At 46.5% G+C, this 72,089-nt stretch overlaps 2 protein-coding genes and 1 long non-coding RNA gene across 3 annotated transcripts; 2 read left to right on the top strand and 1 right to left on the bottom strand.

The window, feature by feature from the left end:
• Positions 1 to 3,621: 3,621 nt before the first annotated feature.
• LOC135387754 (uncharacterized) lies at positions 3,622 to 18,492 on the top strand. Its single transcript, XM_064616852.1, has 9 exons — positions 3,622 to 3,724; positions 4,913 to 5,065; positions 5,652 to 5,856; positions 5,921 to 6,092; positions 6,595 to 6,740; positions 9,684 to 9,810; positions 14,534 to 14,698; positions 17,934 to 18,086; positions 18,142 to 18,492. The coding sequence occupies exons 1-9, from the start codon at positions 3,622 to 3,624 to the stop codon at positions 18,367 to 18,369; spliced, it is 1,452 nt and encodes a 483-aa protein (XP_064472922.1). The 3' UTR covers positions 18,370 to 18,492.
• Positions 18,493 to 40,019: 21,527 nt separating this feature from the next.
• Positions 40,020 to 40,532, bottom strand: LOC135387753 (uncharacterized). The gene has a single exon (XM_064616851.1). It carries the CDS (start codon positions 40,530 to 40,532, stop codon positions 40,020 to 40,022), a length of 513 nt encoding a protein of 170 aa, XP_064472921.1.
• A 21,507-nt stretch (positions 40,533 to 62,039) lies between these two features.
• Positions 62,040 to 65,553, top strand: LOC135389965 (uncharacterized). Its single transcript, XR_010421639.1, has 3 exons — positions 62,040 to 62,171; positions 64,775 to 64,927; positions 65,439 to 65,553. It is a non-coding gene; the product is annotated as an uncharacterized LOC135389965 (long non-coding RNA).
• The last annotated feature ends 6,536 nt before the right edge of the window (positions 65,554 to 72,089 follow it).

Below are 72,089 nucleotides of genomic sequence, written 5' to 3'. Positions count from 1 at the left end.
ATTTACTGTTAGCACCCCGAGGCAACCGTGGCTATGAGGGGCATGGATAGCATGAAGGAGGCTGACTTCAGATGGCAGCACCAAACATATTGATGTAAGCTGTTTTAAAAGAGGGTATACAACCGGCGCCATCTATTATATGTGTAGGAAACCTTCTTCAGCGCCATAAGAGCATGTGAAAAAGTATCATTGTGAACCAGTGAGCAGCCGGATGCAGGCATGGGCTGGTGGCAGTTGGAGCCATCCAGCCCCCCGGCTAAACCTATCTTATGGTAAAAGTTCCAATATCGCACAGTTAAACTTACCTAGAGGTTAGAGGGAGTAGCAGTCGGGTCTAGCAATGAGTGGAAGTGACCAATTGTAGTTCGAGCCTGTTAGGGCGCCCTAGACATAAGTGACCAATGTGAGGCCTGTAGTCAGATGGGCCAATGACCACAACCACTTGCATTTAGATGAGCTAGATGGCATCTACCAAGGGAGCTGAGTGACCAATGAGCGCAAGAGAGGACCGGGACAAACGATCTCTCTGATGCAGCTGAACCAACCCACATCTGGACGACGAGGCTTTTGTACCAAATAAATGTTGAAATCAACAATTCTTGTGTCTTGTCTGAAGCGGCTGCCTGGTGCCAATGAATTCAGGCTAGCGAATCGCTGTTCAGTAGGCTTAGCGTGTACCAATCGGGGCCAGCCATCGGTAGGCTTCGGTGTGAAGGGCCAATCAGTGGGCTTAGCGTGGTTCGGCTTAGAAGTCTGGATCAGTAGGACCAATCATCATGAAGTGGATGGAACCAGTAAAGAGTTGCGCCACAAGGTAAGTAGCGTGGACCAATCAGGGGCCAGCCATCGGTAGGCTTATAATGAACCAATCGGTATAAAGACCCAATCACTAGGCTTAGTGTGGTTCAGCTTAGAAGTCAGTAGGCTTAGAACGGACCAATCAGCATGAAGTGGGTGGAGCCAGTAAAGAGTTGCGCCATCTGGTGCCAGTGGACTTAGAACGAGGGCCAATTGGTAGGCTTAGACTGGGGACGACCAATCAGAGCGCTGAGAGAGTGATCAGCAGGCTTAGCGTGGACCGGCTTAGAAGTAAGCAGGCTTCGAATGGACCAATCAGCATGAAGTGGGTGGAGCCAGTTGCACCACGAGGTAAGTTTGGGCATCTGAGATAAAGCCACAGCAGGGTCGCTGCCGAGCAGGCAGGCGCTAACGAAGGCTATCTTCAGCGGCCTTAGTCAGTGGGCTTAGAACGAGGACCAATCGAAAGGCTTAGATTGGGGAAGGCTTAGAAAGTCTGGAAGAGTGATCAGTAGGACCAATCAGCGGAGCCGGTTAATTAGGCGCGGAGTCAGCGATCGGCGTGCACCAATCAGTGTGAAGCAGCCAAGTAATTAGCATAACGGGGCAGAGTCAACCAATCAGTAGGCTTAGCGTGGGCCAATCAGCGTAAAGTGGGCGGAGCCTGAGTAATTAGCATAAAGGGGTGGTGCTACAGTCAACCAATCAATGATCAGTAGGCTTAGCATGGGCCATTCAGCGTGAAGTGGGCGGAACCAAGCCATCCAATAGGAGATATGCGAAATGAAGCGCCCTCTCTTGCCCGTTAGCGGAAACGCGCTCGCGCCATTTTCGTCGAGGCGATGCTTGGAAAGCATGGCCCCGCTGTTCTGTGTACACGGTTTGCGTTGCCCCTGAGTAAGTTTGACTGAATAGTGGCAGCTGAAAAGGGCTTCTGTTGTCATCCTATGTGTAAGAGCCTCATGTACCACTGCGTTAGTAAAAGTTTGTTGTGCAGCAAGGCAGCAGCCGGCAGCATAGTGTAAACGACACTGCAAGCTTTTCGTTCTGCTTAGTAAAGAATCGTCTGATTACCACAACTTGTTGTCGTGAAAAGGACTGCGTATGTCGAAACTCTGAAGAACAAAACACAATGTTATTTAGTAATGATGAAGGTGTCACCGCACTGCTGCGCGAAGCTGTACTAGCAGAGAGGAATAAAACGACAAAAGGGTGCGTAATCATGAATCGCTGTAACTGAGCACTAGGAAGAAAATGACATGAAGCAAAAACCTGGAATAGTATCCTGTAGTTGAGGCTACTATCGGACCAGACTAAAGCTTAACGAGTAAAGCTTAACATTCTCGATCATTCAGAATTAACACGAGTATGCAGTCACTTTAGAATCAGACATTTGCCGCTCGTTTATGCACCGCTGATGCAGAACCTGAGAGGCAGACCCATAATGTGATATGAGTGATCCTGATTTGACTCTTTTTGTAAAATCACTGAACTTATGGTGAATTATATCATAACCCGCCGGTGAATTGTCAAATGTGATAGATTGGAATATTGTTTTGCATATGTACCTAGTGCGCTCTCTTGACGTACATCCTAACTCCAAATAAGCATGTGTACAATAATTTGCGGTTTCTACATGTGTTCTCTACAGTGTTCCAGTTTCTCGTGCACAAGGGAAAGTAAGAAAAGAAATTAGTCGAACCACTAAATAGGCCAGAACGCGATAATAGGACATCATCTATGAATATTTGCTTTTAAATCTTATTTGTGTTTGTGTGTGCGTTAAGGAAGATCACTTCTTGTAGTTGAACTACGTAGGATAAAACCACTCTTATTACAGGTTCAGAATCATGGCATTTATGTTGATCAAATATTTATTTATTCAATAACAAATAAATGTTGGTCATGAAGTCACATGCTCGACAAACGGGTCAAGTCGTGGCTTAAGGAGAGCAAGCAGCAATGATAGAACCAGATACCTTCCAACATCTAAATCTGAAACTTAGTACTATATCGTCTAATTATATATCACAACTACCAAATGCAGCAGCACTACAACCGTGGCGTGGTTACCAGAATCTCAAAACATTAAGGAAGAAATTGCTCGGCACAGTGCGGCAAATGGTATGAAAAACTCCTGCATCAAAATATTCCCTTTTATAAGACCAGTATCTCATTTAATCTTACCATCAGAATATCAGCTAAAACTAAAAAGTGAAGTATTGCAGAAAACAAAGTAAATGCAAATGCCGAACGTCGATGATAAATGCCGTGTGAGATCTCGCTGAAAATGGAATCGATCGCAAAACTGTAGGACTATTTCTGCTGCTGAGACTAGAGTTCTGAACAGTTTGTCATTCGTACATTCTGCCGAAATGTTCTGTACTCCACCGAGAAGTCGTGCTTCAAAAATTGCGGCCGTGGACTTCTCTTTAGCGGAATCCTCTCAAGCCGCGCTGCAGCTCGTGAGAGATCTGCCTTAGCCATGGCGGTCGGGAGCGGCGCACTCGACAGATGGTGCTATTTCGCATATCTCCTATTAGCATAAAGGAGCGGAGCTACATTCAGCCAATCAAAGATCAGTAGGCTTAGCATGAGCCAATCAACGTGAAGTGAGCGGAACTAATGGCGGCCAAGGCTTTGTATTTGGCTTGTGTTGGATTAGAACTTGATTATGGCTTAGAATTGGATTAGGATTGGATTAGAATTGGATTGGAATTGGACTAGAAAAAGGATGTCGTTGTACGTAACGGTGCAGTATTACTAGCGCCAGCTGTGGGGTCGATTACGACGCCACGTTACGACGCATTAATGCTAACTCGCATGGTACCAATCTTTTTCTCCTGCAGCGATAACAGAAAAAGACTGATCTTGATTGCTGGCGGTATACTAGTACTGCTTGTAATAGCTGGAGTGGCTGTCACAGGTGAGTTCTCAACCGGTTTTATGAAAAAGAGTGTCACTTGATGGGGTGTCTGTTTCACTCGCATTAGTAAATTGCCTTTTGGGTGAGAGTCTGATCATAATAAAATTGCTAAAAAGCGGGCGTAAGCAAACACAATTAAGCAAAACCTACAGACACATTTGCTTTAATGTATGTACTTTTACCTGATGGCAGGATTTTCCAATTTTCGATGCTAAAAGTTGATGGTCTAACTTTAGGACCTGCGTGACCATGACTTCTTTCCTGCACTTTGTCTACAGGAGTGTAGCGATCTCTCCAGCTAGTCTATCGCTAAAAACTAAACCACTATTCTATGTAGACACTGTCTTTCCGTTTCCATGCCCTGTAACATACAACACAACGTGTACTACGAAAACGAAGTGGAAAGCTAATCGGACACTTCTTTTGATGGCCTGTCCTGTCACACAGGCTGTTGGGTCAATCGACCGGACAATTCTTGTTGTCTTGAGCGGAACTGTGGCAGTCCAATGGCGTTGTCGCAAACCCGGGGGTAAGACAGTTGATGCCTTCGCTGTCCTGAAGGATTTCATGGGTCGATTAATGACCATGGCTATTAACTAAAAATAAAGCTGAAATAAATAAGAGGTACATAGCAGCACAGAGCTGTGCTGACACAACACCCACTATACGCCCCCCCCCCCCCCACCCGTATGTTCACATTGGTGTCAGAGAGGAACAAAACAGGCTTCGAAACATGGGGTGTGTTGAACGAGACGAAGTTGCGACGTACAGTAAGGAAATACGCCTGGAAACTTAGCGGACGAGAGGCCGATGCACACGTCACAATGGTGCCACCCAGTCATTGGCCTATCCGACGAAACGCCCGCGTGACGTTCTCTCTATGAGAGAGGGATTCAACAGCTCAACTGCTATTGCGGCATGTTTCTGTAAATTTCTCGAAAACACGACTTCGTTGTTCTGAATCCATAGAATCCAATCCAATCCAATGTGCTAGAGTCCTCTGTATAAGGAAAAAGAAGCTTCACCGACGGCGGGCCTTTGTTCTGAATCTCTAGAATCCAATCCAATAGAATCCAATCTGCTAGAGTCCTCTGTATAAGGAAGAAGCTTTACCGACGGCGGGCCTTTATGCCGCCTACATATGCATACTATTAGAGTCGTGACAGACGTGCTATTTATGTTTACTAGTGTTCGGATCGCAAGGATCGGACTCAGATTCTGATGGGGATGGGGACGACGATGATAACTTTGATCCGCCTTCTGGTTCTGCTGATTCCTCGGCACCTTCATCGGTACCTTCATCGGCAACGGACGAGGCAACTGGGGCACCGGTGAAGCCTCGTAAGTAGCTGAAAACGTTTCTTGCACGTTGGTTTACACGTGGAGGTGGTGGAAGTGTCGTTCGGAGGAAGGCTTAAGAAGATGGTACGAGTTGGAATGCCACGAAGACATCCTACCAACAATAACGATTTTATTTTTTGTAATGATCTGTAAGATTCTGTCCAGTTGCTCGCGGTTACTCTGGGAAGATAACAATAAGAACAGCAATCCAGCAGTATCCAGCAATAAGAGAGCGAGAGGCTAGCTGAGCAAAGAGACTGGCAGAACATGGGCGATGGAGAGGGATATTTTCGTGACTTTTCAAGCGACCACAGCGGGAGAGGTGCTGAGGTTTTCGGCGAAGAATTCACAATGGTGAATTCCATTTTATTCATTAATGAATAGAAAATTAGTAATTGGAAATACACTAATATAATTACTTAATTATTGTAAACGAACGGAAGGACGCAAAACATCGCCTGACAACACAGACTACCATTGGAATTCCTACCACCATGTTTTATTCTGCTTATACAACTGCGGTTTCAGTCGTTGAGTCAACGTTGCTCTTTCGTACTTGCGGTGATCTTGTATCCTGCTTTTTCAGCTCTGAATCCCAAAATTTTGATCTGCACGGCTAACCCGACCAGCGATGCAGCAATGCCGAGCGTTCCCGATGGCCTCTGCGATTTCCTCATGTACAGGCCCCTTTCGAATCCGTTCACGTCAGCATCCCACGAAGAATTGCGAGAATTCATTGCCATTACATCTAAATTGAACAGCACACGGTGTGGCATCGATATAAGGCAGGAGTAAGTAGGGACGTTTACCTTCGATACTCAGCGCGTTACACTGATGTGTGTGTCTTTGGTCCAGGATCAGAAAAGACGTTATCTCGCAATTTGACAAACATTCAAACACTTCTATGGCCTACTGTCCTACGGATGATCTATACGTCGAGAATGTGCAGCACTACAGCACATTGGACTTGGATTTCGGGAACGCCACATCAGATGCTGAGGTCCAAGAGTTCACCAGTCTTTTACTGGTAAGTATATTGATCATCATGATAAGGGTGGTTTCATGCCCGTTTCATTCGTTGTTACTGACTTCATCAGTACTTAACGGATCAGTCTTCATTGGCCGAACTGTATGGTACCTGACTGACAACGAGGGATCAGGGGGAATTATGGGTTAAAAACTCTCGGATGCTTGAGATAATTCTGCTAGTGCGCCCTCGAACTAAAGTGAACAAGCTTTCTCGTAGCGCTTCGTTAGTGCGGAGGACTGTTTGTGTGCGTAAGATAGGCGGGTTGCTGGATTTTCCATGGTCCACGATGTGTAATGTTATCTTGGGAATGTATACCTGCGGTTACCCATAGATGCCCGCGGAGTCTGGCGATTTGCGAGTACAGATTGAGTGTGCGGGACAGAGCGGGTATGTCCAATATTTCCCACACCCACTATACTCTCATTTCCGGCCATTCTTTTGAGAAGTTACCGGCTTTCACCTCTATAAATGTTAACCAACACTTTCTCTTTGTACTTAGAAAATTCGCATGTGCCAGGAACGTGCCCGAGGCACATCTGACCGTTTCGGCTACTTGTTCCTCGGCGTCTCTCCCCTTGCACACAATGTCACGGACGCCGACGCTGCACTGAAGAATATGGCCAGTCACTTTCAACGTCTGCTAGAGTGAGTCCCGTACGTCGTTGATTTCAGCTGTCATTGGCTTAAGTAACGAACGGGTGATATAGACTGTTTCTTTCTTCTTTTTTAATCTTTCTATTGCTCTTCATCGTTTTCTACTACATACATAGAACAGAACAGAACAGGACTGTGAGGGCGAGCCCTGTATGACAGTCCAAACTGCAAATACAAGAAGTGTTATAGGTATAGAGTGAGGAGCGCCAAGCAGTTTAACCTGCGACACTGCAAAAACGCAACAAACTTAAAGAAAATGACTTCTAATCTTCCGTTTAAACTCGCTGTAATTGTTGATATGACCGGAAGCTTTCTGGTAACTTCGAGTTATCAACGAGAAGTACCCATAGTTAGTTCGTGAGGTAGGGTACGGAAGTCTGGTTACATCGTGTCGAAGAGAGTAGTGTTTCAGAGACCTGCATTAGCAGGTGATATCTACTGGTAGGGACATAAAACAAGTTGTGCATCATTAAAGCGACCTTGTAGTTTAAAAGGTTATATACTGAATGTATCCCCAAGAGCAGGAATACACGTGAAACTGACTGACGGGGTTCCAGATTTAGAATAGTTCTCAGGGCTCTCTTCTGAGCGAGGAGGAGAGGTTGAAGATTACTAGGATAAGTGAGGCCGTAAGCCGTCAGAGCACATGTAATGTGAGAGTGAATGAAAGCAAACTAGACCATAACCATTGAAGCCAATGAAACCAAAGTGGACCATGACCATTTTTATCCGCAGCAGAGTTTTTCTTTTTTTCGTTTTTTAGAAAACGCGGACAGCAGGATGGATACCGTTTTCGCGGTTGACCAGGCGGATATCCTTTCAAAGAATGCATCTAAATGCGAGGTGAAGCATTATCTAACACTCCGATTAACAGGAGCTTCACAGGGGCACATATCCCCTGACTTGGCCCAGGTGGACACATACTAACCCCCCCCCCCTCGCGTCTGACACTTTTCCCCATCTTGCTGTCTTTTCCCCATCTGTCCAAGTCTGTACGCCGTCCAGAACAAGAACAACAATAACTTCGATTAGTGACGATGAGTGGGGAGAAAAAATACAGGGAAAAGGGGCACACAGCTTTCTCTTAATCATGCATAATTTCTTGCGGGCTCTAAGTTTTTGTAAGCGTCTCTTTGTGCTCATAGGAAAACAAGACAGTCGACACGGAGGACTATGGTACGAATCGCCTGATCACAAAATCTTTACTGGATCTGGATACTTTCCATGGAGAAAACTCGTTACGAGCTGATTTTCCACGGAGTACCTATAGATTCAACGAAAACATATTTCGTTCTCATTGTCTCTCATTCTGCTGTCTCGCTTCGACTGAGCTCATCAATCAACTAGTTAATTATGTAATTAGTCACATACTCTCCCAGGGAGGGTGTACCGCTGGCCGTATCACTGCAGAAGCCGGCATCCATGGTGTTCCCATAGCATTTTCTTCAAAAATACGTTGTGGATAAGTGCAAGGAAACGTTTCCTGTGCAGAGCTTCCTTTCGTCCTCCTGCTATATAATATATACAGCCCTATGGGCCGTGTCTTGTCGTATCTAGGTCGTACCTTGTACTATGGTAAATAAGGCCTCTTGCTTCACAGATGCGCCTAAAAAACCATAGCCCATAAACGGCGTCGCGTCACACTGCGGCAAACAATCACCCATAGATAAGATAATGTTTACTTTTCCATCTGCTTTGATGAAGGGAGGATCGACATCGAAAAAAAAAAGGTTGTTTTTAACCCCCCCCCCCCCAACTTGAACTAGAACTAGAGTAGAACTCCTCCACTACTGACAGCATTGAACTACCGTATTTTGCGGTGTATAACGCGCACCCCTAAAAACGGGCAGAGTTTGAAAAAAAGTTCCATGTATAACGCGCACCGCAATTTTGCTACAAGTTTCTGTACTGCCACCACCATACACAATAAACCGAGGCGGTGTATAATATATGCATATGCTTTATTTGAAACATATTTAGTTTCGCGTCCCTTCTCAATCACGCCAGCCTTCTGATATGAATTCAGGATTATTGACTGCTCAATAGCATCCTTAAGCAGCATTAATTTTTATTAAGCCCGGCGCCCTTTCGGCGGCTTTGTCAATTGACCCTAAGAGATTTGTGAGAAACTCGCAGCACACCCTGGAAGAGACTAGAATTTGTTACTGACCTGAAAAGCGCAGGACCTCTTCAGGGTACTTTTATACTGTATAACGCGTGCGTTATACACTGGAAAATACGGTAGAACAGAACTACTATTAACTCACAGAACCCATAGAACTCTGTGGAATGGGGAAGAAGTTGCAAAATATGCCCCCAGAAGATAGTTCAAGGCACCCGTAGAGGTGGGAGAGGCGATGCGCCGGTCTCGGTAGCGCACTATAGGTACACTGCTGGCTTGAGGTTCGATCCCGTAGCAATGTGGGGCGGTAGTATGGGTTCGAGCGTCGTGCCAAGTCCTACCTTTCGACACGATGAGAGTGGGGAGTTTCGTCGCCAGGGGCGCTACCGTACCCCATTGCTGGCGGTGATGTGGTTGAGCAGACAGAGATGAAACATCTATTTAATTATTACGTAGATTACGAACTTTCACTTGGAAGCCTGGCTTTACCTTCAGGCGCGAATACAGAAGTCTGAGTAAAGCTTGTAGAAGTATGGTCTCAATGTCTATAACGGTCGATGTATTCGCTTGCCATGTATTTCATATAGATAATCGTCCGTCAAACTGCGCCACTATTTCGTGTGGGATTCACAATAAGCGTGGTCTTTGGTCAACAAGGAATGAAATCCGTCCATGTCATCTGCTTCGTGGCTACCAGTGGCCAGCACTAAAAGATATGACAAAAATGTCCTGCAAACAGACGACGATTGTTTTTTTTTGTGCATTCATCGCGTATCTTTTATACATAGTATATGCTGTACATTTTGTTTCAGTGACGTGAAACCTGACGCTGTGCTTTTTCTTACGACATACCTCCGAACTCACTTGCTAGACCCCCAGTGCAGCACCACAGGACCTTCTTTGTGGACGCGTGCCATTATGTACGACCAGCCGACATTCGTAAGTATCTTTCGTGTAACATAACTCATGTGAACTTCAAGCAACGCCATGTGTTGCTTTATGCACGTGTTGTATTTCTAAGCGAAACCGGAAATACAGAAAAAGCTGCACAAAGCAGCTTAATCAGTACTCCCTCTTACCAGGGTTGTAGCAAGCACAAAGAAGTAAAAGTGGGCCAGACAGCGCCGAAACCAGACAGCGGTGCGGCACGGACCCTCTTAGTGTGTATTCCCTTAGGGGTGTTTCCTCGATATTTTTTCTATGTAGCTGATCTGTATTTATTGTTCAACTAAGCGATCCAGAATATTGGCCATTCGCCAAAAAGACACTTGTGAGATACTGTTTTCACATACCTCAGGCCGTCTACGTACTGAAAAAAATCGTCAAATTTGTATAGAACGGATCCTCTAGTATAACATTGGAAATCTATAGGCGTATTTTTCTTAAACGCGAAAAATTTTTCGTCACCCATACTCAGCTCAGCGGCAGCTCATTTGATAGTTGAGGCTGTAAAAAGTAACAAGTGAGTAAGTCTAAGTAAGTGTGTAAGTAAGGAAGTAAGTAAGAAGGAAGTAAGTGATGCTTCCGTGAACGTGTTGTGAACCTCTATTGTGAAAAGAGGTCCTACCCATTTTTTAAAATCTAAAGTGTACATGTGTAGCCTTAAGAAAAAAAAAAAAAACTCTTCAGCGCATTCACATCCCATCTGTAGCATTATGACACTTTGCCAACGACTTCGTCGTCGTTTCTGGTTGTTTTCACATAACGGAAGTCGACTGAGAAGTGAAAACAATCGCACCATTTCACAAACAGACCCTCTGCTATAACATGTTAAAAATCTGCTGGCGTATTAAACGGGACAAAAAATTCGCATCCCTCTCTGTGAGGTACCATTACTATCTTTTTACGGCGATAGCTCTATGAGGGAATGAGGGAACTTGTTTCTCAAAGGACAGCGTAGGTCCTGACTTGCGACTCGGCCCGCCATTCGTTGGCGCAGCAGCAAACCGGAGAGCACATGAAAAGACGTCAGGAGCCACGCTGCGTCGTTGACAAACCTTTTCTTTTTCTTCCACTGTTTTCGGATTTTGCTGCGACAGCTGTCTACAACTATTGTCTCAGAGCTCGTCAGGAGGCGCCATAACAGTCTTTGGAAACCATGTATTATGATCTTGTGCGCCCTTCATTTACGGCAGAAAGTAAAAAAAGAAAAAAAGCTGAATATATGCCTGCACCGCACTTTATCTTCCACTGGAAGTAGATGTTCCCGCTGCATATACCAGAACAGAAGATATAGGCTCAAAGTAATAGCAGTCAGTGGTAATAATCAGTGTAAGTAATAATCAGTGGGACTCACTCAAATCGTGCGAATCAAAGGAGAAAAAATAGTATATATAACGACGGGGGGGGGGGGGGGGGGGTGACCGTATCAAAATTTCTTACCAAAATCAGTTATCGGCGTCTATCGTGAGGCAGTCTCACCGCTCATGACACCCTATATGTAAACGCACTAGGAAACGTTAACGTATTCCCTACTGATCTCTCTGTGCACAAATCTGAGTGTGTCTGCGTACCCAGGATAAGCGGCATCGGGGAATGGGGAGTGGGTTTTTGTATCGAGCCCCCCCCCCCCCCCCCCCCTACTATTGAGGTCTGGCTACGCCACTGCCCTGGATGCAGCATGCCTCATTCTGCTCCACCATCAGTAATTTCTGTTCCCACCTCAGTGGCATTCCGTCGTCCAAAGCAGGCGAAAAATCGGGAGGCGTGTCCTTTCTGTCACCTTATTGGTCGCCAGGATATCGTTGTCGGAAGCTCTCGCCGACGTCGTGGAACAAGTTCGGCACGGCAATTTTTTAAGGCTCGACGTCTCCTCTCTCCCAACCCCCTGAAATGTGCGTTTATTTCGCTCACGACGTCGCGCCGGGCTCGTCGCCAAGTGAGAATTGGCCCTAACAGTGTCAGGTGATCAGGAACGATGACAAAGCTAGTCTCCGTACGGTAGTTTGAGCACAAATAATCTAGGGCTCCTGCAAGGATGTTAACTTGCCGAAAATTAGTCGTAAAGTTAGCCTCACCACGTAACCAGGTTTGTCCTCCATATACCCTTCGGGAAGCTAGATGGACCCTTCGTCTCTAACACCGGGCAAAGAAAGCACAGAAATCTGTATTAGGAGTCGCGGAACGTATGACACTTCTTCGTGTTTGGGCCAAGTTCGAGGTGATCAAAATCAATCAATCAACAAGGATCAAGAAAAGAAAAGATTGGCCGCCCTCGGTGGCTTAGTCGGTAGCGCGTCCGCCTTCTGATCCCAAGATCGCGGGTTCAGATCCGGCGGAGGACGGTGGCAACTGGGTAGAAGGGTACAATTTGCTTAGACACGGTCTTCCGCGACGGACGTTAAACGTGGTGTGCCCTGTATCGAGATTTCGAGGCACGTTAAGGAACCCTCAGGTGGACAAAATTAATCAACGGACCCGACCACTGTGGCGTCGCTCGCATGATCGCAGTTGTCTCGCGACGTAATGCCACGAATTATTGTTATTACAAAATCTTGAGAAGCCGCTATGCACACTTTTTTTTTCAGCTAAATCGAAGAGGGTTGAGCTACACCGCTGGCTGGTGTCGGCTGGAATGGCCTGTAGTTGTGATTACTGATTACAGGCACATCTTGACTACACGGGTCAACCACAACGCTATAGTCACAATCGACGCGTCTAGAACACAGTTCTGCAATATGTTTTTCTTTCTTTAATGCGCTTCGCCACGCAGGAGATAACTGTGATCTGTTGTAGATTTGCTTTCAATGACGAGTTCTGAATGTCGGAATATTCCAGTATTGGATTCAATAGCGAATTTTAGTACATATATACGGAAGGTGTATCGCAGCGTGGCTCCCGTGACGTCATCCCACAATAGACGACTTCAGAAAATCCCAGAGAGCTTAGCGCCGCTTTGAACTATGGGAACTTGGTTATCAGAAACGAGGGAAAGGTCTCCAATCTTGTTCGATTTCTCCTCTCTCGGCCTATTGTCGACGAGGTGTCAAGGTCAGCGTAAACGAAACGTGGAGGGCTGTTCTCTCTTTCTGATGACAATAATCTCCCAGGATGCAACGGGTGCGCACGGAGCAATGGGATTTCCTGAAATCATCTATTCAGTGTTAGAGGTGCTCGAGAGTCGACTCGCAGCCTATGCTACTGTCTGTGCCAGTAGCTGGAGTCGATGACGTACTACGACTCTCCTGTGAATCTTGCTTTCCCTTCAAAGTAGACAAAGCACAGAAGGAAGTGTCTTCATGAGAGGGCAGCTGGATGTTGTAACACCGACAGCATGATCGGACGCGAGCGAAGGCTGCCATACGATTATGTAGAGGAATACCGGGCTTTCGAGGTGTTAACCTTGCCAGGTGATCGTGCCATATACCGGGTGTCCCACCAAAATCTCCCGGCTGGATAATTCGTGAACAGATGGCGCCATCGAAGTCCGATTGCTGAGACGGGTTTGTGTGTGTCTCACAAACCCGTCTCAACAATCGGACACTATATACCGCGGCCGAAAGATCGCCCACCGAATGAAAAAGCACAAGGTGTAGTCTATAAAATTCCATGCACCAAATGCAGCGCATCATACTTCCCCGAAAGGCTACGGCAACATAAGAATGATGTACAGAAGTCTGACATCGAACGAAGCGCTCTCGCCGAACACTGTCAAGTTCGAGACCATCCTATCGACTTTCAAAACTCCTGCATCATCGACCTTGAGTGTAATCAGATCAAAAGAATGTAGGTGTCATATACAATCCACACCTGGAAACCTTAACCGATCTGTTGGAGCGTTACCCAGCGTGTACATCAGCGGCCTCCGTCACGTGACTGAAAAACAATCCGACGAATCACGAAATTCGAACCACGGCAAGAACGCTGCTGCCAACGGCAACTACAGTCACCCCTGAAAAAGGAACCGAACTGGCTCCGAAACGTCGGGTATCCCCGTCCTGTACCTTGGTTGGAGATTTTCGTTACTATCATAGTTCTCACCCAACCAGACACACTAGTGTCGAATATGTTCGCTTTCAAGTGTTTCGTGTGCGCGTGTGCGCACTAGAAAATGACTTCGCCACAAAGCACGGTGAAGGTCAACCATGACACAATAACGATACCGTTATCACGGGGCGTACGCCCTTTTGTGACTATCGTAACTGCATAAGTGTCCCAGAAGAACACCTCTCGTTTTCCAAAGAGAACTGTGTCATTCGTGATGACGGTTGGTTAGGGGCGTGCTATGCGGTGAAGTTCTGTTCTGAAGTTCGGTGTGTGGCAAAATTTTGTTACAAGCCTGATTGGAACGATAAACAATAATAATCGTTTCACTGATATAAGCTGCATGTACATTATCATCCGCGCGCCTGATACAGGCGTATCTTATACTAGATGTAATCATGATCTGTACCTTTGGAGCGGCGTGCCTTATAAGCGTGCCGTCCCGTGTAAAATAAAACTTACAATCCTACAAAATTGCATTAGACGTATTTTTAAGGGTACAGACTAAGGGGTAGGGGTTTCTTTTACCAAGTTACGCAGGTAACGGGACGACACCAGATTTCTATTTCTTGTATATTTCTTTGCGGACATACGATATGACGGTCCCTTCACTCCGCCATCGGCCGAACCCGTTGCGATGACTGGGGAGTTAATCAGCACACGTTTCGTCTTGTTTCAGAATGACTCCCTCAACTTCAGGAACATGCTAAAAATACCACCTGACGTCGTTCAGCTACTGTCTCTGACGGTGCACGGTCGGTGGTCAATGTACACTGAGAAAACGAGGCCCCCGGGAGGAATGAGAAACTGCAACGAGACCATCATTGGCGACATCCTGAACTACGTATGGGCTTTCATCTATTAAGTTCGTCGCTGGAAGTAGCTGACGCTTTCGACGCGGTGTCAAGAACACGCCACAGGGTTTAAGAACTATTTCCCCTCGGTGCCATATCTATATTGCAACATACGTGTATTCGGAGAATCGCCTCATGCGGAGAATCGCCTCAAGCGAATGGTGGCATCAGAGAGCGCGGGCTCAACAACAACAACAAGTATATCTTAAGATGATGAATGGGGAGTTTCCGATCGCCAGGGGCGATACTCTGCTCCATTGCTGGTGGTGATGTAGGGAATGAAATCAGCCCCTTCACAAGAACACTCCAAAAACAAAACATCACCACATAGAACACTTTGCGCCAACCATTGCCACGAATGATAGGGTTATCCCTTCTGATTCGAAAGAGAACTTTTTGTGTCAGTTTGGATATGATAATTGACACAAAAAGGCGTACACCTCCCTCTCTCTTCGAATCAAAAGCTATAACCCTATGGTTCGTTGCAATGGTTGGCGCATAGCGTAGTATGCGGTGAAGTTCTGTTTTTAGAGTGAAGGATCGAAGTCCTATTCTGTTCAAAAAGGTCAGATGAATTTTGAGCGCAGATCGTTGATGTGCTGGATTCGGCCAGGGCCCAAGCAATTTTGATAGACAGAAAGGGCGAGAGTCCAGCTGACTAAGAGACCCGGAGAGTACGGTTCGGGATGGTTCGTAGTGTGCGCAATGAAGAAGAATGTGCTCTAGATCCTCTAGAGCACCGCAGTGCCAGCATCTGGGAGAGTCAACCTGTCTCAAGCGGTAACGCCACTGAACTGTAAAAGCCACATCGTGTCGCATTCGATGAATTAATGCAGTATCTTGACGAGTGGTGTTTCGTGGCATACGGAAAGCGAGCGTTGGATCAACTCTGCTCAACATAGATGCATAGGTGATCCGCTCAGCATAGGATGTGGGTTCGAATCGCACTGCTGCGCCTTTTCTTCGGCTGCCATCATTCAATTCCTATACACAAGCCCCGAGAAATTTCTATGGTTCACGCGGTCCCGCCCTACACAGCCCAGTGTAACCGGCTGTAAAGGTTGACCGTGGGTAACTAACACACGGGAAACACTGGTTCGTACCAGATCTAGGACTGGCAATATACGAGTCCTGTTCCGGCCCGGGCCATAATGTGGAACCCGAGCCCAGCAAGGCTCGCAAAAAGGCTTAGGCCCAGCTTGTGCAGTGCTCTAGGCGTGGTATCGTTTCTTGGTTTTTGGGATGTGTGTCCCACAAAAACACAAAGGAAAACCGCCCTATTTGCGCGCGACGTCACTGCTTGCGGCGGCGCTGCAGTCAGCAGATTGTCTGCTTGGTGTGGGCAAAACAGCAGTCAATTGGAGTGATTGGAGTGGGTTTTCATGCAAAGAGGGCATGCAACAAATCCGGTTGTTCTTCGGGTGTACAACTCGATGGGGAAAGGGTGACGAAATCACTTTTCATCGCTCCCGAGCAACGCAGAACGAAGGAATCGTTTGATTGTGAATCGTTCTTGTGTGTTGGAATCGTTTTGATAAGTTAAACGACTCCGACTCCGTATCGCCGTCAATCAATCAGACATCAGCAACGTGATGTCAGCCACTCCAAAGGAATCAGGCGACCGGCTTATCATGTTTTCGGATACGTTATCGTGAAACTTCTTTTTCCTAAAACTCCCTGTTGCCTTTGTGGGATTCCCTGACAATAGACCTCTACCTGTTTGTAAACAAATGACATCATAATGTTCGACAGCGCCACCCCAAGCATCACAATGTACCGAAAGTCGAGTGCAATAGGGGTGGACGGTATGTGTCTTATCAATGTTCTTTAGCTTCACCAGTTCGTTCAAGGTCTCCCACCTACCCGTCCACCCCTATTGCACTCGACTTTCAGTACATTGTGCTGCTTGGGACGAGTTTGGTAGAGTTGAACTACGTTCAAAGCCAGTGGCGAACAAGGTCGCGCCCGAAAGCCACTGTCTTGAGGGGATTACGATGGTCTCTGAAAGGGACGCGACCTTCGGTCCTACTTTTCTTTCAATAGGAGGCAGCGGAGAATTTCCCATTCGTGGAACCCAGCTCTCCCCTTCCGATCTGTTTAGGTTTCGGTCTGTCTACCAACGTCATAATGACGTTTGTCTGGTAGAGGTTTATACCTGTGTACAAAAACGAGGCTAACATGAATCGGTGCACAGTATAGCAAGTCAGCCCCTTTCAAACATGTAATGGAAGGTAAGGTAATTGTGTGATTCCAGTGACTTGTACGCTTGCTCAGTATCAGCAGTAAACTCGCCGGGCGAAAATATTACATATACTGCAATTCGATTGTGATCGGGGCATGTCTTGCGGATGGGCTGTCCAATTGTGTGCAATGTCGATGTCGATGTAATGCAGGGATTGGCATGTTTTATACCGTTCATAAACAAATTTCGTTTTGCATCAACACTTGTCCCATTTCTTCAGAATTCTAAATTATTTCGGGGATTGTGGAAAGAGACAGTCGAGAGCGGTGGAGCAGTGCAACACAGCCGATGTTGCACTTCCGCAAAGCATTCGCACGGCCGCGTTCAGTCTGCTGCCGACACCAACACCGCGCATGCGCAGATGGCGCGTCTTGTTTGTAAGCAGTAAAGTGATCTATACAGGCGACTGACAAGTCACCTATTTCTTTCTACGTGTCAAGGGTATACCGTTGATGTTTCTCTCGAATGCACTGTGTTGCATAGCAGTGCAACACAGCCGATGCTGCACTTGCGGAAAGCATTCGCACGGCTGCGTTCAGTGCGCTGCCCACACCAACACCGCGCATGCGCAGATGGCGCGTCTTGTTTGTAAGCAGTAAAGTGATCTATACAGGCGACTGACAAGTCACCTATTTCTTTCTACGTGTCAAGGGTATACCGTTGATGTTTCTCTCGAATGCACTGTGTTGCATAGCAGTGCAACACAGCCGATGCTGCACTTGCGGAAAGCATTCGCACGGCTGCGTTCAGTGCGCTGCCCACACCAACACCGCGCATGCGCAGATGGCGCGTCTTGTTTGTAAGCAGTAAAGTGATCTATACAGGCGACTGACAAGTCACCTATTACTTTCTACGTGTCAAGGGGTACCGTTGATGTATCTCTCGAAGGCACTGTGTTGTGTTTCACGACTTGCGCTCTGTTGCACAATCGATCTGCTGTAATTGTAAAAACCCACTCTAAAAACCTGCAACCCATTTTTCAGACATGCGTTAATAGCACCGATGACCGATATCGTCAATACCGAAACGCCGACGCACAGGACCGTGTGGACCCTGTGCGGATTACCCGGGTCATGAGATCAAGCTACACTTATTGGGAGGGAGCCTACGACAGCTGGGCGACCATGCAAATGAAAGTGAGTAGCCGCACAAATGACAGTGGTTAGGAAATAACCGGCTTCCGTGTTTCAGATGTGCAAGGCATGCCACGACAGCACGCATCGTGGTGGCTGGGTCGTGTTTGACCTCCAGTACGCCGACGTCCATAACATCTGTAACACTGATTTCGTACAAGGTTTCGGCTACGTCCGCCGCATTAAGGACTACATGTTGAAACCGATGACCGAGTGTGTTATCAACGAGACGGTTGATATCGTCGAACGGGGTATAAGACAAGAGTGGCTGTTGCCTCCTTCATAGGCGTGCGTTGTGTGTTAAATTGATACAGTGGGCAGTCGAGTCTCGCTTGATATTTATGTTGTAGAGGTGCTAATGGTCGCAGATAGAAACATACATTAAAGTGCAACGAGGTTTTGATTTGAACGTCACGTGGTTGTGTTGAGTGGGACGTGCGACAACCCAACGGGATATTCTAGTGAAAAAAGAAAAAAGAAAAAACACGGAGCAGAAATCGCGAAATGTTGAGCATTCGCACGGTGTTTTAGCACACTTTTCACACGACAGCATCAGTATTTCTTGTCTTCTACGGAATATCCTGAGGCTGCACCGCATTGCACGAAAAGACGCGACGTTCAGCGCTTGTGCTTACGCAGCAGCGGGTAGCTTGTTTGAATACACGTACTTGAACTGGACAGGAACTTGACAGGAACTTGACAGTGGGCTGAAGTCTGTCGACGGCGTTGATATGTGAACGGTGAACATCAGGAATATCAGATACCCACGAACGATTGCAGAAACGACTGCACGACTGCAGAAAGCACAGTGTGAACGACTGCAGAAAGACAATACTGTAAAAAAAAATTGCTGTGGATGTCTAATGTAGGTATATAGCGAAGAATAACATAGGCTCTTTGGACTAACGTAGGTATATGTTCGACAGGAGTGAAAACTAGGCGGGCAAGTTATCAAGGTGGTGCAATTTGGTCCGTACGGCTGCGCCTTGTGACCACCAAGCACCAAGTATGCACCAAGTATGACCCACTGTGGACAAAAAAAAAAAAAAGCTTCAACTAACGTCCGTGTGACAGTGTTGTATTATCCGTGTGGGTCCGCTGCGCTGTGTGTACCGCTCGTCTGTCTGGCCTACGGGTAATGAAATGAGTCCCTCCCCCCGCCCCCTTTTGTGGATTTTAGAGGCCTTCCTGTTGGCTGGTTGGTGTTCCATGTGTAAGTGCAAGTGGGATATCAGTAAGCTATAAGTAACGCCAGAGCGCCATTGCAGCCGGAGGTTGCTATCGCCCTAGCGCACTGCGGCGGCAGCAGCTTGAGGCGTCCTATAACTTTAGCGACAGCATGGCTGGCATGGCAACGTGGGTGTTTGTGTAGAATCATGCCGCGGAGCCTGTACACAGCATAAGTATCCGAGGTCCTTATTGCCGTGTGGACTGGAACAAGAACAAGACTCGCGTGACTCTCGAAATAACCGCTCCGTGTCTCTCTCTGATGTCGTTCGTTGATGTGTCCAGACGGAAGATATGACTCAGTGTGGTGGTATGGTAGTGAACGTCGTATTGTGGACCCGAATGTGCTTATACGTGTACCTCGATACACTGTACAGACTTCTCAGGTACTTTTTTTTACATGATGTCACATTTTCGGACGCGTTCGATACAACTGACTATCCTGCAACCCTAATTTGTACGTAATTCATGTCATTGATGAAATCGTTGCGTCAGGAATTTCTCCCAAGGCCCTTTTCTTTCAACAATTCTGCTTCTACCCATCCTACGTGAGTGAAAGTGCAAAAACACGTCCAGATCTACTGATGTAACCACCACAAAGCTTGATGAGCCCTACACGCGTACGCCACATACACCATAGAAGTCTTATATATTTCTTTCAAAGTCATATATTTCTTTGACCAAGGTCACCATAATGATGAGCCGTCGACCGTCGATGTAAACAATGCATCTGATTGGCTGGAAAGACGAGCGCCAGAGCAACCAAATTTTTGGATACGGCAGCGCCAGAGAATTTCTGCCGCTCCGGCGCTCTGGCGCTTCCGCCAAAAGCTTTGGAACCTCTCCTGCAGCTGGTGCTGTGGCGTTGTCGCTGTGGCGCTGCAGCTCAAATTAGAGCTATGGGACCCGAACTTACGACCTTAAAGGGACCGAAAAGTCAAAAATAACCCCCATATTTTTGCCCACTGTCGTGCACAACATCGTTGTTTGATAAGATAGAGAAAGCATTACTTCTCAATTCCGCATATTTTTTACGTATAAATATTTTGAAGATTGCCGGAACATGGACGATGCTGCCAGCAAACGGCGAAAAAGAGCAACTTGGGTTTCAGGTCCAGGGCTCCCAGGTCAACCATTACCACGTGAGAGTTAATTTTGTAGAGAACAAAGCTGACGCACATTATCTTACAGCTAAACGCCATTTTAAAAATGACGCTCACTTCCATAGCTTTTACGTTAATAAAGCATTCAGCTACTTCGCCGCTACGAGCTACGATCCGCCGCGCCATCTGCAAGGCCGTCTGTGTTGTCGCGTTTATTGTTTACGTCGTGGGTGGTCGTGTTGGTCGCGCGAAGAGATGTTGAAGAGATGACATGTTCGTGGTTGTTGTGTCAATTATTCGAGAGGCCTACATGTGCCTTGTGTAGTTTTGGTGTTCGGGGATGCAAAAATCATGTTCGTTCACCATCGGCGGCGGGCGTTTTCTACCACAAGATTCAAGAAGAGAGTGCGCGAAAACGAATGTGGTTCGAAACACTCGGTTATTAGATGTAGCAGTCGTGTCGTGTGTGCTGAGCTCATTTTGCTGCCGATGACTAAGAAGATGCCGTAGAAGGCGAATTGCGAAGACGTCCGAAGGAAACTGCCGTTCAGTAACCAGTGATTTTGCTTCACCGAGGTGACGAGTTCAACACAACGTCTTAGGTATGTACAGGCGTCACACATGTATAAATTATAATATAGCGACGACGTATTCCATTTAACTTATGTTATCCTACTTGACCCGTACTCAACATTGTCAACATCAACGAATTTAATTTTAGGGGCCTTCCAGTGTTGAAGTGGCTCAAAACTGTTTCGTGTGTGTGTGATCCAGGCACTGACATGACAGAAATAGCTGAAAACAGGTATGCAAAGTCCACAGATGGAAGCACTAGATTTGTTACGTGTTGCAGACATTGTGACATTTTTTTTTAGTCTTTGGACAGGTGCAGAACATTAGTATGACGTCAACAAGGGGAGAAGAAACTGGTGAGAACTTCTAGCTTGTTTGAAGGGCAAGAATACTTCCTGTTGAGATGTAGTTGTGACTTTATGACTAAGGAACGCTAATTAATTTTCTAGAGATGCATCCTCTACACTTGAATGCCCAGTGAAACAGCAAACGTTCATTGTCTTTGAAGTCCCACTACTGGAATTGTTCAATGTGTGTCAGAGCTGCAGTGAGCCATGCAAGGTTACCACATCATACTGGTCCTAAATTTGCAGAGTTCCCCTATCTTGGACGCAACTGTCATTTCTCTTTATTGCTGTTCCGATCCTACCTTCTCAGAGATTAATGTGGTTCACCATACACTGCATGGGTACTGCCTTTCTCTATACTCATGCTTTCGGTTCCTTGTTCTGTTGAATAAACCTTCACTTGAGTTTGAGAGCCATCATGCTGTCTACTGTGTTTGCCCCTCATCTATATTGATGTGCTGTAACGGTATAGCACATCGACATGCCAACAACCTACCAAACAACCTTGCTTAGTCCTACTTTTGGATGGAAACTACACGATGCGGTAACATCTACATATATAAAGTTTTAATCGACGGAGATTTACTGTTTTTGTACAACCTTCATTGTACATTTCTTTTGTCTCACTTAGCATGCCTGAAGAAATGTTCTGATCTTCATCAAGATGACAGGTCATTGTTCGACCTGCAGCATTATTGTTCCTGTAATCTTTTCACCAACAGAGAATACAAAAGTGAACAAATGGTAAAATATAACTAGCTTGTTAAATTCAAAAGGGAAAGACGAAACTGTTTATACTGCTCTTGTTTATTTTGTTGCAGGTTTTACAACTCTATCAAGTACGTCAAAACATCAGAGGGCAGGAAGTCCTACTCTGTTTCCTAAATCCCTGGACAATAAAAAAGAAAGATATAGTTTGAGTTGTGACAAAATGTTGCTTCTGCTGTTATATTATATTTCAATTAAATGTTACGATGCATTTGTAGTGTACACTGAAGCCAGTTTCAATTTGCCGGGCAGTAAAAAGTACTTTACAAAAGTACATCTCAATTACAGTAACAGAGAACTTATGCAATAAATTATTTAGCCATTTTGGAGTACTATGCACACCAATGGTGCATGGTTAACTTTGAAACCAGATAAAGGGTTAATAATACTTGAAGTCAGCCCTCAAGTCCTTCTTTACAAATGTTGGTGATGTCTAATGGGTGACGTGATAATGAATCAGTTACAAGTACTACTCCGTTTAGCAAAACAGAGTTAATTAAGTGTTAGATCCCAAACTTGGTTCAATTATTAGTTGGCAGTTGGAAACGTGGTCACTAAGAAGTATACTAAAAGGTTATGAACACAGTTGAGGTGAATGACACTGATGAAAATTATCCTACTTACTCCTCACATGAGACTCAATTGAGACATGAGTATAACCTAAAAATACATCTATACCCACAGGTTACTTACCCTTCAGGAACAAACTAGTAATTATAATATGCTGTTCCTGAAGAAATAAGGGTTTTCCGTTCAAGTAGCGCGTAAAGACCACACGGCGCTGCCGGGTTGCCATGCTCTTCGGTTTCTCGGATGTATGTAAAAGACACTTGCAGTACTTCGGTGTCAAGGCACAGCATTTCGAAATATTCGTTAGTCCTGATGCAATCGTCTGTCTGCTTTTTACACGCATTCTCTACCCCTTGGCAGCAAAAACCGTAGTATCCATCCGTAGTATCCGTCGGTTTGCATTTCACACATGAACACCTGCACGACGAAAAAACAGCGCTTGTTTCGGCTTACACAAGTGCTTCTCCCTGATACATGGAAATTTCACAAAGCAGTTCATGTTCACGGCACGGTGAGCTACTGCTGAGGACGAATGTGACTCCGATTAATCTCTGGACGAGGAATCTTCTGCTGCGAAGAACACACTTTCCAGCACGCTAACGCACGGACAACAGTTCTGTGTGAGCGACAGTTCTCGAATGCGGAATTCCAGCGCACTCATGTCCAAGAGGCTCGACATTCTCGACATAGAAAGTGGTCACAAATGCTCACTGCCATTTTCGTTTTCGCCGGATTAGCGCCCGGAAGTGCGCGTATTACATGCGTCCTCGACAGATGGCGCGGGGTCATGCAATTGTTGACAGACTGCTCGGTTTCCTACTAGGTCCCTGGACATGCAATTATGGAAAATTCGATTACAGAAAAACTACAGCGATTTCAGCGGAGTTCTTTGATATTTGAACTTTTGAAGGTTCAAGCTCCTCGCTGAACATAAAGTTTTGATAGGTTTATATTCACTTTTCGGTCCCTTTAAGACGGGTGGCGTTCGCATTTTCATAGGCATGATGCAGTGCCGAACGCAAAGCAATGATGAAACAAGACTGAGTATATGGACAACACGAAAAACCACCAGCTTTTCGCGTCCACGAGCTGTCCTGCGTTTACGCTATTTTACCAATCACAAACGCAAAGCCTTCAATTTAAAAGCCTTCAGCTTCATGATTTATATCTGCGGCGCAAGCACTCCTTGCTGTGTGCCGCAGAACAAAGGCGGCTTGATTCTACCCTGTTATCCCTAATAAGCGATTCACTTTTTGAAAATAGCATTTGGTGCATTGCTTTCATACCAAGAACAATGCGAAACATTGCATATGTTGAGGGTCTTTACTGCGTATTTCAAAGATTTTAGTGCGTAGTTGCATGCATATTTTGGGAGTTTTTAGTGCACATATATCAGCGCTCTACCCATCACACTGCGTGATGTCGCTGACTGATGGCTTTGGTGGCCATGCGCTCCATTCAAGGAGCCTGGAAGAAAGCACGACCTACTAGGTCATGTCGTAGGCTGTGCAAAAAAGAAAAAGTTCTGAGTTGAAGGCCACAAAGTGAACGAAACCATGTATTCACATGGGCAACGTTCCCCAGAATGTACTAGCGGAAGATGCGGAAAACGTCATACTTTTCTGCTGTCATTTCTTTTCTGGTGTCTTTCCTGCTGTTTCATCTGTCACGTAGGAGCGAGCGCTCAACATTATTGTCTTTTCATGCACTGCTGACTGTGGGGGGAATATCCTGCAGCATAGACACAAGATATTGTATAGCAGGCGATAGGAAAAGACACAGACATGTATTGGCTTCGGAGCGGAAGACCAGTCACACAGACTGGTTCCCTTTAACGTTTCACGCCGACTTGACTATAGGGCTATACGTACAGACGCCAACCGTAGAGCAGATCAGTGCATGTAAAAGATTGCTATGTGTGCTGGACGTCACCATGCAACGATTGAAGACTCGCGGAAGGTTGCGTATGTGACAACGGCGCAATCTACATGGCCACCTAATAGTGAAGCACAAACGTATACCACTGTCATCTTCAAAGAGGACCGTCTGCCACCGCCTTGCGAAGTGCACAGCTCCCAGCACTACTCTCTCTCTGCGAGGAACTGGGCGAATTCCTGCTTGTACACGATTTAGCACCTCGCCTACAGTACGGACGCGGCCACCCTGTGTTGCAGTGCGGCGAGCAGTCCACACCTGGTAATAGATCTCGATTGCCAGAAAAAGGAACCCTTTCCTATCACGATGCGGGACGGGAGGCTGGAAGAGCAATTGAATCGCACTCCACCGAATCCTGGGGACGCCAAACAGGACCTCAACTCTGTACCACAGCGTATCGAGCACTAAGCGGTCATGAAACACATGCTCCGCAGTCTCGTGACAAGCGCAGAATGGACAGAAAGAAGTGGCAACTCCGAACCGAGAAAGACGGTCACAAAGAGGCAAGACTTCGTGTGCCAGACGCCATTGCAGGCTACGTCGACTCAGATGCTGTCGTCTGTCAAGTGCACAGCGCCCTAAATGCCGAATGCTCAGCGCAGCTTCCGCGTCGTGAGATAGTTTTGCGTGCTTTTTGTCTGTTTTTCACTAGAATATTTCGTGGAGATGTCGCTCGTGTGAATATATGGGAAGACGAAGAAGAAGTCATAAACTAATCTCTGCCGCGAGACTATGCCATAGCGAGACGGAATACAGCAGTGGTCATGACGGAGAAGAATCTATCGGCGCCAAGCTTCTTTCCTTTCTGGGCCGACGTGGCTCGAACGATTGTGCGCAAGCTGATCTCTCCACCGAAAGACCTGGAGCTCCTGGAGGGCATCTCCAAGGCTCGTAGTCTGTATGATACATTGGCAGTCTTTGCAGTCTACCAACCCATATCGTTCAAGGTTCTGCTGCTGTTATGCGCTTCTGTGGGACTCCTCGTTCCTTCTGGCGCAGCATTTGCAGCCCTACGGTTCATGGGGAGGTGCAATTCTCAAAGAATTCAAGAGATTTCGCCATCGTACACGGAAGTCTACAATTGCAACTTCGTCGCTTTATCCTGTCTTACGGTAACCTTCATGCTGACGGACGTTATGCTTGTGGGATATGGGATAAACGTCCAGCGTTCCGTGCAACAGGCCTCAACATTCTACGATGGAGAGTTCCAGCAGCTGGGAAACTTTATTTCACCGTGGAACGGGAACCTGAAAATGCCCAAGAGATTAAGGGAAGCGTTTAAGGAATATGTCGTCAAGAAGATGAACCATACGCTGCTCGACGTTTGTCTGTGGAGAAACTGCACATCTCTGGAAGAAATTTGGCGTTCGGAAAAACTGTGGCAAATTGTTAAAGCACAGAGACGCCGCAGAGTTAGTAAGCTGAAGGGAAGAATATCCTTTTTCCAGAAGCGTCGCAGCTCCCTCTATGCGCCACTGATGAATGTGACTGCAGTGGTCGTAGGTCTCGCAGCTTTCTTCTACGTTGTCGCTCTCACACTAGGCATGCTGAACCACGACAAGGGAATGGCCCCTACAGAGCGTAACGTCGTGTCGCACCTTGCGGGACTTGTCATGCTGTACAACCCAGTGTTCATGTTCCTGACTTCGGTGATGGCCGTACCTCTGGCAGTATTTCTTCTGATCGCATGCATTGTCGGTGAATGTTACTTTTGCGGAGCCGACAAGGCACTTGCCAGCAATGCAGTGGAAGCGTCGTGCGATGCGGTTTACCATTCATATAATGTCACGGCGGACCTATTGCACTCTGCGTTCCTAGCCTTCGCCAAGGAATTTGAATGCGGTCAGTTGTACAAAGTGATGGACAAGGGGCTGACACTTGTGTGCGGATCCGTCCTGCCTAACTACCATGGTGCATGGCTAACGTTGTTGAGCATGGCACTTCTCCTTGTAGCTGCAATCCCTCTCAGCTTGCGTATGAGCAAGTTCTATTTGGTGATGGATCAGTACCGTTATGTGGGTTGGGATGACCAGCTGGTGCGGAAACCGCCGCGTCGTCGCCAATTCCGGTGCAAGAGGACCTCATTTTAGTTCCGATAGTATATATTGCAATGTGTTGCGTGTTGATATTGGCTATTTTTTTCTAACTAATAAAAACCTCGTCCCACCCTTACGCGAAACTATCTTCCCGAACTTGTTTGGTTGGCATTGGCGTTATTCTTGGGCAGAGGCTGACCAGGAGTGGGTCTTTCTGGAAGAACTGCGCCACAAGGTGCTGCGCCATCATGCGCCGAAGAGGATGTTTGCAGTCCACGAATATCGAGCAAGGTATATATAAACAGGTAGCGAAACTCCTATAGGTCCCTGAGCCTTCAGAATAGCTGCATGATAGGGACCGCCACCGCCATCCATCCATTGCGCGGTTAAGATGGTAAATAAATGATGTCAGAGATGACGTCAGCATGAATAATGAGCAGTTTTACCATGGCGCTTTTCCATTCGCGCATTTCGTTTACTTTGTATTCCGTTTACCTGATCGAATTATACTGACGATCCAGGGCAATAATACCAGGCGAGAACAGAGAAAAATAAATCATATCAGGTTTAATGACACATATCAAATCGAAATGCATGCAGTTATTAGAGGCTTTGACAAATCCAAACAGAAGGGTACCGCGACGACCACACAGAGATTAGGAGGGCTCCATAAGGTCAATTTCTCAACGTGCACATAGTGAGTAGCAGTTTGCATTTCTTCTACGAGGGGCCATAATGGGTCCGTTGCAAAAACATGACATCGTTGGTGCACAGCTGACTCCTGGCCATCGTGGCCGACCGCACCATGACAAAAGCTTTCTTTCTTTCCCTTCTTTCTTTTTTTTTCTTTTGCGGGGCCGGCAGCAGGATATGCATAGCATTCATCTATTCACACGTGTTAATCTTGGTCTACAGCTCCCAAAATGTGAACGTCGCTTACTGTTTAACCCAAGAAGTGTACAAACTCCGCATTACGATGCACGGACACACGGCACGGCTACAGGGATGCACGGATAAAAAAAAGAATACTGTTACACATGCGCAGGGGAGCAGGATACGGAAACGCACTCGGGTGGCAGATGACGGGGAGTAACTATATGAGTGAGGACGCGTAGATTTGGTCATTTCAGGAACGAATAACATGCTGCTAGAAATCACTCGCCCTATTAATACAGATGCAACCGTATTACCTGTGTTTCTTAATTAGATTGTTGCTTAGTTGAGATGGTACTGTCTCCACCACAAATGAATGTAGTTCCACAGATTCATAAGCTAAAGAAATACAAAACATCGAAGGTAAGAGAGAAGTACTTTATTATACCCTGAACTGCCATGGAAGGTACAACTTCGTCGATTTATACCTTCCAAATGGTTTAAACGGGGTATAGACGTTGGTGACGAGGTATAAATATGACAGTCTCACCCTGGTTTATACCTTCCTTATATACCTTTTCTTCTAACAGTGTAGATAATGAACACCGTGCGTATCCTAGATCTCAACATCATGTTGATAATGGTGCAAAACTTACGTCTATCGCACCATAAGGAAATGAAGATGGCTTCATCACTGTGAAACGTAAACGTTGAGTCAACCTCTTCACAGGCAGAAGTACCACCAGTAAACGTTCCGCAAGCAATCGTCCTACCAAACGTATGGCGCTGTTCGTTTCTCGCCAATGCCCTAACACGAAGGTGCAGGTGATTGTCACTTTGTCAGCGCATTAGACTCTGTCCAAATGAATCTTTAGTTTGCACTCAACTATCTACAAGACAAGGAAGCTACTCTTCCTACTACGGATCCGTGCCAGAGTCCGAATTCGATAATCTGATGAACGTGGACATACGGCCCGAGGGCTGTATCTTTCGACAGTTTCTCGGTGTTCCCAGGGCGAAGTCAAGTGATGAAGAACGAAATACGGCTACCAAGTGATGCTGTGTGCTCTCTTGTTCAATGTCGTCATGGCGCACCTGCCCCTTCAACTGCCTAATCATATTCACATCACCATATATGCGGATATTTGCCTATGTAGTTCTGCTTTGCGGCATGATATCATACAACGCCGTATGCCATCTGCTCCGAATTGTGTCATATCTCGCTGACCGAGGGCTATCAGCATCGCCAACGAAAACCGTGGCTATGGAGTTCATGCGGCGGTCATTCTGTAGCTATACCCTCTCTTCTTGACAGGGTCAACACTGCCGTTTATTCCTTGGTGCGGGCGCCTTGGCGTCGTCATTGATCGAGGACTAACAAGGTATCGGTCCTCTGTGACACCATAGGCTCTTTCATTAACTTGCTTCGCTGTCTCAATGGGTCCTTTCTTTTATACGGCATTTCCTTGTTCAAGGAATGGCAATTGTTTAAACTAGCCTGTAGCCTGTACACTTGCTTGGGAGCCCCGAAGACCATATGGAAACCCTCTCTGCTATCGCGGAAGCGCGGGAACCGTTTGCGCTTGTCCTCCTGGGCACAACAACCCTCCAAACTTACACACACTATCTTTAACGGCACCGATGTTCGTTGGCCTGCTTCTGCGTACGAGCAAGCTGTTCTGCGCGTACAAAGCCACATCCCATATCTTCGTATACCTTGGTCACCTATACAAGAGCCGATATGGACCCTATGTCTGCGCCCCGTCACACATACCCCAGACAGAACAAATCTCAGACGGACATCCGCGGGAGATCCCTCGACGAGACACGGGATGTCCGTGCGAATAAAACATTTATCCGACGGAGAAATGCAGCGCACGTCCAAGGGGCCACGATTCGTACGTCCCACGAACGTCCCACTTTTACTGACACGGACGTTATCAGGACCGATATAGGATATTGTGTGTACGTGGTAGAGGTCAGACTTGTGCCCGTTACTCGAAAAAAGTAATTGATTACCGTTACAGTTACTTCTACGGAAACAGTAATTGATTACCGTTACCAATTACTCGACTCCAAATGTAATTGAGAAGAGAATTAATAAATGCATAGAAAAGTAACGCATTACTCCGGTCGTTGCTCTGCATTCACGCAAATTATACTCGTCTTTGTGTGCCTCAGACAATGAAAGAGCGAGAAGAAAAGAAGGTTCGACGGCGGAACAGCTGAAAGAACAAGAAAAAACAAAAACGCGTAGGAATAGGAGATCTGTATACGTCTACTGTATTTATCGCCCGGGAAGACGTTGACCCGATTGTGGAAGAGCATGGCGTGGAACTTCCCAATGACTCACTAAACCTCCAAAGCTTCAGGTACCACCACACCGGTGTAGGAAGAGATTAGGCAGAGAGACCCTGAAGTTCGAGAACGTTATTACAATGACCTCCGCTTACTATAGTACAACAGCCCAGGCACATGGCATGAGGGGCTTGACTTGGGGCAGAACATCTCAAAGATAAGCTAATCTCTGCAGGAAAAGTAATCAATTACTGATTAATCGATTACTCAAAAAAGTAATTAATTACTCGAAAAATTACTTTGACAGTAAAGTAAGTGATCACTCGAAAAATTAATCAAAAAGTAATTGATTACAAGCAACGCAATTCTAGAAACGCGTTATGCACAAGTCTCGTAGAGGTAAGACTGAGAGATATATAATTCTGGGTGTTGGTTCGCATACAGCCCGTGGCTATGCAATAGCAATCTGCCCTCTATAGTTCAGTTATCAGTTAATGGTCAACATGTAATGATGTCGGCAACATTAATTCACTCACAACTATAGAGTTTTTATGTCAATAATAGTTTGCTCTATTCACCATAGACCAGGCTGCATGCCACCAAGAGTTCAGAATGATATTGCTCAGTCTTCCAACGGGCCAGCAAAGCGCCTCTAGCCCCCTACAAGAGTAGCTACAAGACTGACTGCGAACAAGGCGGTATAAACTGCAAAACAGTAAAATAAACACGGCGCTTCAGTAGATCCCTTTTCCTGGGAGATATGACAGCTCACATATGAATAAAAATTAATGTGTTCGGGAAAATATTTTGTGGTTTCACACTGCTAAGAGGAAAGCTTTTGGAAAGGAACAGAGTTCTTACTGGCAAGACAATATGACTACAGGCAGTGGCGTATCCACGGTGGGGTTAGGGGGGGGGGGCGAGCCCCCCTCCCCCGCCTACTACTGACCGGCTCTTAATCTGAATCCTAAGAACAGAATCCGAAACCGAATCTTAAGCACCGAATTTTAATCGGAGTAATTAAGCTCCAACTAGTCTTATCTATGATTGCTACTGTCCTCATGCATCTCTCGAAGGCACCTGGACGCCAGACGACCAGACGGCAGCCGTGACGGCGCCACAAGAGAAGTCTTTTGGTGCTCGATGAACAATGAAGGAAATTGTCTCTGCTGGAAAATATGCAATACGTTTCCCATTTGCATTCGCTAATAAGGGCGACCACCTGCAGACAAGTCTGACCCAATACCAAGCACAAAATATAATTGTAAGTTGGTTGGTAAAAAAAGAAAAAAAAAACATGGAATTACAAGTCACAATACCACTGCTGTGCTTTCTGATGACCACGTCTGCAGTCAATTTGCAGTTAATTCCTCATAGCAATTTCATGTTCGCAACGCATTGTTCGTGCATTAGCTGGGCGGTGCTGTTCTGGAGACACTGTCGGTCAGTTGGTGAAAATCGGGGTATGGGAAATACCCGGGAGAAATAGTCATCAGATAAGCCGCACTCCGTGATTTATGAAGACACCCCTACCCTTGGCCCGCTGGCAGTGTCTAAAGCCTCTATATGCCAGCTGGTTCATATAGAAGCTTCCCGTGAACTCCGTGAATATGACATACCTGCTTCTTTTGTGAAAGCAGGTATCTATAATTCCAAGTGATACAGAGTGCGAATAAACTAGTGATGTTGAAGTGGCGTTGCAGTGCCTGAAACAGGTATGCCGTAAAGAGTACGGCTAAAAGATACGCATTAATCTCGAAGAAATAACATAGTAAAATATCCACATTAAAAAATACAAGCTGCCTACAAACAAGGTGGCATAAACTGCAAAAACAGTGACGTAAATGCGATATAATAGACCCCCTTCCCTGGGAGTTATCACAGCTCACATGTGAATAAGAAAGAGGAAGAAAAAATTCACGAAATTATTTCGTGCTTGCACAGTACTAGGGGGAAAGCCTTAGAAAGAAAATCCCGATTGCAAGACCACAGGATTACAGCCAATGCACTCTCCTTAAAACAAAAAGTATGGGCAGCAACAACAACACCTATAGACTCCCTATACAGTTCTTAGCCGAGCCGAGTCGGGCCGTGCCGTTAAACGTTCATCTATAGCACCAGCATTCCAAAGTACGATCTAAACTGGTAGCGAAAACAAGCGAAAATACCAATCGGCAAGGCTACCATCATGAGGCGAGAGCGATCCTGGGTGCTGGTAGTAGAGGTACGATCATACACAAAAACCTTTACAACATGGGCATGACTTGTGTGTGTACTAATAGGCTATTCATAATTTAAATGAGAAAAAACTTTCTGTTAAATGAGAAAAAACTTGTATTCGAATTGATGCTCGATCCAGACTGCTTACAAGTAACTTCATCCCTTAGCCCTAGAACTGCTCACAACATCAAGTTAAAACATGTAAAAGACACTGACATAACTTTTAAAAGGCAAAGTTGAACACGCTTGCATGATGTCCCACATACGTCCATATATAACGGGACATTTCTGGTATATCCACTGGATCTACAACTGACTAAGAAGTACAAGTCCACAGAACGTCTCCTGGACGTCAATGGGCCCTATGGCAAAGTCCGTGAGATATCCCAATTTGCAAAATGGCCACACTGTAGACATTTTCTAGATATATATGGTTTGCTTAGGAGTACGTTATTCCCGATAGCTGCTTCTCAATTGCGCTTCATCTTACGACGTACAGAACTCGTTATTGTCGGCAGAGTAGATGTTACTATACCCGTGCACGCTGCAATAGTTTTACCGCTCCCATTGAGCATGTTCTTTTCAAAGGCCAAACGACGAGAAATGCACGAAGGACAGAACAATAGGAGACAAGCTCATGAGGTAACACATGATTTTATTTAGGTCGAGTTATTCCAAAAAAACTTCCGCTTGCTTTCGAAATAGGAGCTCGGGATATTTCACAGAGTTGTAAATCAACAAACAGGCCACTTCTTCGAATATATGCGTTCCAATGTCCAAGGAGTGTCGCCACAGTCTTCGTTCTCCTTCGGACGTCGTCTGCTCAAAAGGGCCCGTGAGCAGACGATTTCTGCATCCCATCACGGACCTTCGTTCAGGGCGACGTAGCGGATGTTGCTGTTGCCAACACAGATCGCGGTATGCTGTGCAATTTTTGTCGGTTTAATTCGTTTACTTAATATCTGTGACGTTCCTGGCTGATCAAATTCGCAGTGTTCCATTATCGACAATGGGGAATCGAATAGTGTGCACTTTTATGTTGGGCAGTGTGTACGGGACCGTCCCTTTAAGGTCAGTGCGGCTTGCGACTCGATTTCGGTTTGAGGCCTCGATGACAAGCACAATTAGAGGACCTGCCGCAGAGTGGGGCAGGTCTAGTTCCAGGGTTAGGTATATGTAACCCCATGATACATAAAGCTGTTACAACGTAACAATATAATGATGACACCCTTCACAAAAAAAATAATATCGCAACAAGCAGAAGTAATGTTTCTTTTGCACTCATGTGTTGCAGCTACGAATGGTGCCTAACTTGTCTCTGAGCAGCTCACCGAGGACAAGGACAGAATCCTAATCAGAATCGTAATCTTAAGAACAGAATGTTAATCAGAGCAATTAAGTGCCAACTCGTTCTCCGCTCCAGTTAATCTTATCCCGCTTATCTAGGCTGGCCTCTCCTTAAATTTCTCATAATGAAAGAAATAATCAAGTAATTTTGCAGCACAATACATCTATAAGTACAGCGAATGTTGACGTGGCTGCGCAATGGCGATTTACAGTCTCGCAGATACCGTCGCTTGCGAGTCCTTGCTGCTTATTTAGGATCTTTGTAACACTCGAATATAATTCGAATGTTCAGGATTAAACGCCTTTCCTACTGTCTCCGAGCAGGTCACCGAGGAGGTGGACAGAATCCTAATCAGAATCTTAATCGGAGTAATTAGGCTCCAACCCCGTCTACGCTGCAGTTAGTCTTATCTATGATTGCTACTGTCCTCATGCATCTCTCGACGGCACCTGGACACCAGACGGCAGCCGTGACGGCGCCACAAGATATGTCTTTTTGTGCTCGATGAACAATGAAGGAAAGTGTCCCTGCTGGAAAATACGCAATACGTTTCCCATTTGCAGTCGCTAATAAGGGCGACCACCTGAAGGCAAGTCTGACCCAATACCAAGCACAAAATATAATTGTAAATTGGTTGGTAAAAAAAGAAAAAAAAACATGGAATTACAGGTCACAATACCACTGCGGTGCTTTCTGATGACTAAGCCTGCAGTGAATTTGCTGTTAATTCCTCATAGCAATTTCAATATCGATTGATGGCGCATTGGAAAATATATCTTGGGCAAATATCACTCAAGTAGTAATTGCACGCGTATAAGCCACACCGCAGATAAGCCGCAGGACCCGCTTTTAGGAACATTTTGAAAAAAATTCCGGTAGATAATCCACAATCACCGTCAATTAGCCGCGGGCAATACGGCGCGAGTGTTTTGTGCGGTAAACCAGTGATGCAGATAAAAAGTCAATCGATTAAAATGGATATCACTTAATTATTCTACCCTTCCTGCGGGTCTTCCGACAAAGGAGTCCGCAGAGAAGGCCACAAACCTTGTGGTCCAGATTCCGGTGGTGTACAACAAAGGAGGTCACTTCTAGTGTTTTACTAAGATCGGATTGTGCCATTGCTGCATGTTTGTTTGTTTGTTTTTCTGGATCGAGGGGTGAGTGGTCTTCCAGAAGACATGAATCACTGTCACCCCTTTGATTAAAACTGCATGGGGGAATGTACCAGGAAAGTCAGTCTACCGGAATGTGAACATGCTTCTGTTATGCATTGTTCGTGCATTTAGCAGGGCGGTGCTGTTCCGGAGACACTGTTGGTCACTTCGTGAAAATCGAGGTATGGGCAAATACCCGGGAGGAATAGTCATCAGATAAAACGCACTCCGTGATTTATGAAGACACCCCTACCCCTGGCCCGCTGGCTGTGTCTAAAGCCTCTACATGCCAGCTGGTTCATAGAAGCTTCCTGTGAACTCCGTGAATATGACATACCTGCTTCTTTTGTGAAAGCAGTTATCTATAATTCCAAGTGATACAGAGTGCGAATAAATTCTAGCAGTGTTTGATAAGAACAAATTTGTGCGAATAAAGTTAGTCAAGTTAGTATGGTCGGGAATTCCAACACCCATCTTTTTCATCCCCGCTGCCTATATTTCGCGGAACCTTAGTTTCGCAAAAAAAAAAGAAAGATCGCGCAATTTGCGAAAATATCTACTTTTACAGTATTGCAAATGAGACCAAGTGCAAGTATCACAGAAATAATAGAAGAGCTCGATTGAAGTCATCGTTTTCCCAAACAACTCGCAATATTAATTCTCCTCTCATAAAGCTCTAGTGAGTGCCACGCTTTGCTGTATTTAAATGAATCTCGAACCCACACTGGTTGAAACTTCATTCGGCTTGCAAATGCAGGTGCGTTTCTCATAGCAATTTCTATATCGACTGATGCCATGTTGCAAATGAGATAAAGTGCAGATGTCACTTAAATAATAGAAGAGCTCACCCGGAAACATAGTTTTCAAAGGAGTCGCAATATGAATCCTCTCGTCATAAAGGGCGAGTGAATTAAACTGGCACCCACACTGTCCATCCAGTCAAAAAAGAAAGAAGGAACAGAAATGGGTCCGGTTGGAAATTTGGAGTTGGTACGAGTGGGACGCAATTGGTCCAATACAAAACCTATTGCATCCTGGAAAAAGATTAAGAGAAAACAGAAAATGTAACCCAAAATAGAGGCAGTTCGGATAGCGTCACGGACAGGATGCATTATTTTTGTTTTGTTTCCGCAGGTTAAAGCTCATCTTGGACACATAAGGCGGCACTGTGCTCCCTCACCCTCTCGCATTGGGGGCGAAGAAAAGACGCGTCTTCTTAGATAAGCAATGAACAGAATATAGAAAAAAAAGGTGTTCCTTCACGAATTTTTCGGGTGGATCTAGCGAACGAATTTTTGTTCTGAAAACGGTAACGATTTCAGGTGACCGAAGGAACCAGATGTTCTCATCGGGACGATCTTGTACGAGGGTGGTTCCATAAGCTTCTGGCCGGAGGTAGAAAATGCGCGCGAATCTGAAAATGCGATTAAGGACGCGTGGCGTCATCTGTTGGAGGGCCGGTGCGCCACCCTCAACCCTCTCCATGCTTTTGTCGGTTGGAAAGCGGCATTTCAAACAGCCAGTGTGCACTCTTCAGTTAAAATGAAAAATGGAAAAAATTGAGTACCGCGCTGTGATAAAATTCTTGACAAAAGAGGGACTTTCTCCTAGAGAAATTAAAGCGCGACTGGACAGCGTGTACAGGGAAGCCTCTCCGTCGTACATAACGGTAAAAGACTGGGCTAAGCAGTTTCGACTGGGGCGAGAGTCCATTCGCGATGGTCGTCCAGTGGGAGTGGTGACACAAGAAAATTTGTCTCTTGTCGAGGAGGAAGTGCTGAGCGACAGGCGTCTCAAAGTGAAGGAAATCTCAGAAAGGCTGGGGCTTTCCAAAACAACCGTTTTTCGCATCATCGGCGAGGGCCTTCACATGAAAAAGGTCAGTGCGAGATGGGTGCCACGACTTCTCTCGTCAGTTCAAAAGCAACAGCGCGTCGTCTGTGCCAAAGAGTTTTTGGAGGTCTGTCAAGAGAACGAAGAAGAAATATTGAAGTCAATTGTCCCAGGGGATGAGACTATGGTGCTCTACTATGATCCCCTTTCGAAAACGGAGTCGATGGAATGACGCAAACCAGGAGAAGCACCCCCAAGAAAAGCCAAGGTCACACAATCCACAAAGAAGATCATGGCAACAATATTTTGGGATTGTCACGGGATCCTCTTCATCGACATCATAGAGAGGAAGACCACAGTGAATGCGACTTTTTATGCTTCACTCCTGCACCGACTGCGAGACGGCATCAAGGAAAAGAGCAGCGGCAGGTTGAGTCGAGGTGTCCGGTTGCTCCAGGACAATGCCCCTGTCCACACGGCTTCTGTTGCCAAGGCTGCACTGAAGGAGTGCAGAAGAAATCCACCACCCACCCTACAGTCCAGACTTGGCACCGAGTGACTACTTCCTGTTCTCAAACTTGAAGAGGGATATCACAGGACGGTGATTTCAAAACGATAGTGAGGTGCAAGAGGCAGTTTCCAGCATTTTGCGGACGAAACTTCGGACTAATTTTTCAAGGGTATAAGAATGCTGGTTGAAAGGTGTCAAAAGTGCATCGAAGTTAAGGGTGACTATGTCAAAAAGTGATACACTTGTTTCGTCTCTATGACTATTAAAAGTTGGTCGGGCCGGAAACTTATGGAACCGCCCTCGTAGCTTTTATAACGAAGAAGTTCATGAGTGGAACTTAATTGAAATGTAAAAGCGTCGACACTTCGTGATTTTTTCGATTAATTAATCGATTTCGGTTTACATATTTCTTGCGCTGAGCAGTGCACCAATGCGTTCTTTGGATCAACTATCGATCAATTTCGTGTGTCTCCTCCTGCTTCACGTACAAGGGCGACTGAAGGGGTCGAACCAGGTATAGTGTAAAAATACTGTCCACAAATATGACAATGCCGTGTCTCACCGGCGTTTTATATTGCAAACTGTAGGAGGGGACAAGCACAATGCGTTTCTGGGGCACTGCAATTCGGGAAACCACTTGGGGATCCTCCAGTAGGCAATGGTCTACTGGATGGAACATGTACTGAAATAGAAATTGTTGGGGCATGTTCATCCGGGCACGTCCGGGAAAACCGGAAGTTGATTTGCTCGAACTGCCACTGAGGCTTACATGTTGAGTGGAAAGTTTCAGCTCGCAAAACGGCGTGGTTTTCGAGACACCGAATAAAAACTACTCCTCTGAAGATATCCGGTTTCGTTTTTCTCCCTCGCATCTCCTTGCCCCAAGGATACTCTACGTATGTCATCCGTCACGTGACCATGACGTCCCCAACCCACACAGTGGGGCGCAGGACTGCACCGTTGCTTGGAATGCAGAGAGGTGTTTTTTTTTCAATGAGGGTACTCAACCGTAGGCTGCGTCGTGATAACTGTGTTTACATTGACGCTACTCTGCGTTTTACGCTGTAATATGTGTGATTGCTACTCAAAATCATCGTAATGGGCAAGTGCTAGCACGCAACAACCAACTATCGCGCAAACAAGCATGCGCAAGTCACGTGAGGCTTTTCTCTTATGCACGTCACGCGAGAGCTCGGTGCGGCCTTTACTCAGGACCCGTGCTCAGGACCAACTGCGGCATAGAAAAAAATCGATTATAAATCGCGCGATACGATTTCTTCTGAAATATTTTGCGCGTTGGTTGTGAGGAGTATTACAAACCGTAAGACGGTATTTCCCAGACCCATGTTTTCGACCGGACTGTCACTTTAAATGTAGTGTTGCGTAACAAGTTTCCAACGGTGACGAGAATGTGTCCTGGCAGTAAGGGCCAGTTCTCACTTGGCGACGCCTTACGCGGCGTCGTGAGCGGCCGGGGGAAGTAGAGGCGTGTGGCGGCTCGTGTGTGATGACGAAGACGTGCCTCTGCTGCCACGCGCTACGGCTCTGGCACGGCGGTTCTACCGGCACCGTCCTAGCGTGAGGCCACGCACATCTGCCCGCTGGGACCGTCCATCATCGCCGGTCAGGACTCATGTAGAGGAACACAACCTCCTCTACATTTGGTGACCCGAACAACGAACACCATGTTCGGCATAATTCGGCCTAGCACCATCCCAAATTTCTGCAAGCCCACCTCCGAAGGTACGGTGCATCGTTCTACCGAGGAACCGCTAGGCGACGACGTCAATTCACCGCGGTTCCACTCATCGCAACGCCCGGCCGCGCAACACCATGGTTCTACCCAGCTCGCTCAACTACTCAGCTCACATCGCCATGGTCTCTCGCTATGCGTCACGTCGCCACATGCTTCGCGACATGTGCGTAGCTGCTGCAAGTTGGCGGGTTGCGGAAAATCTATGATCGTTCGGACTTTGGATGGTAGAGGAGAAATGCCAGCCGAGGAAATATGATGGCCCAGGAAGTCCAATTCGGGAACGCCGAACTCGCTCTTGGTTGTTGATTGTTGATTATTATGCCAAAATCGGTGAGGCGGGAAAATAGCTGGCGCAGGTCGGCGTCGTGCTGTTCGGGTGTTGGACTGGCCACCAGAATGTCGTCGATGTAGGCATGGACATTCGGCAGGCCACGGATGACACGATCGATGAACCGTTGGAACGATTGGGCTGCATTACGAAGGTCAAATGGCATCCGTGGAAATTCGAAGAGCCCGAAAGGGGTCGTTATGGCCGTTTTTGGGATATCTGCCTCGGCAACGGGGATCTGATGGTATGCCCGTATGAGGTCCAGCTTCGAGAATATAGTAGCGCCATGTAAGGATGCTGTGAAGTCATGGACATGGGGGATGGGGTACTGGTCGGAGATGGTAACGCGATTTAAGGCTCTGTAGTCCCCGCAGGGGCGCCAGTCGCCGGTCTTCTTAGGCACCATGTGCAGCGCCGACGCCGAGCTGCTGGAGGATGGGCGGATGATTCCCATTTCCAGCATGTGGTCGAACTCCGCGTGTGCAATGGCCATCTTCTCCGGCGGAAGACGGCGGGGACGAGTGAAGACCGGGGGACCTGTGGTCTCGATATGATGAACCACGCTGTGCTTCACGGGCCGGGTCCAGTCCGGAGGGCGAGTTAGCTGCGGGAAGTCCCTCAAGATGGCCAGGAAGGGGTTGCTTGAGTCTTGGTAGAAGGCAATTCGAAGCGATTGCAAGGACGAACGTATGCCCGACACAGTGAGGCTGATGGAGGAGTCTATGAGTTTGCGACGGCGCATATCGACGAGGAGATGGTGGTGGGTAAGGAAATCGGCTCCGATAATGGGTTGGGTTACGTCAGCCACGAGAAAAATCCACCGAAAGGTGCGTCGGAGGCCGAGGTTTAGGGTGAGCGACCGCTGGGCATAGACCGGGATTCAGGAACCGTTCACTGCAGTAAGGGAATACAAGGATTGCTGTCGATGGTCTGTACGGCTTGCGGGGATTACGCTGACTTCCGCCCCAGTGTCAATGAGGTAACGTCGGGCAGAAGCTTGCTCGCGGACGTAGAAGAGGCGACTGGGGGAAGAGCCTGGGCCATTGGTCGCCATCAATGGTCCGCCGACTGGTTTCCCTGTTGTTGCCATGAGCAAGGTAGGAAACAGTGGTGTGCGTCAGCACCGAAGCGGCAGTGGTACCAGCACATTGCAGGACTGCGGTCTCGGCTGGCGGAACGGTTGGTGGAAGGGGACCGTCTTGTCCTGCGGCCAGTTCGGTCGCGACGTTGCCGTCGGAGATGGGTGTCTGGTCTTGACGCGTGGGAAGCGGCTATGACAGCGGCCAGGGAGCGGAACTCGCGACAAAGGTCGTCAATGGTGGACTGAGGGGGCTGGCGCGGTTGAGGTCGGGCAGGTTCCGAAGGGGGCAATGCAGGGAACACAGCAGCTACAGCTGGATTGGCCTCCTCCAGAACCGCGTCAGCAAGAGTGGCCAGCTGGTCGAGAGTCATGTCAGCCGCTGTGGCCAGGACCATTTGTACATTCTGCGGGAGTCGCTGAATAAAGAGCTCACGCAGAAGGGCATCGTCCACGGAAGCTGATTGGTCGCCGCGCAGCTGTCGCATGCGCCGCAGTAATTGAGAGGGCCTGCGATCACCGAGCTCTTCTGTCGAGAGAAGCTGTTGCAGGCGTGAGCGGCTTCATAATGTCTTTCGCTGGAGAAGAGCCTTCTTTAGCTGGTCATACGGCGTAGAAGGGGAAGGACTTGCCAGTATGTCGTAGACTTCATTCGCAGCAGAGGGAGTAAGGGCAGAAATGACATGGTAAAACTTGGTCTGTTGTGCGGTTATGCCAGCCAAGTTAAATTGCGCCTCAGCATGGAGAAACCACACAGCTGGGTTGCGGTCGTAATACGGGGGCAGCTTCACGGCGACGACAGCCAGTGAAGACATTTCATTTCATTTCATTTCATTTTATTTATTCATCAACAACATCGGGGATGGAGCAGAGCTGGTTTGCGGGTTCCCGAGAGGCGTGGCGGAGCACGGGCCAAGGTTCTAGAATGTTCGGTCACGGAACGTCCGGGTCACCAGTTGTTGGAACTCAAGGAGAGACAAAGAAAACCGGCTGGTTTGACGGCGAGAGCCCAACTGATTTATTTTCCGCGGCTACGCGGGCGCGAGATGATGAACGAGGATGATGATAGCACCGCTGGGGCTGCTACAGGCGCATTTCCGCCGCCCCGTCAGCGCGCACAATTTTCATGTTCCCACCACAGTGGCCTTCCGTCGTCCAAAGCAGACGAAAAATCAAGGGGCGTGGCCTTTCTGCGTCACCTAATCGGTCGCCAGCTGTCGTTCTCGGCAGCTCTCGCCGACGTCGTGAAAGCAGCTCGGCATGGCAGTTTTTTTGGCTCGACGTCTCTCCTCTCCCGACTCCGGAAATGCGCGTCTATTTCCGCCGCCTGCTCACGACGCCGCGTCGGGCGTCGCGAAGTGAGAACTGGCCCTTAACCCGCACGTACGTAGATCAGGTTGTTCGCGTTTTGCGCGACCTGTAGGTGGCGCATCTAATCTCGAACATGGCGGACGTAACCACGTTGTCGCTTAGTTTCGATTTTGAGATTTCTGAGCTGCAATGTTGATTCTCGATGCGTTGAAGGCGAACCTGTATTAGCTGCTGCTCATATACTTCTCGCAGGCTTAACCGAGTTGTCCAAAGAGAAGGCCATAGTTGTAGCTTATTATTTGCGAAGTTCCGGAGTGTTTGATCAACCACACTTCGTGAAGGTGAATTTCACATTTACTGGTTGCGAGGCCGACATAGCAAGCAGCGAGTGTCCTCCACTGCAGAAATGTCAGAGACATGCAAGCACACGATATCTGTGCTGATGCTCTCTTACAGATAACATCTTGATGTAGTTGAAGATAGACCAGAAGCCAGGAGTCATGTTTAATAGAAGGATAGCACTGGCTTACATAACAAATAAAGTAACAAAATTTGTCTGGACGTTTCGACGTTTATGCAGACGTCATCATCAGCAAGGAAAAGAAAAAAACAGCGCGCGAGTCCTTAGGTCTTATAACAATCTGGCAGTGGCCCCTTGTGGTTGTTACAGGAATTCTTTTGAATTCAGGAATTCCAGACAAATTTTGTTACTTTATTTGTTATGTAAGCCAGTGCTATCCTTCTATTAGATGAGATCTTCTAAGTGTGTAGCTCGTGTAGGAATGTAGTTCAGAATTTAGAGGGTAATGTTGTCGCAAGCCGTGTGTCACTGGTGCGCATGTTTTTGGAACACCTTAACGAAACACCGGATTCTTTCTGAATTCTTTCTCCAAGTGATTTGACGTGCTGATTCAAATGCACAGTTACAAAACTGACTTGGTACACGTTTTCGCGCTATCCCCTACGCTTTCCTGCACATAATGGCTACTCAAGTTTGAAAAAAAAAAAAAAAATTGTTCTGTTTTGCCTAGACCAGGTTTTGCTTCCCTTCCTGACGTAAGTTGCACAGAAATGTGCTTCAGGAAAAGAAAAATAAGAACGTTCATCAGATATGTAGGCAGTACCGCTCCAAGAGCTCTGCCATACACACACAACCATTGCTGATGTAACAGGTTTGCAGATTCGGAGTCGCTCAATCCATCTCTTCCGAGGATGCGTCAAAGCAGGCGGTATTCCATGTGTGTAAAGAAACAATGCGGTAAGACAAACTGCAGTCCCCTTGGCGCGCAGAGTCGCATTACGGCACAGAACAAAAGTAGTTTGGTTAAATTTGCTGGTCGTTCTCTGCACTGTTCCCTTCATCCATGATTTCAACAGCAAAATACAGGCGCAGGTCAGCGACCCATGCGAAAAGCAGCAACTTCTCCGCAATAGAACAGCAGGTCGGCCGTGTGTACCTGGATCGGCTAGTTCCGAGTATCACCGCTGTGCAGTGTCGATTTGGCGAAAAACGCGAATACCCGCTGAAAATACCCGCATCCCTTCCTGTCATGTATCGTGCTTTTAATTCAGGCTATCGTCTCTAACATGATTGCCTTGTGAGTGGAACTGTAAGAGCGATGGGGTACCTCTGCGGATACCTTGCCAAACAGCAGCACGGAACAATGAAAATATCTCCTACTTTTAACTGTTCCCCCTAGATATCACGCTCTCTCACAAAGACGGGAGTTATTTTCGCTCGTTATAATTTGATACCTAATTAGGGCAACTCATATAAAACTGTTGACCGTAACTCGTAAACCAGCATTACGTACACAACATACGTGTCGTGAACCATGTTCTCTCACAAAGAAAGATGTTTATGTGAGAGGAGGACGAACACTGTGTTGCCCCCCCCCCCACAAACAAAACTGGAACGCTTTAACATTACAATACATTAGGCTACATGCTACACATGTTCGCCTCAAACAAAGGGGAAAAAAAGAAGAGGGACAGTTCATGGTGACCCATCGAACGTCCTCTGGAAAGAATATGAATATCCCGCGGATACATCTGCATGGATAATATGTGAAGTTACTTTGTGGATACAGCCTAGATGTAAACGCATGTAATGTCCTAGATATCCGAACTTATTTTGGATATCCTTGGGAGATCAATGGTACTGGGAATATTTTACCTACCACTTTGTGGCGAAGAAGAAGATTCAAATGTCACAACCCTAACTTTGTACGCTGCCTTTAACAGTGTGACCCTTCTTGTTGTACATGATGTGACTGCCTGGCCTAAGAGTCTGCAAAACATATTACAGGGAACCACCTTTGCACCAATGCATTTTGGAATGTAACTATCACAAGTTGCACATCACATATACCTTTAGTTCTGATGCGGTATCCCAGAGAACAATCTTTGCTGCTTTGGGTTCAGAATCAGCGCTGTTGTTGGCGTACAGCACTTCATCTTGTGTGTTTCAACTTTGTGTTGCGTGTCTCTCCAGTCTCAGTATTCTGCCTCACTTCATCTTCTCAAGCTTTCCTATGAGTGAACATTAGCACGTTTAATCAGTATTCAGGGCGTCCCAGCAAACTGCGAACATATTTCTTTAAAATATGCATATCACTTTTTCCGAGGTGAAATCAACTGCAATACAGCATATGCTGAAGGGCACTTCTTAGGAGGGCACCAGCAAACTCCTAAAGCAATGTCTTAATTGTCTAAGCAATGACTTCACGCTCGACACCTTTTTTTATCATCAGATGAGGAAACGATCTTTATGTCAGAGTGTTGAAGAGTGTTGTTTTTGCTTTTTACGTGATGGGTAATGTCAATCTCCTTCATAGTACTGCTGGGCTACCCAGCACGGTTACGGGTCCCTTTTCTTTTATTGATGGAATTAAAGGAATGGAATGGGGTAATTGCCAAGCCATTCCAAGGGTGGGAATTGGCCATACCTTTTCAATTCCGTAGAATTGAAAGGAATGGGATTATCACAAATCTCCATTCCTCAGAATGGAATTGGAATGGAATGAGTGATCCCATTCCGCAACCCTGGTGTTGAATGAGAGCGAGCGATTCCATGTTAGCCCCGCGAAGCAACTGTGGCTGTTCAATAAGAGCAACCAAGAGGAAAACATAGCGATATAGGGTACTGGTTATTGCACAAAAGAGTGAGACAAGAAAAAGTGTTTTAACGTACAGAATAGTCAATGATCGGAAAGATGTAAAAAATGTCAAGAGAAACAGAAGGAAATGTAGCGTAACGTGCAGTTCAAACGTGAATCTTTCGAATCTAGCAACCACGTTTGTTTGTTTCTTTTTGAAATTGGCGCTTTCGGAGTCCGCCGAAAGCCTGATTGGCCGGCGGGTCCGGGGCCCATTAACTTAAAACTTTCAGCTGTGTTTTCGAGTTTGTTTGCTTTTTACATTGCTCTGGACTGAAAGGGTCCAGGCAGGACCTCTTCCAGTATAAGTTTAAAAGTAACGTGGTTTTCCTTTTTTATTGTTTCTTAGTTTTATGGCAAGGATTCAGACTCGGGAGTTTATGTATATCCTGCAGTCGATAAACAGCATGCTAAATAAATAACACTTAACAACAAGTATATATATATATATATATATATATATATATATATACTGGAAGAAAGGGGTTCGGGCGACCGCGAAATTAAATAGGTACTAACAAAATATGAGGCAGACAACATTCTAATTAATTCTAGCATTCTAATTATATTGGGTAGTGACATCTGGAAGCCTATGGTTTGATCCCAAAATAAATAAATTTGCACGCCCTCACTTCTTGAGTTGCTTCCCGGGCGAAGGATGGTCTCCACCATGTGTAGCCGCGGTGTGTTGTATATGTATCTGTTCTCCAGCAAATGCTGCTGTAAATATTTTTCCTAATATTTGTTGGTGTTGCTTCTTGGTTTCCAATTTAATGCTAATTGTTACTTAATTTCTTTCCTCTCCGATTCACATCCATGCTTTATGAGTTTGTGCGCGAGTGTCTCCAGGTATTTTCTTTTTTTGTTATTGTTCCTTTGGTCCTTTTTTTTTCTTCAATATTTGTGGAAAGCTGCGCTGGGAAGCCGCCACTCCGATATGACGCCGAAGCAAATCGAATATTACCGTTTTCTTCAATTATACCACAAGGTCTCCAAAATATACCCTCTAGGAGGTATATGTTTATACCCTGAGGTGCAAATAATATACCTTTATGGAGGTATAAAGAGAGTACACCTTCTGGAAGGTATAGCGTTTATACCTCAAAAGGTATGCGCCCTGGGACAAGCCGTTTATACCCCAAAAGGTATAAATTTTTCTAACAGTGTAGGGTGTCAAATAGGTGTAATACATGAGAATACACCAATTTTACACCTTTAAAGGTGTGAAAATATTTAGAGTGTAGGGATAAGACAGCTGCCTTGCACCGAACTTGCAGAGGGCAGTTGGTTTTGTCTTCTCGCGGAGGTGAATCATCCCATATATATGTGTGTGTGTGCGTCGTCCCGAGCAATATGGATTCTTTAGTTTCCAAGTAATCGTTTACTTGGTAATTGATTACTGAAAATTGTAATTGAATTACTCAAAAAATTACTGGGCCCCAAAAGTAATCGATTACGTTACAAATTACTCAAAAAAGTAATTGATTACTAGTAACGCAATTGCCCGTTACCCGTTACGTACAAGTCTGGGTACAGGGAAATATAACAGTCCTGCCTAAGCCCGAGGGAGCTTGTGAGCAGGGACTGCAGTCAGCAGCGATACGCGTCAATACCCACAAGATAACGGGAAAAAAGTGCTAAACGGAAGTCATGGAGAAGAAAAACACAGAGGGAAAAGGCACAGTAAATTACCACTTTAACAGTAATAGTATTTTTTTAACAGACGCTTTAGCTGTGATTTTGTACTAATTGTTACAGTCTCTGGAGGTAGGTGATTAAAAATATATGGGACGTAGTAGCATCGACAAAATGTTCCATAACGAGTGAAGCAGGACGGTACTATGTATGGACTCTTTGGATGCCTAAGTTCGCGCCGTGCAATATTGGCCTGCTTATACATATTAGACCAGAAATATTTCAACACTACCGTGTACCTGAAGATATTGTCGAAACGAGGAAGTTTAGTGGTACGAAAAAGATCTGTATCAGTGGAAATTGGTGATCGAAAGAAGTGACAGGGCGCTGACAAGCTGGTGCATGATGAGAGAGGCGGTACCCGAGACGGGGAGGGAGAGAGACGACACAACAAGAATTCTCGAACACAGCAAAAATTTTTATTTACCAGAGCTCTATATATTCAAAAACCTCCGGAGAGGAGGAAGAGGAAGGAGGGAAGGCTTGCTTACGCAGAAATATTGGTGAGCAAAATTGGTGAGAAAAATTGGTGAGCCATAGTTTACGCTCTTTAAACAGCTATTCAGAATGGAGTTAATTTTACACTTCTAAGATTCACTGCAATGACTGAAGGCAGTAATACCATATCGTTATACACTGTAGCCCAAGCTTTCGAGGATAGTTCTCTTGACCTTCACTGGGACAATACAGCGTAGGCGAAACAAAATACAAGATACTTTTCTGACCCTTGCCCAAACGTAAGACAGGTGATCGTTCCAGGACATATCATTAGTGAATATGATTCCCAGGTATCTAACAGAGGTACTGTACTCAATGGGATTACAAACACAGTTGTTACATGTAGATGAATGCAGAACTACTGGGAGATAGGAGGTCACACCTTTAAGTGGATTATGAAAACAGATTAGTTGTGTCTTTCTTTGATTAATATAAATTTGATTTTCGTGAAACCAATCATAAACAGAAGAGGCATCCGTCTGCAAGATTCTGATGGATTCCGCGTCATTAACATGAACAGAGGCAATGAGAGTATCATCTGCATATTGAAATAATTGGCAGTTAGATATCACACCGTTCAGGTCATTAATATATAAATTAAATAGCAAAGGAGCCAAAACAGATCCCTGAGGCACACCAGATTGAATCTAAACAGACCGGCTATATTGACCACACACAGACACATACTGGGTCCTCCTTTGAAGGAAGTTGCACAACCATTTATAAATTGGACCGCGAAAGCCGTATGCATATAATTTCTGAAGTAGTATTGAGTGGGAAACAGTGTCAAATGCCTTGGATAGATCAAGGAGTAAGCAGGTAACAAATTTGTTTGTGTCGAACGAGTGGTAGATCAAGTCTACAAAGTCCTCAAGAAGCTGCTGAGTCCCTCTGCCTTGTGTGAAGCCATATTGTGTTAGGCTTATGACGTTGTTTTTTTCCAAGAAATGAGACATGACTGTGTGAACATATTTTTCCATAATGACGGCCACAATTGAGAGCAACGATATTGGTCGGTAGTTTTCAACCTTGTTTTTCTGCCCATTCTTAAAGATTGGCCTTACCATAGCCATTTTGAGTGCGTCAGGTATAACACCGGATGCAAATATTCCGTTAAGAATACGTAGTAAGCTGTTACATATGAGACTATAGTTGCGCTTGATATTGCCCGCCTGCATTTGATCAGAACCACAAGATTTGGTTGACAGTCCGTTGACAATGGATCTTAATTCGGGTTCAAGTATGTCAGGGAATACGCACGTGTCAACTACCGAACTGAAGTGTAAATTAAGTGTTCTGGATCTGTCAACACGGTATACGGACGCGAAATGTTCACTGAAGCACTCAGCAATATTCAACAGACAAGGAAACTCACTGGCTATCTCGTCATCTATGTTTTTTTTATTTTGCCGCCCTATTAATTCGTTAATAGTGTCCCAGGTTGCCTTGGCATTCCTTCTGTGTTCGCTGAATCTGGAGTGATAGTATTGTTTTTTAGATAGGCGTAACATAGCTGTTACTCTATTTCTAATCGTACGGAACTCATTTTTCAAGGCACTGTCCGTTGGGTGGCGTCGGCATCTTTTCCATAATAGATCTTTAGTTTTAATTAAAGAGATGATCTCACTAGTCATACATGGATATACACGCCTGTTTCTTATTTTCCTTTTCTTTTTCCCTGCCTTGTAGGCGTCCAAAAAGTATTGTGCGAATATACTGTATGCCTCTAGATGGTCAGAGCAGTGTTCCACTCGGGACCAGTCACAGTTAGACAGATGATGGTCAAAAGTTGGTAAGTGACAATAGTCAATCGTTGATTGTTCGGGTCAATGGAATCTGCAAGAGCCGTGGCCCTAAAAAGCACTGTGACATAGTGGTCGGCGATTTTATGAGATACGGCACCTGCCGACACGACCGACCCATGGGTTCTGATATTTATATGGTCCAGGCATGATGACACCATTCTCCCACTCATGTACTCCTCTCTTGTCGGTACATTGATTACAGCGTCTAAGCCAAATTCAGCTAGAACGTTAAGGTAGTCGGATACAACTGGCTTAGTTGGCTTCAATAGATCTATATTTATGTCGCCAAACATATAAAGCTCATTGGCCGTGTCTAAGTTTTGACATACAAATCGCAGCTCTATTAAAAAGTCAGGAACATATTGACTTGGTGGTCGATACACAGCAATCAGAGTAAACATGAGGTCTGCATTACAAACTGTGAGCGTTCCATCGCAACTGTTGTCGTGGGTATCCTTTCAACACACCAGACATTTTTACAAAAACAGCAATACACCGCCTCTGCGGCCATAACGAATGAAATAAAAGGACTTATACCCGCACAGGCTGTATAATGGCATTTCACTCTCAGAAATGTTAATTTCAGTTAAGATAATCACATCCAGGTTATTCAGATGATCCTCAACATAACACAACAGTTCATCCCAGTGCCTTCTTAGGCTTCGGATATTAACATGTATTATTCCCAGCGTACTCCTCTCTACATGGTGTAACTCTTTGAGAACTGAATAAATGTCCGGAAAAGACATGCCGGGGACAAAAAGTTTGAAGACTTAAACAATACTATCAATATCACTTTCTACAGTAATACGTAAGACAGATGCGTCGGGATTTTTTTTAACGAGGATTTTGCCACTTTTCACCCATACAAATTGATATCCTCGTTCTTTTGCTCGGACCTTAGTCTTCCAGAGGAGTTGTTTATTATGTCGGGTCAGGTTGTCATTGAAAAACACGCCCTCTGGAAGCCCTTTAGATGCGCAGACAGAGCGCAGAGTTTTTCGTCCTCGCATCCACTTATCTTTTGCCTGTACGGACACGAACTGCACTAGTACTGTGGGTGTTTTATCTGACTTAACAGGAAGCCGGTGTACAGCCTGCACATCATTGATTGAAAACTCTGTGTTTACTTTTTCTGCGATGTCCTTTAGAATAGTTCTAAGATCCTCATTAGGTGTGAGCGGTATGCCCTGAATTTCGACATTCGTTCGTCTACTATACTGCTCACTAGCGTTAGCCATGGCGCGCAATTCACCAAATCTTTTGCCTGTTCAGAGACCCTGGTCTCAAGCTCATGGGTTTTCGACTTCAGCTTAATAATAATCATCTTCAGCTTCAGAATAATAATAATAATAATAATAATAATAATAATAATAATAATAATAATAATAATAATACCTTTATTAATGTGCCCAAGAACAGCCGAAGCCTTGGTGTTGGCGCACGCAGACAATACAGTATTTACAAATATATATATATACATACATATACAGATTAGGCGAAACATAACATAACATACTCAGGAAGAGGAGCGTAACGGGAAGATATTCATCGTGATACATACAATACAGACATGGATATATACAGTACATAGTACTAAAAAAAAAAAAGAAACAGTACAACTTCATGTGTTAGTGAGTGAACGCAAGAGGAGAGTTTTAAAAACGTTTGAATGGGAGGTAAAAATATCAACAGAGGAGTGAATTGCGTTTGTCATTTGTTGAATACGTACGATCGGATTTGCAGGCATATGGCGGGATAAGTACAATATATTCGTTTGTCGGGTTACATTGACAGGTACGGCGATATGAAGCAGATGTAATAAAGATGGTGTATCGAGAAAACTGTGTAAGATCTTGTAACAGAGCATAATATCATGAAAACGGCGTCGCGTTGTGAGTGGTTGGAGTTTAAGAAATGACATTATCTCAGTATAGACATACATTCTAAAGTGAGGGCTTTTTCTTAAGAATACGCTATGTACAATATGTAGAAATTTCTTCTGGACAGATTCAATCCGTGACGAGTCAGTGCAGGAAAGAGAGTTCCACACTGGAGACGCGTATTCCAGTCGCGGTAAAATTAAGGAGCGATACAGGTGAATAAATACAGAGTGTGTGGAAAAGATTTTGCATGTATATGTGAGCAAGCCAAGAATTTTGAGAGCTGAAGACCGTACGTAAGAGACATGATCATGAAAACGCAGCTGGGAGTCGAAAATCACTCCCAAATCCTTCAGTACATCGACACGCTTGATGGCCTCGGAACACATGTATGTATTGCATATTATGTTAGTTTTTCTTGAGTAAGTCACATGTTTCGTCTTCAATGGATTAATAGTCATCCCATTTTTAGAGCACCATTCAATTACAGAAGAAACATCAGTTTGTAGCTTATGAACGTCATTTGGGTCGTGGATAACTTTAAATATCTTCACGTCATCGGCGTACTGAAGAACATGAGAATGACGAATATGCCCAGCTAAGTCATTAATAAAGACATTGAAAAGGAGCGGCCCCAGAATTGAGCCTTGAGGAACACCTGAAGGGGGAGAGTAAGGAGAAGAAAAGGCACCGTGCACCTTTACGACACAGCATCTGTTACTCAGAAACGAAAGGAAGAAAGCAATGAGGGCGTTTCCGAGGCCAGTCATATGAAGCTTGTGAAGTAAAATAGTATGGTCCATCATGTCAAATGCCTTTGAAATGTCGAAATAAATTGAATCTACTTGTCCTCGTTCTGAGACACAAGGAGCCACGACGGACATAAACGATACAAGATTGGTGACAGTGGATCTACCTGGCATAAAACCATGTTGTTGTTCACATATCTGCGACTTGAGAAAAGAAAATGTGTGATCATAGATTACCTGCTCAAACACCTGCACTGAAAACGCGCACAGTAGACTGACAGGACGATAGTTTGACACATTTAAAGGATCGCCAGACTTGTGGACTGGTACGACAACCGAAGTTTTCCAGCAGGTGGGGAACACAGAGTCACGTAGAGACAGGTTGAATACATGAAGGAGGACGGGTGCAAGGAGGTCACCGTAGGCTTTAACGAATACTGCAGGAATTTTGTCGGCCCCTGGGGTCAAAGTAGGTTTTAGCTTCCGAATAGCTGCGATGACCTCCTCGTGGGACACTGCTATACAAGGAAGGTGATAAGATGCGTTCGACACGGAGCTCGAATTCGCAATTGGCTGTGCATTACCGCGTTTATATATTGAAGAAAAATGTGTAGCGAAGAGCTGAGACATCGAGGTTGGGTTAGAAGATACCCCACCGTTAGTGTTCAAAGCGCATAGACTGTTTTCGTTTTTGGAAAGACGCATGTGTTTCCAAAATTGTTTAGGATTACTCTTGAGATCCATTTCAATGGATTTGATGCGATTAGCATAGTCACGTGATTGTGCCTGCTTAAAGAGTGTCCGGTAGTGAGCAAATAGTATGTAGTGTGTTATGGAGGCTTTTTGAATTGTCGGTGGTGGAATTTTTTCTTCCTTAGGTAAGATCTGGTCTCCTTCGAGAACCAAGTAGGGTATCTATGAACATTATGTATGGTCCGAGTGGGGACAAAGGAACTTACACCTGAATGAACAATATCCGTAAATAAAACAGCAGCACTGTTCGCATCAGTGGCATTGAATACGGGTTCAAAATTAGCAGCTGCGAGATGATGATATAGACCAACGTAATCACCTCGACGAAGATCGAAAGTATCGGATGCTACATGATGATTACGGAAAGAAGTAGGCACAGATATTGCAAAAGGGGGGTGATATTTGTCTGGCGGAATCAACGGGGAAGCAGGCCTAACAGACGTAAAGTTGGCCGAGCGGACGAAACAAAGATCAAGGAATTGTCCCCTATGGTTGGGGACAGTGTTAACTTGGGAGAGCAACATGAAATCAGCAAAGTCACGAAGACAGTTTACACCGTTTAAACCGTAAGACGGTTGAGAAATGGCAGGGGAAAGTTGTTGAGCTTCGAAATGAGGTAGATTGAAATCACCTAACATCAAGATGTCACAGTGTCTGTCAAGTAATGGCTCCAGGGACAGAAGGTACTGGGAGAGTTCTGACGGATTAAACAATGGTGGGAAGTAGTGAACACCCACAATTAAGTTGGGGTCATTGAGGCGATGAATTTCTATCCATACCGACTCAGGGTATTGCTCCAAGTCGCGGCGACGTATAACGTTGAGGGCATTTGACACTGCAATTAGGCACCCACCGCCACGTGCAGTAGCTTTCCCAGGAACAACACGATCTGAACGGTACACACTATGGCAATCGGGAAAATAGGCGCTGCTCGGAATAGAGTCATTTAACCAGGTTTCAGAAAGACAAATGATGTTGTATTCGCACTCACACACAGCAGAGAAAAAGCTCGAACTCTTCGTACGCAAACCACGCACGTTTTGATAGTAGAGACTTGCCCACTCATTCTTGACTGCCATCCGTGGGAGCATGTTTGTCGGAACTGTAGATCATGCTGCTGTGGAGCCGACCCCTAAACTGCTTGACTAAGCAGCCAGAGGGCCACACCGCAGGATCGTGAAGGAGGTCGAAAGCAGCGTCGTCAGTTGAGATGTGGAACGAGGCGTAGGTTTCGAAACGTGATTTTAACTTGGTGCACTTGATAGACGAGGAGTCAGTTTTCTGTGCGACGAATGCAGTGATGTCGTCTACAGTTGTCGCAGGAAGGAGCTTGGTGACGAATAGTGCCTTGTTGGCGCGGCGCGGTTCCACGGCACGAAGGCCTTCGGAAATCGACGTGCCGAAGAAAGCTCTGGGCTGAGGTGCACGCACGTTGGGCATTTCAATCGGCGACATCTCACCGTTAGAAAGACTTGGTGAAGATGTGTTACCTACAGGTAGTTTAGCGGCCTGTGCCGCGAACGTGACTCCCGGCATTCGAGTCAAATCCTTAGATGGGGCCGAAGTAGGGAGGGAGGCCGGTTGCGACGACGCCACATTTGCACGAAAATTCGGAGTGACGGCTGCATCCCTACGGAGAGAAGCTTTACGCAGTTCAGCTCGCAGAGAGTTGATCTGGATCACCATAGCCGAGGAGGATTCGTGAAACTCCTTTTTGAGTTGGGCGTTATCACGGCGGAGCGCGGCCACCTCGTCGGTCAGGAAGGAAATCCCCTGAAGGGCAGCTTGGAGTAGGGAAACGAGGTCAAGGCCATCCGGTTGGGGCAGGGAGAATCCCGGTGGGGAAGCCGGAGACGATGGCAGGTTGGTCTCGTTAGGCTTAGTGGTCACCGAAGGCGATGGCACAGAGTCACAGAGCGGGCATAAAAAACGACTTAGGACGTCCAGAATTTTGGCATCCTCGGAGGTAAGGCTCATGCATTTAGCATGCACCCGTTTGTCGCACTTTGTACACTTCAGAGTAGATTGTTTACCGTAAAACGGCAGAGCGCAGATGACACACGTGTCGGCACTGGGCGCCATCTTGAAATAATAATAATAATAATAATAATAGTATCTATCTATGACCTATGGGCCTTCACCACTAGTTTGGTCAAGGTTTCACTCGTGGCTTCTACTGAAATCCGAAGCTGGTTTGTAGAGCTGACAGGAGACTTGCATGCAGAGTAGAGAATTTTTTTATTTATATTCTCCAAAGAACATGTAAAAAACAATGTCACCTGTATTCAAAGAAATACAAATATACTTTGTTTTAGCTATGTGCATGTTAGCAGATTTCAGGTAAACGATGACACACAATGGGCGACGAGTTCGTCTATGGGCCGCGGGGCGGCGAAATTTGGGATCCACTGGGATAAGTGACAGTATGATATCAATGACAATTCACAAGGCATCAACAAACGAGGATACGGCTCGGCCGCTTTTCCAATGCTTCCCCGATAATTCCATCCCTCGTGTCACGCGTCACCCCTGACGCGAAACATCGGCGAACTGAAGGGCTCGAAGCATTGGATTGTTCATACTCCTTTGATCAAAGCTGTCCCGTTACCTTCTTTGTTGAGATCGCAGTGCATTAACACAGTGGGGGGGGGGGGAGGAAATACAAAGCACTTCGGAAGGGGTCCCTTGGAAACTTGCACTTTACACTTTGGGGGAGGACTTCGCTGTCGTTCTCACTTCAGAGGTGACAAGTTTGGCCACCTGGTGGACAGGTAGTCAAACCGCAGCTTCGTAACTGGCCAGTGGCGCAATGTAGGTCTAGAGCTAGAGATTGGAAAATCACAAAACCAAACACGATACCATCGTCTGAGGGGCGTCCCGATAGCGGGTCGTTGGAGATAAGACGCAATAAAACGCACTAAACGCAATAAAACGTGGGATACAATCGAACTAGCCCAGAAGTGCAAGCGCAGGGCCAAGCTTGACACGGGCAACAGACATCGACAAAGCTGTTGAACGAGATTACAATAAAAGTAATAATGACACTTTAGTCACGAAAGTGCGAAATGGGACTGAGCAAAAACATACAGCATGCGGCTTCATGATGTTCGTTTCACGCACAGCAGTGCGGCATAGACAAGAAATAATTACACTAAGTGCTACTGAAAATTTGTCGTCAACTACATTTCAGGAATGGGGAGGGCGACTGAATGTCTCTAAGCTCCCCTCTCGCTTCGCCCCAGGGTAACATGTCTCTCACTGATCCTGGCCGAAGACGCGGCGCAGTGCAAGTTAGGGTGCCTATACAAGCCCCCTCTGCATAGGGTGAAGACAACCGCGCCGTGTGCTACGAATTTCCGCCATTCGGACGCCCACGCGCAGCTCGCGATTCATTCACAAAAGTGTAGCTATACACTTAGCGACATAGTACGTTTTGGAGTTGAGTAAATACAGAGCAGAGGAGGCTTTAAAAAGTGGGCGAAATCGGTACACAGCATGCATGCATAGTGAGCGTGGGAGTCAACATGGCAGCTTTGCGGCATTCGCGACTGCAAAGGGTAACTCGACCCTATACACAGATGGAACTAGTACTCAGGCATTCAGTCGGGTACCTATAGTGCATATTGCTTAGCCACGCCGTATTGCGGGAGCGGCGTAAAAAGCTGTACGCCGTGTGCTTAGATCTCGGTGCTATTCAAAGGGACACCGTAGACCCCAGATGTGACCCCATAATAGGCCTTATCAGATGACTCCTTATATCTTTCATAGCCACCATTCAACACAATTCGATTATATTCGGCTCGGAGAATTTGTAATGCAATTTTCAACTTGCATTTGTTGCCTCCGACTGATAGTCACACTTCCAACAGTCGTGACGTCAGGAGCGTTCTCTTCCCTGTCTTTGTGGCATCTTCTCGGCTCCTTCCGGCGGGCTGTGTGTTGTGCTTTGTGTGTCGCTGTATCTTGTGCCTGTAATTTCAATACGCATGGCATTACTGCGTTTCACTAACAGTGATTCGTTGTTGCACATATGGCAGTGTTGTTAAGTGATGAGGCGTAGGTGTTGTTTAGTGCATCGTGAGAACAAGAAGGAAAACGCAACTTGCGTGTCGTTTTTCGGGTCTGCACAGACCGAACCCCTAAAACAGTTGCGGATAGTCAGTATTCACCATAAATCTGTTTCTGTTTTGTTGTTTCACCATAAATTCTGCATAAAATCTCGGTGCAGTACCAATGCTTTCTGAAGAGAAAATGTTATTAAGTGTCTACCTCGTTCTCGTGACAGATTTGGCCTACGCTGCATAAGCATTTGCAGCACTCTTAGAAATGAACTGCACCGCATAGCACGCTCCTAGCCAACCATCATCTCGATTGATATCGTTATCTGCCCTGATTTGTTGAAAACGGGACGGAAGGCATACGCCTTTTTTTGTGACACTTATGCTGTTCATAATTGTTCCAAAAAAGGCGTACGCCTCCCGTTTTCGGGGGCTTAGTCGCTTCATCGTCGTGTAACGACCGTAACGACGACGAAGCGATTAAGCCCCCAGGGCAGATAACGACATCAGTCGAGAAGATGGTTGACTATGAGCGCCCTATGCGGTGAAGTTCATTCTTTAGAGTGAGGCGCGTCTATCTGAGTAACAGTACACTCTTAAAAATGAACTTCACCGCATAGCACGCTCCTAGCCAACCACCATCTCGAATGATATCGTTATCTGCCCTGATTTGTTGAAAACGGGAGGCGTACGCCTTTTTGTGACACTTATGCTGTTCATAAGTTCATTTCTAAGAGAGTACGAATGCTTGCAAAAGAAATGTCACACGCTACACTCTAAAAACTGAACTTCACCGCATAGCACGCTCTGTGCCAATCATTGCCACGAATGATTGGGTTATCGCTTCTGATTCGAGGAGAGAGAGAGGCGTACGCCTTTTTGTGTCAATTATCATATATCCAAATTGACACAAAAATGCGTTCGTCTCCCTCTCTCCTCGAATCAGAAGCGATAACCGTATCATTCGTGGCGATGGTTGGCGCAGAGCCTGCTATGCGGTGAAGTTCAGTTTTTAGAGTGTACATAGCTCGGAATAGCATAAGTTATTAAACCAAATCACCAATCCCAACTGGTTCAAGTCTCCCTTGGAAATCTCAACTTGCGCCTCGCCCAAGCAACGATTGTTGTTGTGTCGTCTTGCACAAGCGTGACGTCGGGAACAACGGTGTCGTCACGGAGAAATCCTAACAGGATGTAGTGCAACCGCAGGATGTAATTCATTTCCTCTTAAACGGGGAAGCTTTTGTGGCGTAGAAAGGACTGACAATCAGAAGGTTGCGTGTTCAAATCACGTTGGGTCACCGAATGTGGCGTACACTCTTAAAAATGAACTTCACCACATAGCACGCTCCTAGCCAACCATCATCCCGAATGACAACGTTCTCGCACCTGATTTGTTGAAAACGGGAGGAGGAGCCTATTTTGTGGCCATTATGCACAGCACAAAATAGGCTCCTCCTCCCGTTATCATCAAATCTAGGGCGAGAACGTTGTCATTCGGGATGATGGTTGGCTAGGAGCGTGCTATGTGGTGAAGTTCATTTTTAAGAGTGATAGGAAAGGACTGACAACTGTACCCGGTGACTGGTGGAGAGCAATTGGTTTAATCGCGCTCTGCGCGCTCACATTCAAACTGAGCTGCCATCATCCGATGGCACTAGTGCTGCTACACTTTCGCCCTTTGTTTTACGTGGATAATATACGTACGGAACACAGCCGAATCTAGTGGCAATTGGAATATCAAAGAGGGTTGAAAATTGGGCTGTTCGGTTCATGATTAAAAGCAGCAAAACGCCAGTGCCGGGGAGCTAAAAAGACAGACACAAACACATGCACTGACTGACAAACAAAGAACTTTATTGTCATTCAAACCCGCTTAAACCTGATCTTCTCGGATTCAGCTCCGCCTTCTTCTCAAGGTTGACCCTCCTCCAACTGGTCTGTCTGATCACGTGCTCTAACAAGGCCTTGTTGTTCTTTCCTATCAATAGCTGAACAATCTTTATCACCAAGAAACCCCTGTACCCGGTCTAATAAATGCACAGACGGCGAGCTTACACATTTTAAACCAGATTTCTTAATTTCCATAGCTTCACGGTACAATAACGCGTCCAACTTCCTTCCTTTATAAATAATCTTCAAATTTGGCAAAGCAACCCTGACAATCCCTCAGATGGTCTACCAGCGTACCATATCCCCCATTCACAGAATAATGATACTCTTTCAATCTCGTGTTGATACATCGTGAGGTCTGCCCAATGTACTTGCGCCTACATTTCAGAGGTTTTTGCAACTGAATTTTTCACAGTTCTTGAAGCACTCTTGGTTATCATCTTACTTACTTGCTTACATCTTACTTAGTCTTACAGACTTGGTTATCATCAACCACCAGGCAGGCGTATGTCAGCAATACAAACAGAGAACAAGAAAGCCGTTGACCCCTTACGGGTCGAGTGTTTCAAAAACTGTGAAAAATTCAGTTGCAAAATGTGTAATAACTAATGCCTTGAATAGAACATGCATCCATAGAATGAAAGCGGGCTGTGAAGGTCAGATTCAAAGGCTGGTGGAGGCAGTGTACCCTGAGGGAGTTATCAGAGACATGTAAGAGGGATATATATAAGGGATGTGTTTAAAAAGAAGCCAAGAGTAGTCGAGGAAAAGAGGAATAATTTTGTGGTGATCACATACACTCATAAAGCCTCACATAGGTTGAAAAAAGTTTGAAGTAAATATGACGTGGACGTTGTTTTCAGGAAAAAACCGGGGTTGAGATCTTTAATTAAGAGAGTAAATCAGGAGAGGGCGACCGGATGTACTATCAAATATGAAAAAAAGGTTTATAGATTGTAGAGTGGGGGCGGTTTATTGCATACCTCTGAAATGTGGGCGCGAGTACATTGGGCAGACCTCACGATGTATCAACACGAGATTGAAAGAGCATCATTATTCTGTGAATAGGGGATATGGTACGCTGGTAGACCATCTGAGGGTTTGCCAGGGTAGTTTTGCCAAATTTGAAGATACAAAGATTATTTGTAAAGGAGAAAGTTGGGCGCGTTATTGTACCGTGAAGCTATGGAAATTAAGAAATCTGGTTTGAAATGTGTAAGCTCGCCGTCTGTGCATTTATTAGACCGGGTACAGGGGTTTCTTGGTGATAAAGATCGTTCAGCTATTGATAGGAAACAACAACAAGGCCTTGTTAGAGCACGTGATCAGACAGACCTGTTGGAGGAGGGAGAAGAAGGCGGAGCTGAGTCCGAGAAGATCAGATTTAAGCGGGTTTGAATGACAATAAAGTTCTTGGTTCGTCAGTCAGTGCATGTGTTTGTGTCTGTCGTTTTAGCTCCCTGGCACTGGGGTTTTAGAGCTTTTAATCAACTGGAATACACTCCGGAGGTCCGGACTGTGGTTTTGAGGAACCTTCAGATGGGCAAACTTAAATCGCGGACCGATCACTGTGTCGTCATTGATGTTCATAGTCGTCTCGCGACGTAACCAATCATCTAAAGTAAAAGAGTGAGGTAGAAGGTGAAAGGACGAAGACGTAAATGCAAGAGCGTTTTGCAAGCAAGAAAATTGTTTACTGTTCCGATTCGTCCTTTGCAGCATGCATCTTTATTCACGCCTCTGCTGGGATGGCTGTTCATGGAAAACACACAGATATCGAGGAACGCAGTGACTGTGCAGAAAAAGACAAACAGTACTATCGTAGGACGAACACCGAAAAAAACCGCAATGTGAGTAGTTTTCGTTTTTATTTACGGATTCAGTACCAGACATGGTGGGGGCTTTGTACGTTCTTCTCTATTTCGCGTGATTTGCGGCGGATATGTAGCATAAAAGGTACCATAGGCAAGCAGCTTACAATCTGGTGTCGAGCTTGTTGCTTGTAAAAATATCCCGCCACAGAGTACACGTGATATGTCGCTTTAAAATTTGCTAACTTCGATTAAATGGGTCGGGGAGACTCCTGGTGTCAATCAACCCTAATTTCAGCGACGAACCTGGCGCCCATGTTTCCAGCATTTTGTAGTGACAGCTGTTAAAGGAACAATGAGGTGAGATTTAACATCGCTCGAAATCCTGCGTCGTCTGTCAAGCTGTCCACCAGGAGTCACCATGCAAAATATCTTCGCTCAGTGGTGCGCTATAGCTGTGCAATCTAATTTACAAAAAAAGAAAAAATAAATGTCGGAGAAAGCAGCCGTGGGCGGCTTACACGGTCCTGCCTGTAACGTGGTGAAGGCTCTGTGACTTCGTTGTTTTTTTTTTTCAGCCGCTCACGCGGCGCTTATACATCTTAGAGCTGTGCAGGTGTACGTCACGGGTCACGTGAGGGGAGTATCATACGTCGTGGCACCCTTTCATTCTGCGATGTCTTTTCACGAGGAAAATGGACAGAACCCTAAACTCGCTCTGTAGGTCAACTACGCTAATCGTTGTTTCGTTGGAAGCGATTTTATTCGTTAGAGAAAAAAAAATAAAAATTGTGCTGACGTCAGTGTTCCTTTAAGGACCCGGTTTGGCGAGGCTCCCGTCCTGTACGTCGCATCGTCGAAAACACTCATCACTATGTATAAAGGCTGGATAGCGCGTAGGAGAGGGGCTCGTGGGAGACAGGTGCGGCCTCTTTGCTGATTAGCACACATTCTTCTTAGGAGACAGTGCGCTGATGTATTGCAACCGTGCTTCAGCGTTGTTTCTGTAGTTTTTTATGGCAATTGCCGTCTTTTTCTTCTCTGCTACCTGTACTCCGAATATGGGGCCGTTAGTGTCATGCACGGGAAGCATATGCATTTACGCATGAAGAAATTCGGTGAATGACAGCCTATAAAATTAATTCCTTTTGCTCAGAAAGGGTTTACACTGTTTGTTATTGGAAGGTAGTTCCGCTTTTTTTTTTGTGTGTGTGGTTTTCATTCGTTGTGTAGTTTTCTTGTGGTGTTCTGTAGTTTTCGTTCATTATTGTGTGGTTTCCCTGTGGTGTTCCGTTGTTTTCGCTCGTTATTGCGTGGTTTTTGTTTGGCGTTGTGTGGTCCCCGTTTGGCTGTTCCATAATCGTATTATGTTCTACGAGTGCGTGTGTGTGTTCTACAGTAGGACTTTGATCCTTATTCTGAAGGGGCTCATTATTTCATTCGCCACATCACCACCAGCAGTGGGGTAGAGTATCGCCCCTTGCGATGAAACTTCCCGTCCCTAATCTTAAAATAACGATGTTGTTACCAGTGTGTTTCAGTTGTTTAGCTGCCGGAGTAGTCAGCCCTATGCACGAAGAGCATGAACACGCATGACTTATTACACGTGCTGTAGGTGGGTGCACTTCATTTACGAGGTTGACGTAGCAGTTTATTTACTTCGACCCTACCTCACAAATTAAAAGAAAAGTGGAACAAATTGGCATATTTAGCTTCTTACTGCTTAAAATGATGCCGAGATGAAATTGGGTAAAACGGCACAGTAACTTCACTGCGAACATGACATGAAAAAATTAAAAATTAACATTGAAACACACGGCTTCTACGGCCATGAGTCAGAAGTCATGATTCTGAAGACTTATACTGAGCTCGTTGGATCAACTACCACATTTAGAATTGCCACACAGCTCCATGGGTACCCCAGCAAATTCTAATGTGCTATTATTGTGTTTACCTTTAGGGGGTGCTGCGGAAAGTGAAACTTTGTAGGCACAGCATAGAGTCGCAGTTTGCCCTGTACGATCGAACAGGTCTCCTCAGTGTGTCTCCTGCAGAGCACCGAAGATTTAGATGGGGCCGCAGTTTTTGCGACGCAGGTTCTACACCCGCTTCCTCGACGCGGTTGGGTGACTGCGAGAGAACCTATATAGCACAAGCGCATTCAGGCAGATGTCTGCACAGTTCCCTTAGAAGTCGGCCCAGGACACACATTCCCCCGGGGCGGTAGTCGTGACGTTGCCCTCCTCTGTGAGGCCGGCAACGGCGAGCCCTTTCACCACCACAAGCCATAGTTAATAGAAGATACATTACTTATTCAGAACATATTTGATATAAAATACAGATGCACTTGCCGGCGAGTTCTCTCGTACGTACACCTCCATCCATGACAAGTTCTTATTCAACATGACTTGCAGGGACAAATTGTCGGAGTCGAGTACTATTCGGAATGTTATTACGTCTGCACGAAGCCAAAAAGAAGACAACACAACCTTCCAGACGGAACCCAATGTCTGGTAAGGACGGCTATTTATATTATACACTTTTTCATATAAGCTTCCATCTTTATAGAAAGTCAGGGTTACTTGTGAACGTATCCAGACGCTGTCGTGTTAAAGGTGCATCGTGCCGAATGGTAGTGATTATGCACTCGTCCGATCAACCTGCGAACACACTTTTCTTTCTTTATACATAGAAGTAATAAACCTAACTTCATGGACTGCAGAAAGCACCCTACACGCTTAAAAATGAACTTCACCGCATAGCACGCTCCTAGCCAACCATCATCTCGAATGATATCGTTATCTGCCCTGATTTGTTGAAAACGGGAGGCGTACGCCTTTTTTGTGACACTTATGCTGTTCATAATTGTCACAAAAAAGGCGTACGCCTCCCGTTTTCAACAAATCAGGGCAGATAACGATATCTTTCTAGACGGTGGTTGGCTAGGAGCGTGCTATGCGGTGAAGTTCATTTCTAAGCTACCTCGACACCCCCCCCCCCCTCATTTCTAAGAGTGTAAGCACAGCGTAACTTATACGAACATGTATACAGGGTGTCCCAGAAAACGTGTCATTGAATTATAATTGAAAAACTACGCCACCTGTGGAATCATGCGGTGAACAGCATTTGTTCTTATTAGGGTTTTGCCACCTCCTAATGTCAATGTCATCTACTCCAGGTTTAATTATGTAAATATTTGCGAACTGAACTCGGAAATTTGCCAAGTAGATGTCACTTTTTTACCCCACCAATATGAAGACCGTGCCGAATTCACTCAAATTCATGATAATTCGTAGTGATATTCACGAGCTATCCCATCGGAAAAAAATAGCTGAATATCATGCTTTTCGGAGCACCGGACCGTAGCGCGCGATGACTTTTTGAGCGCAATCGCTCTCCGTGCGACGAAAGGAGGTTCCGACGCCAGCCCACAGAGTGATAGTAGAAAAAGTACTAGTTCCCAAAATTTGGAAAGGGAAAGCGTTATCCAAGCGAAAGTCGGACGTGATAAGCCGTGGCCGTTGTATCTCTTTCTGCGATGTCGGGGAGGGCTGGGTTTCCAACATCCTTGCGTCGGACTGACAAAGATTGCGCTGAAAAATTCATCGTGCGCTATTCTGTGCGACCTCTGTAGAGCATGATGTTCAGCTATTTTTTCCGATGGGATAGCTCGTGAATATCCCTTGTCAATTATCATTAATTTGACTAAATTAGACACGCTCTTCACATTGGTGGGGTAATAAAGTCACCTTTAGTAGGCAAATTTCCGACTTAAGCTCGCAAAAATTTACATAATTAAAATTATGTTACACGACATTCATATGAGGAGGTGGCAAAATCCCAGTAAGAACAAATGTCATTGACAGCATGACTCTAGGTGGTGTAGTTTTTTTATTATAATTCAATGACACGTTTTCTGGGACACCCTGTAGAGGTTACGAAATGCAGGGCTTATCGCGTTCGATGAAAACTGTATGGCATGCGTCCAAAAACCATGCGAAGGCATATTTCTTTATATATATATATATATATATATATATATATATATATAATGAAAAAAATAGCCGGAGCTCTTTGGCTGCACGTATAGCATATGTTTGTAACTCAAACGTCGCCATGCCAGTACTGGACAGCGCTGTTTCGGCCTTGTTCGGGCTTGAAGGATGGCCCAACAAGGCCGAAACAGCTGTCCAGTACTGGCATGGCGACGTTTGAGTTACAAACATATATATATATATATATATATATATATATATATATATATATATATATATATACATATGCTGATGATATATATATATATATATATACATATGCTGATGATTCAGGGGGGTACGGATGGACACGTAAGTGTATAAGCACAGAAAAGGTAAAGAAGGGATTCAGAAGCCTTGAGGGAGAGTTTAAATTTTTTTTATTACAACTAATTACGGGGTCGACGTGTTACAGGGGTCGACGTTTCGGCGACAGCGTCGCCTTCCACAGGACTAGGGGAGATTGTAGTGGGCAAGCGTGTGAATAGGTTGAATTGGAATTGGGAATTTAGGAATGGGATAGAATTTAACATGCACAGTCTGGTGTCAGATCCATTGGACCGGCTGGCGTCTGCTGTGGGACGGGGACAGTACTCGCTGTTTGACGATCGCAACGTATGTGTACCGTTTGAAGCTAATGGGGTTCCATTTCACCCTGTATCCACCTCTGTAAATCAACTCGTAGAGCACCAGCCTGCCGATCGGAAGCTTCCGGGTTCGATTCCGGACCTTAGCAACTTGAAGGAAAGGTAGAGGTTGCCGCGGCACGCAGACCACTGCGAAGGACGGCAGTTATACGCTGTGTCGCGTGCTGACTTTTCGGCGCACGTTAAGGAACCTTCAAAACTAGTCCACCGACTGACAGCTGTGGCTTCGCTCATGGCCACAGTTGCGTCGCGGGGTAACTTATTACAGGAATTATTATCGAAATGCCTTCTTCTCCTATGCAAATATAAAATGTAGTGTGGCCGCTGCTACGGATCTACATTTACCGGCGCTGTCGTGCAGCACCGGCAGTACTTTCGACACTACTTCCAAAGGGTCGCCGGGCAATAAATGTACGCTTTGTAACTGTATTTCAGGGAATGTACAATGCTGGCGGCTCTATTCACCCGTATATGGTCTCATATAAAGGCACCTGCAGAAACGGGAGATGCGCCTGATGAAAGAAAATGTGAAACGGCGGGCTGCTTTCCTTCTTGCCCGTGCCGCTCGTCTCTTCAGTCTTGACTCGTGTGAGTATCGAAACAAACGCTTCTGCGCGGGGATGACCTGCACGAAATTTGCAAATTGCAACAAGCTACGGTGTCACTTAACGTTCCACGTAAAGAGTCAATCTCGATTAATTCTTCGGTTTTCGTATCTCTTAATGCAAGCCAATGTCGTCTCGTGGACAAAATAAATTCAGCACGTGTTCACTGCAGGTTTGGAAAAGTCATCTGTCCTTATACTTTCGTTTGTTCATCTACATGTCACCCAGACGGTGATGTAGAAGGGGAGAGCTCCGGATGCCCTACCCTTTCCTGGCGATTCAATTTCTGGCGCGTATAGTGCTACAGTCGGGCTTAGGCTGTACATGTATAGCATGCTGTCCAAAACTGGACACCCCCGCCACGAAAAATCCTGGCTCTGCCCCTGCGGTCACCGATGTGTTAGAAGTCACGACTTTTTCATGTAGAGTTCACGGATGTCATAGTCAGCTGTCCAATCTTATGTGATTACTGATTTCCACGTCTTTTTTTGCAGGTACTGGTGGTGGTGCTGTGGGTGGCTCACTGTCTCCTTACTTCACGCTAATATTCGAAATAACTTACGGCTAGGGGTTTTTCTCAATAAAGACGTGCACTGTTGTTAAATCTTACACATGTTTTTAGGTGTAATTCAGCGGTACCCTGACTAACATTTTTCCACCCTTGGGTTCCCTCAGACGGGAGTTCTCCCTCTCCAAAAGGTGTTTGTTGTTAGGTTTTAACACCTTCGAAGTTGTAATTCAGGAGTGATATGACCCCTTTGAAGTGTATGTCAACACCCTCGCACAGGAGTGCAACGTACTACTATACACCCGTCCAAAATGGTGTTGTGCAATGTTAGGGTCCTAACAGTGTATCTGATTACGAGATCCTCTTCCATGTGTAAGGTGATTAATGGTAAACTATCTCGGTAATATAATTACGTTCTCAGCGTTTAATTACTCGCTGGATTACTTTCACTATTATGTAATTGTAACTGTGACTTAATCGCATTTGAAGTGTAGCCAGCCATACGCTCAGAAGAGACACGTCCCGTAAAATGTGCAGTGGTCGTTCAACAAGCGCTCCATCATGTTCGAGGTGCGATTTGGAAACACGATCCCATTCAAACCCGTTACACATCACAATAAACGTCACATAAATACGTTTTTCAGGAATCGTGTATATAATAACTGCAATGAAAATCTGAATACTGAACACACCCAGACTTATATATCTAGCCACCCCATATTGGACGTTTATCAGCCCACTATGTGCTGCCTGTGCTGCAAACGAGTGGGTACATGCAGTCTATTTCTCAAAAGCGTACACAGAAAATGCATCGCTTTCTTACACCCTTTCTACACCTGCCTTCAGACAGATTGTTGTGCAGAAGGACTTGTTATTCTTATATACTCAGCTAAGACACCACATGCAGATACATTTTTTTTACAGAGGGTGTGATAGAGGTGTAATGGAAAGGATACAGCCTATTTACTCCATAATTATACGTAAGAAGGCGTTGAACAGTTAACACTTGTGCGTCCCGAGTTTGTTTGCAGCGGACAAAGAAAGAAGAAGAGACATCAGAAGGCGAGGAGGTAGATGCCACCCACTAGCAGTGGGCCCGACCCATACCGGTCGGCGTCCGTGAACCTACGTTCTGTTCCCCTGGACCTCTTCAGAGCCAACGGCCTTGCTTCCATCCCGGTCGTTCTAAAACCAACCAATGGCGCAATCATCCGCTCTAAAAATCCCAAAGCCCTACTTCAAGGCCTCGCAGCCGCAACTCCTGACTTCCGAGACATCACTCAGGTCCGCCAATACGGCAGAGACGGCATTGTCTGCAAATCCGCTAACCTGAACGTTATACGCTCCCTTATAGCCACATCCTCCTTCGGGGGCGTTCCCGTTGATGCCTTCATCCCGCATCACCTTGCCTGCGTCAAGGGTGTGGTGAGAGGTGTAGGCGTCTCACTCCCAGCATCTGAGATACTGGAGCTGTTCGCCGACGTTGGCGCGCTGGATGCATTCCGCTGCAGCCGACTCGATAACGACCTACGCATCCCCACCGAGTCTGTCGTCGTGACTTTCGCGGGTCATTCCTGCCCGTCCGAAATCTTGGCCCCTCATCTTCTGCGTGGACCCGTACAAACGACGACCACTGCAGTACAAGCGTTTCTTCCGGTTCGGGCATAATATCAAGAACTGTAGATCTGATCCCCGTTGTCGGCGCTGCGGAGAAGCCCACGACGAATCCACCTGCTCTGGTAACTCTCCCACGAAGTGCTGCTTCTGTGGCGGCTCCCACCCAGCTGACTGTCAATCATGCCCTTGTCGTGAGCAGGAGTCCTCCTTGCTTGAGGTCATGGACTGTCGCGACCGCTCCCGCTTTGATGCCTCTGCAACTTTAAGGAGCCGTGGCTCTGATTTCGCCAGCAGAGCTCAGCAGCCCCGCGTCCCAGGTGACCGTCTACAAAACATGATTAATGCCGCCGTCAACGCCGCCATCGAGGCCGCCGTGTCGAAGATGAGGGAAGAAATTGCCTCCCTTTGCTCCATGGTTGCGTCCCTTTCCTCCGCGCTCTTTAAGTCTGGTGGTGCCGTCCCAGTCCACAAGCAAGCGACTGTGGAACCTGCTCCGGTGCCTCCCCCTCAGCCTGCTCAGCCCCGTGAACCTCTCCCTCCCTCTCGTCTTCCGACCTCAGAGCAAGCTCTCCCTCAATGTTCGTGTCCTGAGGACATGAACGCCACGGCTTCGCACTCCAAACGTGGTGCCTCTCCCTCTGCACTGAGGTGGTGCAGCCCCTGGGATAGCTCCATGGGCAAGCGATCGAAGAAAGTGGGCAAACAGAAGGGTGAGGATGGAGACGTCCTCACCACCGCGGTTGCAACATCTATATTCACCGATGCAGAGTAGCCTTCGCGTCCTTCAATGGAACTGCCTCTCGATTTCATCAGCCCTGCCCGACCTCCATGTGCTCATCTCTCATTGTTCACCTGACATTATTGTTCTGCAAGAGACGTGGCTATCACCGCGTCGCCCCTTCTCCTTCCCCGGATTCCACGCATTTCGCCTGGACCGACCCGTGGGGAAGGGAGGGGGCCTCTTGACCCTTGTTTGTCACCAGCTTGTGCAATCCGTCCCTGTTGTATGGCAGATTGCGTCCAATCTCTGTGACGCTCTTGCGGTCCAGACCACACTTCCCTCCATCGGGTCCCTAGCTGTTTTGAACGTGTATTGCCCAGCGGGCTTTCAATCCCCCTCGACGCTCAGCGGTGCTCTCTCCAAATTGCCCCACGGATACGTGGTCGCTGGTGGTTTCAACTCACATCACGTTCAATAGGGGTTCAAGACCGACTCCAACGGCAGGGAGCTGCGCTGGATATGCCGTCATAACCTCTCTGTTGGGAATGACGGATCCCCAACGTTCCTCCGTGGCACCGCCCGTTCTGTGCTCGACCTCACTCTACACCCCTCTCGGTCCTCCTGATGTCCTGGCGAACCCTCACCTTGGGTTCCAACAGCGACCATCTGCCTATCTTCTTTGAAGTGGCCATTCCTGCCAGGCAGTCTGTTTCTGCGCGCTCCCTGTGTAATTTCCACCTACAAGAGAAGAACCTGGAGCGACTTCTTCAGGAAGGTGTTGGCCTATACCTGCCAGTGGCCGCGCGGTCAATGCCGAGACCTCTTTGTCACTCTTGATAGCGGCTGCTACTTTTAGTCTTGTTAAGCGCTCGCAGTCAAACTGCGCCCCGTGGTGGAACGAGGCTTGTACAAGGGCCTACCATCGTCGCGAGGCTGCTTGGAAACAAGTGCTTGCAAACACTTCCTACGTGAACTGGAAGAATTACCAGTTTCTCAAGGCTGTCTTTAAGCGTACTATCTCCGCTGCAAATCAGTCTTTCTGCAACGAGCGCTCATTTCTTTCCAACCCGAAGCATTGGAAGGCCCTCCACCAGCATATTACACACCTCCGGCGATCGCTGTCCTGCGAAGTGCGAACCCCCCTGCGACTCCTCCGTCATGCCTGGTGACATTGCCAGAACCCGGCTCGAAGACATAACCAGAGGTCTTGCGCTGCGCTTCCACAGCTCTGTTTCACGTGTTCAAGTGCTGCCCGACGAATCGACGTACAGCTTCTGCGCGGTTACCGCAGAGGAACTCGACGAAGTTGTGTATGCTCTTCCGAACACTGCCCCTGGTCCGGACGGCATAACAGGCAGGATGCTGCGGTCCCTGTGGGCTTGCCATCCTTGCGAGCTTCTAAACATTGTGAACGTGTCGCTCGAGCAGTCATGGCTCCCAGACGACTGGAAGGTGGCCAAGGTGGTCATCGTTAAGAAAATTCCCTCGAGGGGCTGGTCATGGATAACATCCGTCCAATTGCCCTGACCTCCGTCCTCTGCAAGACCATCGAGTGCATTCTGCACCGCCGTCTTTCCTCTTTCTTGGAAAATACCTCTGCTCTTAACGACAGCCAGATTGGGTTTCGCCCCAGCTGTTCAATTTGGATGGCCCCCGCGAACCAACGAAAGCCAGATTTGCCTTGCGCGTGAGAACGGGGAATTGTCCGCTCTGGTTGCCCTAGATATTGCAAAGGCCTACGATAGCGTGGAGCACTGCATTCTCCTTCAGCGCATGGCTGCCGTCAACATCCCACAGTATGCCATCTTGTGGGTTAGCAAGTTCCTCTCCGGACGTTCGTTTTTCTGCTCTGATGGCCGTTTTACATCTTCGTCGCACACTCAGCTCAGGGGTCTCCCTCAGGGATCTGTCTTGTCCCCTTTGTTGTTTAACATCTTGATGAGCTCCCTGCCTGTGAAGCCTGACATTCTTACCATGACTTATGCGCATGATGTTGCCTTCTTCGCCTCTTCCACCTCTATCCATGCGCTGTACGAAGTGCTCCAGGCATACCTCTCTGATCTATCCGCCTGGATGCGCTCCGCTCACCTTACCTTGAACGCCCAGAAATCCGCAGTGATGTTATTCCAACCCAACAGCCATCCTGCGCGGGTCCTAACCACCGACCTGAAAATTGGCGCAGAGCCTATCCTGCAGACAAACCTGCTGAGGTATTTGGGTGTTTGGTACGACGACAAGCTCTACTGGGACCATCACATTGAGGTAGGACCATCACTCCTCACGGACCACGTCAACCGGTTCCACTCTCACCTGGTTGTTGCCACAGATGCTTCCGTGTCCGCCGGGCTGGCGGGTGCTGGAATTGTCTTCCCGCAGCTGGATGCGCACATCCCGATTCGCCTCTCGACTCGCCATGATACTGGCTCTCCGCATGGTCCATCCTCAGTTCTGCAAGGTTCTGCTCCTGTCAGACCCTCTGTCTGTCATCGCAGCTCTGTCGGACCCCTCTGCCGACGCCTGGGAGACCTTCCTGTCCCTTACTCCGAGTCATATCACGGACGTCGTCTTGATATGGATTCCAGGACATCGTGGAGTCTCTCTCAACGAGTTGGCTGATAACCTGGCCAAGGCATCCCTCGTTGGGCCATTTTCCGACCTGCTACCTCCATTGCCAGCAGTAACTAGGGCCAGATATAGGAGGCTGCTGGAGCTGTCTGGACGCCGCTTGCCTGACCCCCGTTACGATCACCTTTCCTTCGCGTGGCACACTGACCGCTGCCCTTCACGCCGTGTTGAAGTCCTGCTGACGCTCCTTCGATGCCACGCCTTGCCTCTAAACTTTTACCTTCACCGTACTCATTTACCGCCAGCGTGCCCTCACCGCGGGCAGGACGAGACCATACTGAGCATCTCCTGCTGCACTGTCGCCTGTACGACAGGCCCCGCCGCAACCATTTCACTCTGCCTTTGCCAGACAAGGCATCCCTCTCTCTTTATCGTCCTTACTGTCCTTCGGAGCCTCACACATGGAGAAATGAATCCCCGAAGTGGCGTCCAGCGTCGCTGCCTTCTTAGCTACCTGCGGCCGTTTTTGAGTCGCCCGACCTGAGCAGCCGGACCACCGTCCCCACTTCTGCAACCGCCGCCCGTCCACCTGGAACTATTATCCCCCCCTCTCATACTCCTGGCCAATCGCCATGTGTGGCTATGGGCTATTTCCTTTGTGGCTGAAGAAGAAGGAGAAGAAGAAAGGACGAGGGTTAAGGTTCAATGCAAGGAGGCTATATACCCCATGCATATACTAATACTTCTGGAGTTAGAGAGGCGACCGAGCGGTGATGCCGGCGCAATTTTAATGAACTGTGAACTACAGCTGCAAATCGCTGGATAAAACTCTCATAACACATTGGCAATTGTTGTGTGGTAACAGTCAAGGTTAGCACGGCCGCTATGTTATGGGCCACGCCCCCCCCCCCCCCCCCCCCGCGCGCAGAAGGTAGATAAGCTGCCTGCTTTGCTGTGCGCGCGTTACTTGTTGGCTGTGCTTCACTCATGCTGTTGCCGGGTCGAGCGCTCGGTATCAGCAGAATAAAAGTATGTTCTGCTGCTACGCACCGTCTCATGGATTGGGCACAACCGCAAGCGCAAGAATCACCTTCCAGATCGAAGATTTAGTCTTCAGAAAGACTTACCTCAGACGAACTGATTATTTATTTTTATCGGTTTCCCCGCAAGACGCAGCTTCAAAATAATAAGAAATAAAAAATGAAACGGCAAGTTTTTCCCGCAGCCATAGTGGCGGTGTCAGTATTTACCACTGGTTTTTGCCCCTTCCAATATGGCCGCCGGCTTCAGCTGCTCTTAGTGCCTCGAATGTGGGACCGCCACTCCTGAAGCTCTGGTATATAACCTTCTTGGTTGAGTGACACACGTGAATCACGGCAGTTGTGTGAGGAAGAAGGAGAAGGAGAATCATTTGAGAGGAGTGGAGTTGGTGCCCATCAATGGAGTTGGTGCCCAGGACTCTTCGAAGCTAGCAGACTTGTCGGAACCTGTGGTGCCCTTACCTTGGGTATCTTAGAGGTTGCTTTGCATTGGGGTCAGTGCGTTAAGTATTGCTTGTGTGTGATTAAACCTTTGATTTGAAATTAGGATCATACGTGTCTGGCCTCTCCTCTCTCGGGTTATAGGCAAACGGCTTAGAACCTACCGACTGAGAAACTATTCCCATACACAGTTTACGAGCTTCTATGACCCAGCCAGTGATGGGCAAAGTACATCACACTTGTACTTAAGCAA

The sequence above is a fragment of the Ornithodoros turicata genome, chromosome 3 (assembly GCF_037126465.1).
Source record: "Ornithodoros turicata isolate Travis chromosome 3, ASM3712646v1, whole genome shotgun sequence".
NCBI classification, from domain to species: domain Eukaryota; kingdom Metazoa; phylum Arthropoda; class Arachnida; order Ixodida; family Argasidae; genus Ornithodoros; species Ornithodoros turicata.
This window is presented reverse-complemented; position numbering and strand designations above follow the sequence as displayed.

Coding starts and splice junctions, on each gene's coding strand:
- LOC135387754 (XM_064616852.1), top strand. CDS start 3,622: ATGGTACCAATCTTTTTCTCCTGCAGCGATAACAGAAAAAGACTGATC. Junction 6,741..9,683: donor CACTTTCAACGTCTGCTAGA/GTGAGTCCCGTA, acceptor ATTTTGTTTCAG/TGACGTGAAACCTGACGCTG. Junction 18,087..18,141: donor GGGCGACCATGCAAATGAAA/GTGAGTAGCCGC, acceptor TCCGTGTTTCAG/ATGTGCAAGGCATGCCACGA.
- LOC135387753 (XM_064616851.1), bottom strand. CDS start 40,532: ATGCGACAGCTGCGCGGCGACCAATCAGCTTCCGTGGACGATGCCCTT.